Below are 72,089 nucleotides of genomic sequence, written 5' to 3'. Positions count from 1 at the left end.
TTTGAGCAGGATAAAACCCCACCTGTGGAAAGATAGTGTCATATTTTTGACAATTGATGTGGTCAACCTATTTTCTTGTATACCTAGAGAAGATGGAACAACTAGGTTTATTAACAGTATACAGAGGTATACACAACTGGAATGGGAGAAAGCTGTTTTATTGGAAGAATTTATGGGTATTGTGCTGGATAATAATTATATATAGGTTCATTGATACTAGGCTATCTGCCCTAGGGCATTTACAAGCCTAGCCAGAGTGTGTTTGGCTTTCGCCACTCTTCTTAGATTAGTTGACTGTGCCTCTGTATAATAGGTCACAGAAGATAGCCCATTTAAGGTTAGTTTACCATGCCTCTGTCTAGCAGTGGCACAGAAGAGATCCCAGGAGTAAATTTACGATCTCCCATCCAAACGTCAAGATTCTTCTTGAAGAGGGTCTTTGAGGGGCTCTGTCTGACATGGATTGGGATTTTGTTCCAGAGTGAGGGCAGCCTCTGGGATATGAATCTGTCCCTCCAGCATGTTATATTTATTTCCGTGCTGAGGTTTAAGTCACTGGAGCGTGTAGTTCTGATGGATTTGGATTTCTTGAGGCGGAGCATGTCCATTAATTCTGGGTTGGACATGGCTTTATACGTTAGGCACAGATCGCCTCTGAGTAGGGGGTAAGCAACTGAGTAGAGCTGGAGTTTCTTTAGCCTAACTGCGTAGGGCATCTGTTTGAGTCCCTTGATCCTCTTGGTGAGGTACTTTTTGGGTCTTTCTAGTTGTAGCAGGTGTTGGGTAAGGTACATCCCAAATGGGGCATTGTATTCAATTATGGGCCTAATGAGTGATGAGTAGAGGGGCACAATGACCTCTCTTGATCTAGATGTGAACCCCTTTGTGATAAGGTGGGCTATATAGAATGTCTTTCTAACCACTTTGGCAATGTGATTGTCAAAGGAGAGATTGCAATCTACTTGGGTCCCCAAATCCCTAATTACTTCTTCCGTACTTAATGAATTACCACCTATGAGGTAATTTGTGGGCACTTTGTTGGATGACTATGCACTTTTTGGCATTTAGCTTTAGGCCATGGCTCTGGCACCAGTTATCTGTCTCTGTGAGACCTTTTTGGAGGATGCTTGTGTCAGCCGGCGAGTCGATTATGGCCCCCAGTTTGCAGTCATCTGCAAACTTTGTCAGCCATAGTCCTCCTGTGTTAGCCTGTACCTCAGAGAAATATATACCAAACAAGAGAGGTCCCAGGACTGAGCCTTGTGGGTCGCCACTTGTAACTGGTTTAGAGTCTGACATGGCAGCTGCAATTCTGACCATGTGGGTTCTATCCCTAAGCCAGTTTGCAACCCATCTTGTGACATAAGGGTTGATATTTAAGCTGATGAGCTTATTTATGATGCCTGAGTGGGGCATTGTGTCGAAGGCTTTTGCAAGGTCAAGGTAGGCTGTGTGGACTCCCTTTGTCTATGGCCTTGGTGACTGTTTCAAAGAAATTGACCAGGTTCAAGAGGCAAGATCTGCCCTTAAAGCCGAATTGGGTAGGATCCAGTGTTTGGAGGTTCCCAATGTCTTTGTTTCTGAGTTCCATGATGATACGCTCCATAGCTTTGCAGACCAGGCTAGTTAGGCTTATAGGGCGATAGTTTCCGGGGTCCGTTGTGGCACCACCTTTATGGAGTGGGACCACTGTTGCTGTACACCATTCTTTGGGTACATATCCTGTTGTAAGGCTGAGACTGAACAGTGATTTTATGTGAGGGTTCAGTTCTTCTTGGAGCTCATGTAAAACGCAGCCCGGGACACTGTCTGGTCCCATTGATGCTGTGTTTTTTGCTTTGGAGAGGGCAGCTCCCACCTGTGCATCTGTGATGTCAGGGAGGCTACACTCTGTTGGGATAGTCATTTGCTCATTTGGGGGGGGGAGAAGTTTGCACTGAACCTGTCTGCCAGGATGTTGGCAATGTCTGTGGGTTCAGTGTATTTTTTGTCATTTTGCACTAACTCAGAGCATATCTGGGAGTTTCCACCCAGGTTTCTGACATAACTAAAGAAAGCCTTGTGATTATCTTTAGCATCTTGTGCAATTTTTCTTTCGAAGCTAGCCTTAGATGATTTTATGAGGGATCGTAGTTTCTTGCTAGTACTGATCAGAGTTGCCTTCCCTTTCAGGGATTTTGCTCTATCATGTAGTAGCTTCCTCCTTCTGTTGTACAGCTTATTTATGGCTGGGGTCCACCAGACAGGTCTCCTGCCTTTGGAGGAGTGTGTCTTGGTTTTATTTGGGATAGCACGATCCATGCATTCCAGTAGGTATCCATAGAATGCATTTGTAAAGGATTCTGCGGTTTGGGCCGTATTTTCCACTGGCCCTGGGGCTTATAATATATATTATGATGGCGAACATTACAGACAGACCTGAGGTGTTGCTATGGGGGCCGCGTGTGCCCCTATGTTTGCAAACCTTGTCCTGTTAGATTGGGAGGATGAATATATGTTCACCAATCAATGGTACCAGTTCATTAGTTGTTACATCAGATTTTTGGATGATATATTTATATTGTGGACTGGTACCATGGATGAAATAGTATTATTTTTAGAATATCTTTACACTTCGAGCCCATACTTAAAATTTACCCACAAATGTGACAAAAGAGGTATATCATATCTTGATGCTTATATCTATACAACGAGTAAAGGTTTTAGGTCAAAGATATATAGAAAAGATACCTTTAATAACACATACTTCGAATTTTCCAGTAATCATCCATGGAAGCAAAAGAAAAGTATAATTAAGGGGCAATGTATAAGAGCAGCCTGGATGACATTGGACTATTCGGAGATGGTTAAAGAAATTGACCATATAGGAAACATGTTTAGAGAAAGGTGGTACCCCAATGAACTTATTAGTGATGTTACAGGGTATGTTAAAAGAGAATGGGGGGAAAAGTACAAATCCTTATTGGGTGTTGCTATGGAGACAAACGAAGAGACTACTAATAGTAATCAAAACAATAAGAAATATAACAGGGCCTGTATATTAGGGTTCAACCCTTATGTAAACAAGGTCAAAAGTATTATACATAAAGGTTGGAATATTTTGCGGTGTGATGAGGGGGTGCATAATAAATAACTGAACCTCTTTCGTATACAAAACTGGAAAGAATTTAAATCCAAAATAGTGATAGAAATAACGATACAAATTCTGTAGGTACAAGCAAATGTGGACACTGCAATCAGTGTTGTGCCATATATGAGGAGCATACCCGCACTATAGACAATATCAACAAAACAACAGTAAGGTTCAAAAAGGGCAACTGTCAGACCCAGTTTGTGATTTATCTAGCCATCTGTACAAAATGTCCATGTTTCTACGTAGGAAAAACTGAGAGGAGGTTAAGAAACCGAATATATGACCATCTTTATTGTATAAGAAAGCAAGATACTAATAACACCCTATATAGGCATATTAGGGATAGTGAGACTTGTAACACTTTCAAGTTTGCAATTGTAGAGTGTGTAAAGATTAATCCTAGAGGAGGTGACATGAAAGGTATATTGGGGGAAAGAGAAGTGAAGTGGCAAATATAAATAAATGCAGCCACATATCCCGGATTAAATGATTGTATTCCCACCAAACCCCTGTTAAGGGCCTAGAATGGGTAAGAAAAAAGTAATATTAATAGTAGGGTAGGTGTTGTTCCAAGTTTATTATACTCATCGAGCTACAAGTTTCTCACAGTTTTGTGTGTTTATTGTGAGACACAACTAAAAGTTGTATTTTTAACATTTTTAAGTTTTTATTTTTATTTTATAATGTAATTTTATTATTGAATATTATGGATTTTACATCATGCGTAAACAGTAATATAACTGTTTAGTTATTTTACTATGTATTTTCATGATTTTAAATGGTTGTTGTGTTATAAGAATCCATGTCAGGATGAGTCATTCAGTATCCATGAAATTAATATTCAGGAGATCAAATTGGTGTATCACAGGATTGGATAATCTGAATTAATTAGTACTATTTAAAGGCTGTTAGTTTGAGAAATGATGTTCTGAAGAAGTCTATGGAGGATAGATGAAAGCGCTTAACCTGATGTACCAATAAACGACAGTTTTGGTATTTTCTGTCTCTTTCCTTTCACCAGTTATATCGCATTTATTAACTGGCAGCTGTTCATATAGGCATACAAGGAGGCGACATAGAAAATTTGACTGAAAGCATTGAGCAAACATGGATTCTTTCACTCAATGCTGAGAAATATTCTGGCCTGAATGGTGTGGCATCCCTAAAACCTTTTTTGAAATCTTGTCACCTTAGGCATTAAAATAAAGAGAATTTAGTTTTAATTTTTATTTCTTATTTCTATATATATATATACATATATATATTTTTATATATGAATTTTATTATGTGCAAATGTATATGAAATGAATTATAGATTTTAACTTATTTATATATATTTTGAAATGATGCCTGGGCTGAGCATTCCGTAAATAAATAGCACTCTACTGATTGTTTTATTAATGACTTTCATCTGATTTTAGTTATGAGTATCAGCTGATAATTAATATGTGCTATATAAGGGACTAGATAGATGGTTATTTTGTCAGAGAAGTTGTGAAAGCGCTTACGTCTGTTTTGTTTTTTATTTTTTATTTTCGATCAATAAATGTTTGGTGTGTAAGTTTTGGTGCAGTTGTTTTACTACTTTATTTTGCTGATTTCTGCACCTACCTTCACCCTTGAGCCATTCTTTTTAGTCTTATTTTATATTAGAGGTTCAGCCCAGGTTGGAAGGTTTGGAGACAAAGCCAGAGATGCAAGATTATGTTGGCTTGGACATGTGCTGAGGAGGGATTCAGAGTATATTGGGAAAAAGTTGCTAAGGATGAAGCTGCCAGGTAATAGGAAAAGAGGAAAGCCTAAGATAAGGTTTATGGTTGTGTTGAGAGAAGATATGCAGGTGGTTGGTGTGACAGAGCAAGATGCAGAGGACAAGAAAAAATAGAAACAGATGATCCACTGTGGTGACCCCTAATGGAAGCAGCCAAAAGAAGAAGAAGAAATAATACCAAAAGGAGTTAACTGGGTTGATAACATCTTCCAGTCTGAATTGCAGTTATGATCTATTGAGTTTAATATAGTTTTGAAAATTGCTGCTTTACCATAAGCGTCTAAGTCTGGAAGTTTAGTCCTCCTGAATCACATGGTTTGATGTAGTGTTGAAAAGCTATCCTTGTTTTATTTTTATTTTTTTATTTTTTTTTTTTGAAAACCAAAGGAATTATATAGTAGTTTATTATTATTTTTTTTTATTGCACCTTATTTGGAGAGAGGGATGGGGCTTGAATAATATATAATATATTTTTAAACATAACCATTTTTATTAATCACAATCTGTCTTCCAAAGATATTGTCATTAAAAATTTAGATTTCTAAAGATTTCTAAAATTTTCTTGTCGTTTATAATTTTTGTTTCTTCTGTTGTTTCATTATAGTGATAATTAGATATTCTTGAGATGAAGTTTGTCAATTAAATTTGTATTTGGTATTTTATTTTCTTTCTTATAAACAGATATTCTGACTTTGCATTATTAAAATGTAGACTAGTTAAATAGTGAAGTCTAATCATTTTAATGTTGTTTGTGAGTTTGATATGATTTTAGAGATAATAATTAGAAATTTCTATAACCTTTATATTAGATTTTTTAATTGAGATCACTAAATTTTCAGTAGCTATAGCAAACAAAATAGGAAACAAAGAGCAACCCTATTTTATCTTGTCATGGGAATAAACTCTGAAGTGAATGGTCCTAGTTTAATGTATGCTTTATTATTTGACTATATATTTATTAAAAGAAAAAATAAATTGTAAAGTAAAGTCTAAGGTTTTAAATAGTCCCAATTTAGGGAATCAAAAACCCACTGAATGTCTAAATTGATAAAAAGAGCTGCTTCAGTTTTGTTATTTATAATGTTTATAAGGGTTTATAGTCTTTTTGATATTATCAAGTGTTTGTATTCAGTATATGAAGCCAGGTTCCTATCTGTAAAAATGGACATGAGCATTTTATAGTCATTATTTAGGAGGGAAATGGGTCTGTAGAAAGAACACAATTGTAGATTTTTGTTTTCTTTTAGTACAGAAGTCATTAAAGACAATGTCCACAATGGGGGAATTGTTTCATTTTTTTTTAAGTTCTGTTAGAGTCTTATGAAAAAATCTGATATTATTCCAACATTACCAGGAACTTTGCTAGATTTAAGTTGTTTAATTTTATTCAAGACGTCTTTGTGAGTGATTTGCTTAAATCATTTATTTTTTATGTCAGGTAAAATCTTTTTTGAAGTGATTGGCCAAAATTTAAATGTATGTTAGAGTCTATATACTTTGATTCTTGATTTTGAAAACATGGAGTAGTGTCTGAATACTTCTAGGATGCCTCCAATGTCTCTGTACAGTTTGTTTTTTTTTTTTTTTTAGTCTTTATTTCCAAAATATTATAACTTTTAGATTGCATTTGACTCTTTTGGATAAGTTGTGCATTACTTCTGTATTTGGCTTTAGATTTTTAAAGTTCTGACTGAATATTTACTATCTCCAATTCCCATTCTTTTAATTAGTTTTTGTAACAAGATAAGGATTTACCATTTTTAATGAATTTAAAACCACAGTTATGTTATCTTCATCTGTGCTTATAAAAATTTTATTTCAGAATGTAGTCAGGAAATGCATTCTTTTAACTTGGTTATATAAGCAGGAATTCTAGTCATAAATGATAGCTTTCTGGCAGTTTTATATTTTAAAATGAGAGCATTGTGATCAGAAATAAGACAGGGTACAATGTTAAATTCTAATATTTTTCAAATTATATGTTACAAGATCAATATCCTATCAATTCTAATTTGAGTACCATAGTTAAATGAATAGTGGATTAAATCTAATGAACTGTTATTCGGTTATTCCTAAATTAAATGTATCTTTCAAATTATAAGTTTTATCTGTTTTTAAGAACTTTAGCAGTAGACGTTACTCTTAATTTTTTTTTTGCACTAGAGTCTTGAGTTATTAAGCAGACAAATAAAATCACCCCCTTATATTAAGTAACCTTTGGAATTATTGAGTATAATATATGTGTGTGTTTTAGCTAAATTTAGGCCCATTACAGGAAAAGAATAAAGATTAATTAGGGTTCATAATCTGTTGTTATATATTATATTTGTGAGAGCTATAAGACCATGATCTTCATATTTGTTGATGGTCTGTGGTAACAATCACATTTTCTTCCACAATATCATGACTCCGATTCTCCTGCTTTTAAATTTAGATTGAGCTAATATTATATATTTACTTGGTTTCCAATTATCTTTAAGTGTTTGATATGCATTTCTTGAAGAAATATAACTTGTGCCTTATTTGTGTTTAAGTGTTGGAGCAGGTTTGATCATTACCTTGGATTATTTAATCCATTAACATTTCATGAAACAACATTAAATCCATGGATAGGTTAGGTAAAGTTGAGGAAAACACTTCTGTTCGTATGCGCAGTTAAAACCAAGACAGAAGACAGTCTGAAGAAGTTCATGTGATTTATCTGAATAATAGAGCTAACATGGATTAAATTTGATTTGGTTTGCAGGTTTTGGACTGCTTGTTCCTTTTTCATCTGTTTCAGTTAAGCAAAAAAGTGAATAATTTCTTCTGTTTTTTTGTTGATCAAAAGATAGAGTTTCAGGCATGGTGGAAAATTTTTAATAGAACTGATGTTCAAAATAGTTTTGATTCACTATATATATGGAACTGTAGAAGTTCTTGGTCTAATAAGAGAAGAAATTTAGTGGACTGCCCTTCACTCAATATCTAGCCTAAAATGTCCTAAAACTTTAAATTTAGTTTGATGTATGAGGTTAGCAGAGGCCTGCAGTAAGTAAACAATAATTTGGAGATTTATATCTCATTGTTTCACTATCCATCATTTATGTATCTGATACAAATATTTTTATTCATTCTTATATGCTTATGAGTATTAATTATTCAGTTTAGTATATAATGAATATGATTTCTTTAAGAAAAATATGATACATGACATAAGTAGTTTAATTAATGCAATTACTGCCATTAAATTATACCATATATACTATAATACTGATAAAATTAGTAAGTGATATACAAAGTTTATATATCTTGAACTCATATGAAAAGTGCACAATTATTCAGAAAGAATCTGGGTGTACTATTACAATCAATATAACAGTTTAAACATTTTCTGAACAAAACCATGAAATGTAACCAGTTTTAACAATTACTAACATATAAGGAAACTGGTAATCAGTAAGACTTAAACCATATGCTGTAAGCTTATTGAAACAGTTTTTATAATGAGCACATCTATCTATACCGAATAAGTTTATTATTAACAGTTCTTTGAAAACATTTTGGATAGAAAACCTGACCTATTAATTCATTATCTGACATTATGTATTGTGGTATAGTAATTTATTTTCCCATGTAAATGAGTTACTTATGTGCTTTATGAGTTAATTTGTTTGTTTGTGTCTTTCAGCTTTTCCTGGTTAGGGGTCGCCACAGCTGAACTCCGGTCCGCTAATGATTGGTAGTGGATTTTTAATATGAGTGTTTATTTCACATCACGCAAATGTCATATTTGAATATGTAGATATGTAATCTGATAAACTAGGGTCTATATTAGATCACCGAATGCTTACATTAGCGAACCGTGATTAATCGACCCCATGTAAGTGAAAGCTTAGAAAACCGAATTGTCAGAACAGCAATTTTTTCCAAGGGAAAAAAATCGCTGTTCCAACAAAAAAAAAAAGAAAACACTTTAATACATGATATTAAGTGGGAGGCTTTGCCCCCACACCCACCCCCAATGTGGGGGGCTTTGCCCCCCACACCACCCCTACTTAAATATACCAACTCCGAAACTGCACTACAGTGCCAAAAACGGCAAATTACCAAAGCAGCTAAGTGAATTCTTTCCCAGGGAAAGAATTCGCTTGCATGCCACTTCAATATTTTGCCATTTTGGAGTTTACAGCTCGACCAAATCGCATTCGCTAACCTGCATCTTCGGTCAGCTGATAGGAACCCAATAAATTATGCAAGTCTGGAACATTGGTTATTTAACTAATATAGAGTAACACCAGTAAGTATAGAGACTACTTTGAACATTCACATTATTCTTATGTTTAATTTTTGTTGTTCAAGTGTAGAGTACCAAAGTCCATGAGTTCATTTAGGGAAGCTATCTAGTTTTCAATTTATTAAACTCTTAATTTCAGTATCTACCATCTGTTTTGTGGATATGCAGGAGGTCCATCAGAGTGGGGTCTAACAATGCCCTGTATGCCAGGCATAGAGCTCACTTAAAAGCCTGTAGGAGACAGAATACAGGGATAGGGCCTTGAGGCAGTCTGCATAGGACATATTACTTATGCCCTGTATTAATTTAGTAAAAAACCTCTGTGGAGATTCCAGTTGTTGGATATGCCTAGTTAGGTGCATACCAAAGGGGGCATTGTACTCAATGATAGGTCTGATGAATGCTGAATACTGTGGAACAATGGCTTCCTTGAACTTAGATGCCATACCTTTATTTATAAGTTGCACAACATAGAATGATTTCCTCACCACTGTAGACAGGTGGTGATCAAAGGCTAGATTGCTATCTATGTGTGTCCCTAAATCCCTGACTACTGGGTCAACTCTAAGGGGTCTGTTGTCAATGTGATAGTTACCAGGAATGGATGACTTTCCAAAAGATACTATTATGCATTTATTGGCATTTAGTTTTAGTCCATGGCTCTGACAACAGTTGTCTGTCTGTATCAGCCCCTCCTGGAGAACATTCAATGACAGCTATTAATTTGCAATCATCTGCAAATGTAGTCAGCCAGAGACCACTGACATTGCCCTTGACATCTGAGAAGTAAATGCTAAAAAGGAGTGGTCCATGGACTGATCCCTGAGGGATTTCACTTGTGCCTGGCCTCTTTGTGGAGGTGGACTCCCCAATTCTGTCTGTGAGCCAGTTTGCTATCTATTGGGTGACATACGGGTTTGTACCTAACCTCTTGAGTTTGTCAACAATACCAGAGAGGGGAATATTGTCAAATGCCTTGGCCAGGTTAGGGTAGACAGTGTGAACAATTTTGCACAGGTAGCATTCTCCCATATTAGTGAGGACCAGATTCAGTAGGGTTGCACCCCTGGTTGGTGTATTGACTATCTGGTCCAGGGAGTTTATGATTACAAAATCCAGGAATCTCTGTCCATGTACTTTTGGTGTTGTATAGGATTCTCAGTTAATAGTGGGGGTCAGCCATGAATATGGTATTGAGTTGGATGGTTAGTGTTTCTAATAAGTTTAAATACATGATATGGGTTTCCTGAGTCATAAAGAGGGACCTATAGCTTGCAAGGAAGTGGTATTGGATTTTACCTATGGTGATTTGTACAGGAAGCAGCTCAAGTTCATTGTCCTGTTTGACCAGCCTTGAAGTATATTTATTTTTGATGTAAATAGAGACACCTCCATCTTTAGTCCCTGCCTGTGAAGTAGCTGGTCTAAATGTGTGGAAGGCATTATAACCTTGAACTGTTAGTGTGCTCTCCACAGCTTTAAACCCCGTCTCAGTGACCACACAGACATCAGCATTCTCTAGGGCAAAGAGAGCTTCTAGGGAGTGGAATTTTTTGTTTAGACTCCTAGCATTGAGCAGTAATACTTTTAGATTTTCTTGCTTTTGATTTGCTATGTCGTAAGTGCTTTCAGTTTGGCATTGCCTAAAAAAGGCACTATGGGAGAAGGCAGTGTTTTAACTAATATTTGAAAGCCTAGATGGGAGAGGGGCAGACCATCCTTGGCAAAGGACAATGGTCTGTTGACCATCTCTTTCCATGCTGTCAAATATTACACCTCCATAGAATGACACCAGAAACTAAGCCCATTATTAAAGTCAATCATCTTTTGTTCATATTGTGGCATCTTCCTTGGAGAAGGTAAAATCCTGCACAATGCTAGGCTCATACCAGCCTGAGACACATATTCAGAGAGCTTTATGATGTTTCTATTCATATAGTCTAGGGAGGTACATCTCAGGTCATTTACTCCCACATGGACTATGAATCATATTGGTAATTGTGGTCCAATGACCTGAGTGCATGCGTAATGTGGCGGATCCTAGCCCCTGATAAGCAACTGACCATAACTTTCTCCTTACTCAGCCTGATGAGCGGGACATCTGTGGGTCTCACATGGAGTTTCCAATGACTAGAATATTGGATTGTGTGGTGACTTGCCTTATGGGCTTAGAGGTAGAGGCTCCATGAGATGTAGCTCTATGAGTTGATGTGGGTGTTGTTTTGAAAGAGTGCATTTGGGGGTGCTGAGGGTATTTCTTATGAGTACTGTCTAGGAGGCCTTTGTGGTTTAGGAAGGTTACATGTAAGTGCCTCAGCATATGGGGTTCAATATGTCTGCTTTGAATTGTGCATGATGGGTGCACATGTGTACTGCTGACAACCTTATTGACATTAGGAGTACTTTTATGGGAGATCTTTGCCTCCAGTGACGTTGTTGTGTAAATACATCTCTCACATAACATATCAGTTTGTTTGAGAACTGATAGGTTGTCAGTAAACATGAGGCAATTTCTGCATTGCCTCAGGATGTCCATATCCACCAAGCTGGTAATGGTGACAGTAGGAAAGTTCATATCCATGGCAACAGACCCTTTATTATTGATTAGACTTTTGGAGTGAGAGTATCAATCACTGTCAGGAGTATGAGGTTTGCAACTATGTGGACAGTGCTTGTCACTGCAGACTAGTTGTCCTGTGTGCAACTAGATATTGGAGACATTTTAATTGTGCTTTTACAGGAAAATGTCACTCAAGATGTCTGAGTCTGTACAGAGCACTGCCAAACACTTGAGGAGAAACTAATATGTAGACCCTGAAAATTTAAGGATGAAGTATTTAGGCAGATATTCTGAAGTTAGAAACAAATCTAGCAGTACTTACTGAAAACAAAGAATTAGCTTGTCAAGAATTATGATAAGGTGTACCATAATATACACAAAGAAAGAAAAGATAAAGCTAAGCCCTACTACTCTGATAGAGTAGGCAGTGACAGTATCGGTATTAGGAATAGTGTGTTACCATACATTCCAATGGTTTTACCATATTCAAGGGATGTGAAAAGGTTTGAAACCATCATACGACAAAATTGGCATATGTTGTTAGCAGATGAGGATACTACCAACATAGTGGGTGGACGACCACATTTTGCATTCAGAAATAAGAAAAATCTGAAACAGCAGCTTTGCTATCCAAGGACACTTGCTCTGATGGATAACACAGTGAATGGTACCCATAGATGTGGAAAATGTACACAGTGCATTTATATAGATGAATCAAGGTTTTTTTAAGCACCCTGAAACAAGGCGTCTATGGGAGCTAAGGAATTCGGCTGAATGCAATACTAAGAATGTAGTGTATGTAGCTCACTGCACAACGTTTCCATTTCTATATTGGCAAAACTAACCTTCATCTTAGGGAACGGATAAGGGATCACCTTTACTGCACTAGAAAAGGGCAACTGTATAGTGCTTTGACTAAGCATACATTGGATAAGGGGGATGACCATATATTTTTGTTTCAGGTTTTACAATTCCAGAATGTCAGCAATAGGATGGGGGACATAGTCAATACTACTGAAAATATGGAAATAAAATGGATTTTGCATTTAGGAGCACATAGAGGTTTAGGTTTGAACGATAGTGTTCCATTAAAGCCAGTGATAAAATTTAGAAGGTTAAAATAATATAAAAAAATACTAAAACTATTTTAAGAAGAGAAGACCACATAAACACATGCAGGGCTTTGGGTCAATATGACAGTATTTCTTGAGCTGCTTCTAGCATAGATATCATTAAAGACAAGCATTTGTTGAGATGTATGTATTAAAGCATATGTATTTACTAGGTGGACAACATGTGCATTTATTAGGTAGAATATATGTATTCATTAGTTGTTGAGTGTGTACTGCTTATACTTGTATATATATATTTTTATATATATATTTATGTTTATATCTATGCACATAAGTAGTTACTAAATGGGGAATATGAGTATAACATGTGCATTTATTAGGCAGAATATATGTATTCATTAAGTTGTTGAGTGTGTACTGCTTATACTTGTATATATATATTTATATATATATTTTTATGTTTATATCTATGCACATAAGTAGTTACTAAATGGGGAATATGAGTATATGTATTTATTCATTGACATTTTATGTATTTTATTTATATTTATCCACATGTTCTTGTCTTTACATTTTGCGTAGTTGGTTTTTAAACAGAGTTTTTCTGACTTCAGCAATTAACTAAGGGCAAAACGTAACCATAGTAATTAATTGATTGCTGAGTGCTGAATTAACTTTGAGTGGTATAATTGGTTGTTCTAGTAATGAATTAAAGTATTTTAAGTGCTGTTGCTGTTTGAATGAACTATCTGATGAAGCAATGGTTACCATTGCGAAATCGCTCACCATTTTGTATTAAAAAAGAAGATTTTACTTTGCTGTGGTTCAGCTTCTTTATTCCAGCTACCTTCCTACTGGGCACCTGTGTTTCAACATTTTCAAATTCTGGGCTGGTTTGGATTTATTTGTTTGCTGCTTATACTTGTCTCATGTGAATTGTAGATTTTGTGAGTTAGTCAGTATTTGAATTTATACTTGTCTCATGTGAATTGTTTCTCAGTTCTTCCTCTTTTGTTGGGTTGTCTTCTTTTTTATTTCATTTTTTAAATAAATGGAAAAAATAAGGAAAGAAAAACAGAAAATAAAAATCCCAGTAACTATGCATGCATGAAGAAATTTCAAGATAAAAAATACAATAATATTCAAAACTGAATTTGAATAATTTACATTACAGAAGGAGGCTGAATCATTTTACACAGAATTACAGCACTACTGATTTTTACTGCCTATTGCCTTTACAATAGCCTTCTACCCCTCACCTCTACTAAAAACTTTGAGGAATTCACAGATCTTTTATTGAATAGCATTAAAGTGAAGAAACATGAAACCATGAAACCAAAGACAGAAAAAGGATGACAAAATCCATACAGGTAAATGATTCCTAGCTTTTCAGAAAAAAAAACATTTGTTTTACAGATGACAAAGAAAGGGCTTATTGCAATGCATTGAAAACATGGTAAATTATATAACTACATTGAAAAGTTTCAGATATGGATTACATAGTGATTAACAATTACATAGCAATTACTTACAACATATTTACAGATGAAGAACATAGTACATCAGTAGACAACTAGAATCTTTATCTGTGAAGTACATAACAGACATTAACAAATGTTACAAGAAGAAGTTCCTGCTGTATAATAAGTACTGGCTTATGAGCATCTGAGCTTGCTATAATCAAGGTAGTTAGTGGAGTGGAAAGAAAGGTAGTGGTTGGATGGGGTGGATGATATTAGAGTGGGAGTTGCAAGGGCATAGCCAGCATGTTTTTAGTTGCGCTTTTAGTAAAGTTTTGAAGTGGGTACATGATGGTATGGAGGTAACTTGCCCTTATGGAGCTGAGCCTGGCTTGATAGCACTGTTTGTAGACCTCTGTTGTCAGGCACATTGGTAGAATCCATCACTTTAGCCAGAACACCCAAGTGCTGTGGCACCTTAACTTGTTGTCTGTGGCTATAAGTACTACTTATCTTTGTTGAGCTATGCAATCTGGGTCTTCTCTTTTTGAAAGATCTCTGCCCTGTATTCCCTGGTGAGGCCTGTCAGGTTGTGAGGACCATTCAGGCACTTTACACAGGTGATTCTTCATATTATTTTGTTTTATGTAATTTATGAATCTGCCAGTATTATTATTTTTGTTTTATTCTGTATTACCGAATTGTCAACTTTTCATTCTATAAGTGTTGCAATATTTGCCTTTAGGTACGGGTCATGGCTAAAAGGGTATTCTGAATACCCTTTTATCAATATGGGTATGTGATGTTGAAACCTCTTTCTGTAGATGCCTGAAATGCTACCAGTTTAGACTACAGTGAATTATGATTGGGTTATTAAGTGTTTTGAGATGTCGATGGCAAGACATTCACCTCAGGATCAAAGTTCAAGAGTTGAATCTTGACATCCATGTCAAGAACACATAATAAAGGGTTATGATAGGAGACTCAGTCATAATTCTTTGTAGTGCATGGAGCTTTATTTGCTCCATATACTACCAGTTACAAAAAAAAAAACAACGTAATGTTTTTACTCCCATACAGACACCAGTATGGGGAGGGGGTGGGGTGGGTTGTTAAGAATAGTTTTTATGTGTTGCTGCAATTCACTTAAAAGTCAGTAGAATAACAGGTTTTGCATTGATATGCAATTTATGAGCAATAACAAGAGTGAAACCATGTTTCTGGCTTCCAGATCCAAGGCAGTTATATTATCAATCTACTCAGCCCTTATCATACCCATCATTGAGCACAGTGCCTCCTTTGGCAGGTATCTAACCAGGCACTTGCAACAGCTGGAATATCCTCAAAAGTTCTTCAGCAGGAGACTATAAAGTATGAATACTGTGTCCTTCACAGATCACCTTAAGGCCCTATCTCTGTACTCTTTCTGCTACAGGTTAATTAGAGATGATCAATGCCTGGCATATAACGCATCCTTAGATCCAGCTGTGATGAATCTCTTGTACATCCATAAAACATGCAGCACCAGAAAGACTAAATCCAAGCCCCTGAACTTTGCCTGCAACATAAATAGAACATGCTGGATAGATCAATATGTGTCTCAAAGGATCCTCCACTATGGAATACACTCTCCATCTACGTGAAGTATAGCTCATTCCAGGCCTTATTCAAAAGAAACCTTGATGATTGGATGGGGAATTGGAAATGTACTCCTCCCCCTGCCCCTGGTCTGGTCACCATGCCTCTGAGGGACAGAGATCAACAGTAAGAAAATGAATCTCCAACTAATATACCCCCCCCCACATGACCCTTAGCTGTCTCTTTACATGTATACCCCACCATATAGGCATATAAGGAACTTGGGGACAAAACTGGTTTGGATTGCTTAGCTAGGTTTATAAAGACCCTATTGATTATTAGCCTAGTATAAACCTATGAAACTTTGAACTCATGACCTGGATGACACCTCTGACTTTGGGACAGAAAGCTATCTGCCCACAAGTTAGAATGATGGTGTCTCAGCAACTGTGTGTGTAATTTGCCTTGGGACCATCTGTGGCTCACCTCCCTGCATTTGGACCCTGTCACAGCTACAAAAAGCATGGCCTCTTGAGGCAGACTAGTTGGTGGTTGCAATGTGTCTCAAGGAAGCACCAGTGGAGGAAACATTTCCAGCAGCGGCCCCAGCAGCATTGTTTTCTGCCTCTCTTGATACTCCCTGTCACTGAGCTCCTGTTGCACATCACCCTGAGATCCACAAAGCACACAGTCTCCACAATACTGTTGTATTTAAATCACCATGTCCACTGGTTAATACAAAGTCTCATAGCTACATTAGAGATGGATCTAGAGTGGTGGTACCTTACCTCCTTATGTCTATCCTCTGTGGTGGGTAATTGCACTTTAGAGGTAGTGTGTATTTCAAATATTATGTATCCAGAGCAAATACTAAGGGGAGGAGTTTGAGAGCAGAGTGTGGTTCAGGAAAGAGAATGAATCTTTGCTTCTATTTGTAAATTCCAAAGTTTTCATATTAAATCCCTTCAAAACTTCAAAATAAGTCATGTTGAGTCAGAATTATGTATGCAGGGGACACAGGTGAAGACCCTGTAGTATTCTCAAGTTGAAGATGTCTGATGCACACTGTTAAGGCTGTATGGTCAATGTAATGGAAGATGGGGTTGACTCCTTCCTTGCAAGTGTTTAAAACAGTGCCACCATGTGATTAGACCATGTCACTTACATGTTGTCATTATCATCATGTCCTACTATTTGCCCTGTGTAGTTCTGTTGTGATGGACACCAGTAGAACGTACACATGATAACATTGCCTGCCTTCACACCACTGCTCCTATAACCCCCTTTGGCATGCATTGTACTGTGCATTAAAACATAACTATAATCTATGTTGATAGACATATATTGTCATGCAGGTTGTTGTCATTGCAGATCAGAGGTGTCAGGAAAGACAGATGTGTAGGCATGAGCCATGGTCAATCCTTACCTGCAAGTGTAGTGGAGTGTGCTATACTTTTCTGTAATGGACGCACCTAGCCTGCTGTGCACTCACTGATTTACAGGTGGTCAGCCTCAACTCAGCTTCCATATCCAAATCAACACTTGTATGAGGAGAGTCTTCTGATGTCCATAATTCCTCAGCCTCAATAAGCCACATCACTGTTGCTGATCCACCCATTTAGGAAGATATATTTTTCACAATGTCCGGCGTCTTTTCCATTGCATCGATAATCATCTAAATATCAAACCTGCTCCAGAGACATACTATGTCCACCCATAATATTTGCCAAACCTGGTGCCAGTGCTGCTTGTCTGTGCCATCTTTGCCCTGGAGGTCCACGCCATGTCTGTGGAGGGTCAACATTAGCATTTCATTTTCTAGGGTGTTGCCTCCTTCAGGTTCCATTGCACAATATCATTGCATCTCTGCACTATGACAGTGACCACAGCCTCCTTACCTTCTGCTGCTGTTAAATGGCTTCATTTAGAGCTATGTACAACTTTCCCCTAATTATGTACTATAGCCATATCTTAACATGTGGATCTGAAGTCCCAAAATCCTATGGCATACCTTTCACAAGGACCCTACACTACCCACAGCTTTAAACTTTCCTCCTCTATGTATCCATTTCAATTTTTTTTATTTCCATTCCTCCTAATCATTTCTTATCCACTGTCTGTATGTTTGCATCTATCTACTGTCCTCCAAACATTGTCTGTGTATTTAACATTTCTGTCTGTTTGAAACTGTCCTTTGTCTGTTTGCATCTACCATCTGCTGTTCTTTCTCTATCTTGTCCATGGCCTTCTGCTATTACTGTCTCAGATGCATTTATTTTCTATTCATGAAAAAGAGATCCCTTTCTTGAAAAAGAAATTATCGTATCTCTTCAAACCTTTGATTTATAGATTCATAGATTAGTACTAGGCTAACTGCCCTTGTGAGCCATTTTAAGCCTAGCCAATTATCCCTTGTGAGACTCAAACCTTGCACCTTGTGTTTGTAAGGCAAACACCTTAACCATTAGGCCACCCTCCCAACTTGATACCTTGTGGTTGATACCTTGATTGATACCTTATGGTTACCCTTAATTATTTCCCTTTTGCTTGCTGCTCTCCACTTTCCTGCTGTCCTTTCTGATCCATCCCCTCCCTTATATATGATGAAGTTTGGCACTTTGATGTACACACAAAAACACATACACACGCACAGATATACACACACACAGATATACACACACACACACACACACACACACACACACACACACACACACACACACACACACACACACACACACACACACAGTCCAAGAAGCTCCCAGGATAACTCCATGTCAATGTCTCAACCCCCTTACAAAGTTGCAATCTAAGAAAAAGATTTCTCCAGTCTGGAGCCTGCAACATGAAACCATCTGCTTGTAGAAGAATCCAGAAAAAAAAAGTTTTGAAGAAGCCCTTAAGGAGCATTTCCTCTCTGAAACCCCATGCAGCTGCTTCTGAGACTATGGTTAATAACCTCAACTTGATATTTCATCATACAACTACATACCAAGCCAGGCAGGGATAATTCTCTAGCTGGGAGTATCAGAACACTATATCTATATATATGTATATGGTTTGTTAGATGTACAGATGACTTAAACTCTATGTTAAATGTATAAATATTTATCTCTGTATTCTGCACCTCTTTATATGTATACTCTGTACGTCATTGTACCTTTGATTGTACTGCCTGTCATGCTTATCTGTCTATATTGCTTGCATGTTTATCTGTGCTTATGACTTTATTCAGGTTTTGGCTAAAAGGGGGCTTCCAACCACCAACACGACTATCTCGTACTCCTACTTGCAGTTCTAACTTGCTTATTTTAAGTGTGCATCGCAGAAGAATCTGTAATAAAATCCATAATATATATGCATATCTACCTTCTCTGGTGTTCACCAGATATTGTAGTTGCCACTGAAACCTGATTAAAGGAAGAACCAAGTGGCAATAAAATCACTCTCCCAGGATTTGATTCAATCAGAATGGACAGAAAACATAAGAGACCATGTGGATAGCATTTGATCTACAAAAGTACCTTTGAAATTACCTCAACCATCCTAAATATTCCAAAAGTCAGCAATGCCAAATTTCTACTCTCACCTCAAAATCAACCAAAAAAAGTCCACATGTATCTCAGCAATCAGTATCCTACCAGGTAATAACATTAATACTGCAGAAAATATCCTTCACTGGATGTCTAACAGCATCCGCCAAGATACTTTATATTAGGTGACCTAAATATAGACTAGAAATCTTTGAAGTGCAACAACCTTAAGAATGAAATAAACTTATTTGACTTTACCCAGCTGATTAATTATTTATTATTAATTTATTTATATTTGTTTACCAGGGTAGTGTACTGATCTTAATGGACCATTTTCAGTCACAGTCCATGTGAAGAGGATCACATAAGAAATTAACAAATCATATTTGCAGATACAGTGATGTACTATAAAACATATACATATTTACAAATGCCATATACATATTTACAGATGCAAAAATATTCCCAGCCAGAAAAAAATCAAACCAGGCTCAACAAAGACACTAACAGAGACTTCATATTTGACTGGAGTCTAACAGACAAACCTGACAAGATAAAATATCTGGACATTTACTGGATACAGTCAGTCACAATTTCCCAACCTATGCAGTAAGAGAACAGATTTAATCACCCAAATATACTGTTAATCAAATACATACAGGATTCAATAATGCCTACATTAAGTGTACACAGAGTGAACAGATGACACAGACATACCTCACACCTTCTTCCTCCTAATTTTAGTTTTCCTACTGATATTCTTGCAGCTTTAAATACCGACAGGGATTCATAAAGGTGACCACAAAGTGTAGACTACATGTACACTTAGTGTAATCTTTCTGAGTGACTGCAAAGCACAAAGAATGTGATAAAAATGTTCTTGAATACACATGTAGGCTTTATTGAGTCTGGCCCTTATGAGATACAGCATGTATCTCAATCCTGACCCTGAATAAATGGAACATATAAAAAAAGTACCCCTAGATGAAGCAGTTACCTGCTTCAACTATACTTTCCTCAAAATTCTAAATGAATAAATAAAAAGGGTAAATCTAAATCAGCACAATGGCTAACAAAGGAGACCAAAGAGGTTATGCTGCAAAGGGGCAAAGCATGCAATGAGGTAAAAACAAAACACAATCCACTATCCAAACCTTTAAGCATCTTAGAAACCTCACCAAACCTCATCTTAAAGCAGAAAAAAATGTTAACATAGCTACCCCCAAAATAACCATCAAAATAATACCAAATTATTCTGGTCATCCCCAAATATGCTAACACATCCAGGTTAAACTACAACACCCTGTCCTAATACTACTAACAAAAATGATTTCATAGCTAGTGACTTCAATAACCATTTAATCCAGATAGTACTTTCCATGATCAATGATAAATCAAATTCTGTCATTTCACTTCCAACTAATTTAACAAACCTCAGTCAGTCCTTTTACCTTCACCATGTGCCAGCCTTAACCATAAAAAGGGTTCTAGCCAGACTAAAACCAACAACCATAACTTCCAACAAATTTCCAACTCGGTTCCTAAAAATTACTGCAGATGCACTTGATTTCCCCATTTCCATTCTGTTCAACCTGTCAGTTACGGACAATAAGGTCCCATCCATTTGGAAAAATATTGTATAATACTACTTCATAAGAAGTTAAAACCCGTATGTATCCTATCACCTCTCACAAAAATCTGAGAGTAATGTATTCATGCACAGCTGATGCAAGACATAACAATGTACCATCTCTTTTATAAAACCCAACCACAGTATCTCAACAGATCTCCTTAATTTCATTGACACAGTAAGTCAAAGCAGAAATGAGGGCAAGCTGGTTTCATTACTCTCCAATTATCTATCCAAAGGCTTTGATATTGTCTCCCATTAAAAGCACCACCCTCAATTTGCTAAAGTAGAACTTTCACTCTACCTCCTGATTCCACAGCTAACTATCCAGTCAGCAGCGACCAGTTAAATGGCAACACCTCCTGATTCCACAGCTAGCTATCCAGTCAGCAGCAACCAGTTAAATGGCAACACCTCCTGATTCCACAGCTAGCTATCCAGTCAGCAGCAACCAGTTAAATGGCAACACCTCCTGATTCCACAGCTAACTATCCAGTCAGCAGCGGCCAGTTAAATGGCAACACCTCCTGATTCCACAGCTAGCTATCCAGTCAGCAGCAACCAGTTAAATGGCAACACCTCCTGATTCCACAGCTAGCTATCCAGTCAGCAGCAACCAGTTAAATGGCAACACCTCCTGATTCCACAGCTAACTATCCAGTCAGCAGCAACCAGTTAAATGGCAACACCTCCTGATTCCACAGCTAGCTATCCAGTCAGCAGCAACCAGTTAAATGGCAACACCTCCTGATTCCACAGCTAACTATCCAGTCAGCAGCGACCAGTTAAATGGCAACACCTCCTGATTCCACAGCTAGCTATCCAGTCAGCAGCAACCAGTTAAATGGCAACACCTCCTGATTCCACAGCTAACTATCCAGTCAGCAACGACCAGTTAAATGGCAACACCTCCTGATTCCACAGCTAGCTATCCAGTCAGCAGCAACCAGTTAAATGGCAACACCTCCTGATTCCACAGCTAACTATCCAGTCAGCAGCGACCAGTTAAATGGCAACACCTCCTGATTCCACAGCTAGCTATCCAGTCAGCAGCGACCAGTTAAATGGCAACACCTCCTGATTCCACAGCTAGCTATCCAGTCAGCAGCAACCAGTTAAATGGCAACACCTCCTGATTCCACAGCTAGCTATCCAGTTAGCAGCAACCAGTTAAATGGCAACACCTCCTGATTCCACAGCTAACTATCCAGTCAGCAACAACCAGTTAAATGGCAACAGGATGCCTTGGAATTTCAACCTGCCTCTGTTGGAGTTCCTCAAGTATCAATAATGGGCCCTCTTCTATTTAACATCTCCATAAATATACTTCATACTGCTAATAAACTAGCTACCCTTGTACAGTATGCTGACAGTTCCACCCTTATCTGTACCGCCTTGTCCATAACTAAATTAGAGGAAATCACCCAGCAGTCCTGTACTGACATTGAATTCTGATCTCCTTCTCAATCCACACGTCTCCCCCAAAAAAAGCAATAAAAAATGCTGTTTTTTTCCCAAACAATACCCAATCCAGAAACATAATAAACCAAAAGGAGCAAAACTAAGAAAATACAAAGCGAACTGGACGACCAGGAAAAGAAAATTTTTTTATTGAGCACTTTCGCCAGTTTTTAACTATGACTTCTTCGGAATAAAATCAAGTTACACACTGAATCTTATATAACCAGTGCAATAAATCAATTAAAAAACTGTAAAAATGTATATCCACTTAAGGTACAGGCTCCCTTAATGCATTTTACTAGCAAGTCGTGTAAATTTTGACCATAGATGTTATTTTTCTTTATAACTATATTTTCATAACCAAGAACAAATAAAATCAATAACATTCTTGTCATGGTTGTAAAAGACATCGAATATTTAAATGCAGAAGTCTGCTTTTAATTTAAAAAAACTAAGTGAAACCATGTCATTAAGCCCTTGGCTAGTGGTGGCATTGACCCTCAATTGCCATAATAGTTGTTTATACTCCAGTAAATGGTCAATAGGGCCACCCCTTTCATCTATGATAATCTGTTCAAAACTATAAACTTGAAATAGTGACCTGGGTGAAGGTTGATATGTTTAACTAATGCATTTGTAATGCTACATTTATCTATATCATAAATGTGTTGATAAATCCGTGTTCTAAAAGCAATTTTGGTTTTTCCGATATAGAAGCACATACAAGTCTGACAAATGCTGGCATAAATGACTTTTTTACTGCCAGAATTGTATTTCTGAAATAATCTAACCCATCCATAATCTTTGAGTAAAACCCTGTCTCCCTCTAATATGTGAGTACACTGTGTGCACTGCCCACATTTAACCATTTTTCCCAGTCTACCAGTGGTACTACTAAGTGGATTTCTTTCAAGGATATTCTTGATGCTGGTGTACTTCCTGTAAACCACTACAGGGGCTTCACCAACCTTCTGACCTATGCTTTCATCACTGTTGAGGATGAACCAGTTTTTGAAAACAATGTCCCATATCAGTGGGAACTGTGGAGTGTATGTAAGAATGAGCCCATTGTGAAAACGACCAGTATGGTTGTTACTGTTCTCCAATGGTGCATACAATCTGGTAATATCAATTCCTAATAAGGAATAGAAATGTCCATCTAATCTCTTTTTAGTAACTTCTTCCAACAAAGGCGTAACAAATTATTTCGGCTATCCTCTTCTTAAAAGCATAGTCAATAAAACATCCCTTTCCTTCTGGAAATCTTCCATCCTGCTAACCATGTGCGCTAGTCTCACCCCCTGGCCTTTGACTAAGGATCTTTTTTGATGCACAGGCTTCCCACTCTCAAAATGGAGAAGGGAGTTCGAGTATGTAGGTTTGCGATAGATGGTGGAGAAGAATACACTATTGATGTAGTCTTTGCTAATTCTGATGTCTAAATAACTAATGGGGTCAGAGTTTGTTTCCATGGAGAATTTGAGGAATGTAGTGTTCGAATTGAGGAACAGTAAGTATTCTTGCAACTGGTGATGGTCTCCATCCCAAAAAATGAGGATGTCATCCAGGTAACGACTGTAAAACTTACAATGGGACATCCCTGAAGATGAAAAAACTTGGCACAATTCCCACTAAGTCAGAACAATGTTGGCAAAAACTGGTGCACATGCTGCCTCCATAGCTACCCCTGTGGTTTGTTTAAATAAATGACCTTTGAAAGTGAGAAAACTGTTCTCCAACACAAGTTCCGTTAATGTCCTTAATGTAAGTATTTTGGTGTGTGAAAACTTGGTCTGCTGACATAAGAAGTCATAAAACATTTCAATGCCTTCTTTGCGGGAATGACACTAAATAAGTCCTTGACATCAATTGTAGTGAAAACGATGTCATCACTGAAATATTCCTGTTTGATTTTTTTCAAATAATCCCATGAGTCTCTGATGATATGAGAAAAAGACCCCAGACCATTCTTTAACTGGAGGTCTATATATTTGGCTATAGTTAAAGTCTTGGACCCGTTTGCGTCCACAATAGGTCTTAAAGGTGGATGCAAAATGTTCTTGTGAATCTTAGGTATCCCAAATAGTGTTGAGATCCTGGGGTTGTTTTGTGTACAATAGTTAAATTCTACTTCTGATATCTGGTCATTCAAAAGTAGATCCCTAAGAACCATGTCCATATGTCTGTATGCAATGTTGTTTATTACGGGAAATCTGCTGGTACCCTTCCCCAAATAAATGTCCTAACATGTTTTCTATGTACCTGTCCTGGTCCATGACCACAAGACCACCTCCCTTGTCTGGTTTCCTCTTTAGTTAAATTGTGTAATAAATTTGAATTCCGATTTTAGAAAGTTGTCTAATGTCATTCATACAAATCTTTTGGCACAATTGTATAGTGGGGTGTAATGGAGGGTTACTTACACTTGCCTTTTTACAAGAAGTGATGGTAGTATTTCTATTTGCTTCTCCACCCATAGTGGCACTAAAATTCAATTTTCTTGTGAAAATCTTAATGTCAAGCAAAGTTTTTTCTATGTTAAAATGTTTGAAGGGTACAAAGTTAAGACCTCTCTCAAAGAGGTTTGCCCAATCCTTGGTAACTGTGACACTACTTAAGTTGCAAATTTTGAAGTCGTTTTGATCATTGACAATAATAACTGCCTCTTCATTGTCAGGCAACATATTATAGTTTATTGCCAGTTCCCTCATCTTCCCCTCCCCCATCCTTGATTGTACTGTTGTGGGTTGTGCATTTCCCCCTGATATGCTGTATTCTGAGGCCTCCTGTACTGGTGATTCTGTTCTTGAATTCTCTCTGACCTCCGTAAGGGTTGTCCTAAGGGGATGGGACCTGAGGTGGTGTCACTTTGATATTCATTTTCATCATTAATTTCCTCACCATTGACTTCATTAATGTTATTAAAGTTGTTGTCACCAGTATTGTTATGTACTTTAACTAATGGATAAGCTTGACCTCCTTCATAATCCTGTGCATCCCTTGTTAACTTTCTAGACTTTTTCTCCTTTAAGCTTGACCTCCTTCATAATCCTGTGCATCCCTTGTTAACTTTTTAGACTTTTTCTCCTTTATCTTATCTAAAATTTTATCAATGTTAACAAAAACAGTATTGTATTCATTTAGTTTAACACAAACATTAACATCATTTTTCACAGTAGCATCAAGTTTACTAACAGTGTCTTGCAATGCTGCAAACCTTTTATCGTTGTCTCTAACTAACAGTTCCAACAGTTCACAATCCCGGTGGTTAAACAGTTATTAATTCTTTATGCAGTTCACTGTTGTTAGTTAAACCATTAGGAAAATGCCAGTACCTCAGACCTTTTGGCATCTGTTCGCGTCTGAGGCATTCCCTGAGGTACTGATTCTCAATTTGCAGTTTTTTAAGTCTTAAACATTCTGTTTCCAAAGTTTTAAGTTTAAGATCAAAAGTACCTTGTATAATGGGTTGATTAGTGTTGTTGGAAAAACCAATGCTGTCCTTGTTAATCAGTTAGTTAGATTCAAAGCATTTGTTGTGTTACACTGTACAGATCCATTACTTTGTGTCTGCACTCTTCTGTGTGCTGCCTCTGAACAAAGGGAAGTGCTTGGTGGTGTAACAGAATTAGTTCCTCTACTATAAGTTCCTGTTTGTCGAATAGGGCTGCCTTGCCCTGGTGCAATACTGAAAAGGGAGTCCTATGAAGTAAAAACAGGTTTTGTTTTGGTTTGATTGAAATCATTCACAAAGTTGTCGATTTTGTGACTCAATCCTGAAATTTGAGTGTTTAATGCACCTATAAGCTCGGTTAGCTTATGAATAGCCAAAGTCAGGTCTTCATGTATCTCCCTGTTGATCCCTCCGCTCTGCAAACTGGAGTCCATAATAAACCAAAAGGAGCAAAACTAAGAAAATACAAAGCGAATTGGACGACCAGGAAAAGTAAAATTTTTTACAGAGCGCTTTTGTCAGTTTTTAACTATGACTTCTTCAGAATAAAATCAAGTTACACACTGAGTCTTATATAACCAGTGCAATAAATCAATTAAAAAACTGTAAAAATTACATCCACTTTTAAAGGTACAGGCTCCCTTAATGCATTTTGCTAGCAAGTCATGTAAATTTTGACCATAGGTATTATATCTCTTTATAACTATATTTTCATAACCAAAAACAAATAAAATCAATAACATTCTTGTCATGGTTGTAAAAGACATGGAATATTTAAATGCAGAAGTCTGCTTTTAATTTAAAAAAATTGCTAAGTGAAACCATGTCATTAAGCCCTGGGCTAGTGGTGGCATTGACCCTGAATTGCCATAATAGTTCTTTATACTCCAGTATCTAGTAGCTAAACATATCAACCTTCACCCAGATCACTATTTCAAGTTTATAGTTCTTGAACAGATCATCATAGATGAAAGGGGTTGCCCTATTGACCATTTACTGGAGTATAAAGAACTATTTTCATGACATGACTTATGTAAATTACTAGAGATTGTAACTACTTCCATAGGGCTGTAGTATAATAGATTAGTGAGAGGATACAGGCTGGAGGTAGAAGTAGAGAAATCAGAGGGTTAGTCAGGGTTGCTACAGGGGCATAACCAACTGTCTTCAGGTATTTCTTGAGCCTTTGTTTAAAGAGCGGCAGCGAGGGAAGTATAGTTATATCTTGTGGCAGCGTATTCCATTTTTTCCAGCAGTATTGGTGAACAAGGAGTCACCTGCCAAGTTATTAGACTTGCTTATGCTAGCAAGAAGTTTACTGGAAGATCGTAAGGAGTTGAGATTCCTGTATGGGGTAATGAGGTTAGAAAGAATAAGGGTGTTGTTTTATTGGTAAAATATATTATTAACAATGGTTAGTTGGGAATATGTCAAAATGTTTTTTGGTTCTTGCCAATCTAGTTGTTGTAGGTTCTGACAATGGTGAGTTCTAAAAGGGTTCCCAGTGGCAAATCTGGCTATATTATTATAGGAGTTGGCTAGTTTGACAAGATTAGTTTGTTTTAGGTTAGTATATATGGGTGAAGCATACAAAAGAGATAAAATGAAATATGAATGAGCAATTCTAATTCTGGATGATGGAGTTAGGAAGTGTTTTATTCTATGTAAGCAGCCTATTTTTCTATTTACTGTTTTAATGGCGTTATTGATATGGTTATCAAAGGAGAGATTGTTATTGATTGTGATTCCTAGCAGTTTGGTGGAGTCTGGGGATATAAGGGTGCCATTATTGGATTTAATTGAGAAATCTATGGGAGAGGACTTAGTGTTGGGTGTGAAAAGCAAGAGCTTGTTTTTTTTTTTTTGCATTCAACAGGAGGCAGCATTTCAAGAACCAAGCCTCTACTGTGTTAAATTATTTCTGGGTTAGAGCATGAAGTTCAGATGAAGCTTTGGCAGTACATATGATTGTAGAATCATCAGCATATTGTATACAGGTTGCTTGAGGGATTGCAACATGCAGGTCATTGATGAACAAAGAGAAAAGGAGAGATCCTAGAATTGAGCCTTGTGGGACTCCAAGGGAGATGGGCAGGTGAGAGAATACTTTATTGTCCCAGAGAACTGCCTGTTGCCTATTGTTAAGATAGGACCTAAACCACAGGATAGCTTTGTTGTCTAGAGAGAGGGATTTGAGGGTCTTTATGAGTAGGGAATGATTTACCATATCAAATGCTTTAGATAAATCAATAAAGAGTGCTGAAGAGAGGCTATTGTTATTACGGTTGCAATTGATGGAGTCGGTGAAAGAGAGGAGAGCTGTGGTGGTACTATGGTAAGGCCTGAAACCATGTTGGCAGTTAGCTAAGATATTGGTTAAGTGGGCCATTAACTGGTAGTGAATACATTTTTCCATGACCTTAGCTAGGGGTGATAAGAGAGCCATAGGTCTGTAATTGGAATAATCATTACAGTTACCACCTTTATGTAAAGGAATGATGTGTGAGATTTTCCAGATTTCTGGGATGATTCCTTTGTTAATGGTTCTATTTATAAGGATGGATATAGGGTAGGCAACTGATTTAGCTGCTCTTTGCAGATATTCTGATGGTAGCTGGTCTGCTGAGGGGGTACATGGCTTAAGCTTTTGGATGATTTTTTTGGATGTAGGTAGTAGAGATAGGTTGAAGGTGGAAAGTAGGTAGACTGTCAGGTAAAGATATAGGGGGGCTAGAGTTGTCTTTAGATAGATGACAGGCTAAGGATTGTATAGTGTCTGTAAAAAAGGTGTTAAAGGCATTGGCTGTTTGCTGGGCGTATTATTATCAGCTCCTAGTGGGGTTGGTGTGGTAGAATGCCCAGGATGTAAAAGTTTATTTATGCTAGACCAGAACTTATGTAGATTATTATGGTGACTTTGCTGTAGTTTACAATAGTAGTTCTTTTTATCAGTAAGAATGGCGCTTTTTATAATATTTCTCAACTGTCTAAAGGTTTGATTGTCAGAGATAGTTCTGGTAGATCTCCATTTAGCCCAAGATTTGTTCCTTAACAGTATATTTTGTCTAGTATCTTTTGACATCCAGGGGGCTATCTTGGACTTCATTCTAATAGTTTGTTTGGGTGCATGTTCATCTAAAATTGTTAGGAATTTTGAATTGAAATATTTAGCAGCCTCTTCGAGTGGGAGAGTTTTTAGGGGGTTCCAGTCGCAGGCGTTAAGTTCATTTTGGAAAGACATCTGGTTAAAATACTTATTTGACCTTAACATCCTGGACATGGGGGAGTTTGAAATGCCATTCTTTTGTCTAACAATGTAAGTAAAAGTATGATCACTTGCATCATCAGGCAATGTTCCAACTTTATAAGTTTGTTGTTGTCTGTTAATGAGAATCCAATCTAAGATGCTATCTTATTTTATTTGGTTTGTTAATTCTAGTAGTGGTGGTGATTGATTGACTGAAACCATGTAGGTTAATATGTGAGGAAGGGTTTTCAGTGTTGATGCAGTTCCAGTCAGTATTGAAGTCACCTAGTATAATTGTTTCTTGTGGATAGTTAGTGGAAACACAGCTTAGAATATCCTCTATTATAGTGTTGTTATTACCAGGAGGAAGGTAGGTACAGATGATGTCTAGGGATTGGCTAGTATTTAGTTTAAGTTTAGTGATAAGGACTTCTGCCTTACTATCTTGGGGGGGGGGTGAAAGGAATTGTGGAGATCTGTAAACCTGTTTTAAACAGAATGGCTACTCCTCCACCCTTCCGTTTAGTGCAGTCAAGTCTCAAAATATTATAACCCAGGGGAATAATTTCATTGTCCTTTGTTCTTGGTTTTAAGCAAGTTTCTGTAAGACAGAAGATATCAAAGGAATGAATGTCAAGAAGGGCATGAATTTGGGCAATTTGTTGTGGACACTACGGATATTTAGATGTCCTATTAGCAAGGATTTTGGGAGACTGTTTAAGGTAGTTAGGGTAGAGGAAGTGGTGCTGTGAGTTGTGACTGTGGAAACATTTGTTGGGCCAGGGTTGGGGTGGATATCACCATCTTTTAAGGTGGGAGATTTTAGTCTTGACATAGGGTTATAAAAGTCACTAGATTGATTTTTTAGTTTCCTTGTGGAGGAGATATGAACTTTAATATGTGTGAGGAGATGGTATTTGGCTAGAAGGTAGCAGGGGGTAGATGTATAATATATTTAAAAATGGGTAAGGGTAGACATTTTTATAGCTGTTTGTTTTGGAGAGTAGTTAAAGTGAACATAGTTCATATTTTCAAAGGAGGTGAGGAAGTAGGCAAAAGTGAAGACTGGTATAAGAATGGCTATAAGTAGTAACTTAGTTGGGAGAGCTTTCTTTTTTGTGAGCATCTTGCTAAGGTTAGCTGTGGAAGTTCAAGAAGGTAACTTGTGCAACTACAAAAGAGGTTTGGGCAGGGATAAGGGAATCGAGGAAAATGAAGGAAGGCAGAGTGTTTTAAGAAGTAATGGAAAGGAAAAGGAAGTAGGGACAGTGCTCAGGGTAAGGGAGTTGGAGAAAGTGAGTATGGAGATAGGTGAAAAAGGAAGGGGAGTGCTTAGGATGTCTAGATTGATTAGAGTAAATGATTGGTAGGTGGGGAGAGGGTGTGGCTAGGGAAGTATAAGGCTAGGGCTACTGGGGGTGGGTGGGATATGGGGGTAGGGTAGGGAAGCTGAGTGAGCCCACAGGGTGAAAGGAGCAGGGCAGAGCCAAGAGGGCCAATGCAGAGGGCCAATGCAGAAGAGAAAAAAACAATCAGTGAGGTATGGAGGTGAGTTCCTAGTAAGGTATCTGGGAAGGAAGAGTAGGTAGAGAGCAGCTAGAGATAACTACGGAAATAAAGGAAAAGGTGTGGGAGTATAAAGGCAAAAATAGAGTTAAAACCTAGTGTAAATTCTGCAGCATAAAGCAGGTAATGTAATGGGAGACAAAAGTGGCACTACTGCCCTCTAGTGGTCGCCCTAGGTACTGTGTAACCAGGCGTACCCCATGTAGATAGAGGAAGCAAAAGAGTAGGGAATTAGGAGAATGAGAGAAGATAAAGTAAATAGGTATATAATAGGAGAGAATAAAATAAAATAAATAGGTAGATCCAAGGGGGGGTGTTTCTGCAGGGGGACTCAATAGGGAGTAAAATGGTAAAGAATCGGGAGACTGTTGCTGCTGGCTACCCTAACAGGGAACGTTCACAGAAAATAAAATAAATATGAGGCAGTTTATAAATCGATTAATAAGTGAGCAGTATTAGACACATACTTCCAAAAGGTATGATTCCTGCATTTCAAATGCAGTACAGCATAGGAAGACAAGTCACTTTTCCCTATACTGGGATGAGGTATCAGATAACTTTGTTGAAGAAACATCTTTGGGCCTGTGGTAGACAGCAGACACAGAAGCTAGGGGTTGGTACTAGCAGTAAAGGTTCACGTTCCAAAAGGTATGATTCCTGCATTTCAAATGCAGTGCAGCATAGGAGGATAAGTCACTTTTCCCTATACTGGGATGAGGTATCAGATAACTTTGTTGAAGAAATATCTTTGGACCCCTGGTAGACAGTGGACATTGAAGCTAGGGGTTGTCACTAGCAGCAAGGGTTCACGCGCAAACGCTGCCCACAGGGAAACTCAGTAGCCAGGAGTAGGGCTGGAGGAAAAAACATATAACAGAAATAACAAGCGGGAATGAACATTCAGAGATGGACAGAAGAGTTAAATTAGGATTTGGGAGGAGTTATTCCTAAATCTAGACCAACAAGGTAAATGCTGTCCATTACTATTAATATAAACACTGATCCATCGTGTGTGTGCATGTATGTGTGTGTGTGTGTGTGTGTGTGTGTGTGTGTGTGTGTGTGTGTGTGTGTGTGTGTGTGTGTGTGTGTGTGTGTGTGAGAGAGAGTATTTGTGTGTTTGTCTCCCCTGCTTATATCTTCTAAATTCCTTTCCTCATTTTTTTTTACTCAGGAGACATACAGGCCATTGGCTCCTTAAGAGCTTGGAGTGACCAAAATGTTGGCCTGGAAGAAAAAAAGGAAGAAGGGGAGAAGAAGAGCTGCTGTGGAGAAATCCCATGGTATCAACAAGCAGCATGAAGGTTTGCAGAACAAAAGCTTGCACTCATTAACCTGTCTACATAGCTCTATGTTAGCATTAAGACAGTAATTTTTCTTGTTTAGCTAATGTGATTTTGTTATGAGACGTGACTCAATTAACTTTGGAAATAGTGAATTGTGTCATGGACTTCTACACCCCCCCCCCTCAGAAAAGGCTCTATTCTCCTTATCTGTGATACTGTGTGGGATACAGTGCAAATATACACTTTCTAGGGGTAAATAGAAGTAATTACAATTGTGCAATAATGGAGGTGTTTATTCTGATAATTAATAATTAGTTAGAACTAACATTTCACAGTAGGGAGAATAATAGCTACTTTTTTGAAATATTGTGAGTAGGCAGCATTGTATCTGACCACTCTGTCTGGGAAGGAAGCAGTTATGACTATTATAATCATTACACAGCTATTATAATCATTACATTTATCATTAGAAACATTAGTTATATTTCCTTACTCTTTTAGAAGAGTTATTAGAGTGTAAAAGTCTGAAATACTGAAATTATTAAGGCTAAGGGAATGTTTGCTTCAAATATTTTGTAAAGACTGAAATAATGAGGTATTAGGGGACTGCAGAGGTAAAGGCAGACTTCAACAAAATCTCTGTAAATCACTGTGACTTGGGTATCCTACCATACAGGAGGTTTGTGTGAGAAGCTCAAATTGTTCCTCTAACTTGGACATTCAGTGCATTGCTGCTAAAAGGCTAAACAGTGATTGAAAGGAAGTCCATCCATATGGCAGGGGCAGAATATTGTATTCACTATTGTAAATTATACAATGACTGGCCATTAACATTCAAAAACGAGCATGCTGATTGGTCAGCCCAACCAGCATGCCCCTTGTAAATCCAGCATATACCAATAAAAAAAAAGTCCAGTCACCCAGACTTTCTTCTATTAATATATGCTTCACAAATTCTACTTTACTTTATTTTATTTTAAATAAACTTACAAACACTGGAAATTTCAGAAGAATGAGAGAGATGGAACAGAGAAAAATCATTTTCTCTGTCTCTTCTTTCCTGTACATTTGAAGTCTCCGGATTTCATTTTTTTAAACAAAAAAAAAGTATTTCTCCATTGCTTCATTTACACAGCACTGATGTACTACATAAACATGGGAACATAAGTCCCACACACATGTGTAGTACATCAAGAAAGCCCCATGATACTAGGGTAAACTGCTGAAGAGCACCACAGTGTTGTTATACAAGTACTTTATTTAAGAAAGCCATGGGTAAATCAGTATTACCCACACCCAGCCATGGGTTATTGCTATAGTACACACTGTGTAGTAGTTAGAGAGAGAGTTTCTCTAAGATTAATATTTCCTATTTGCTGTGACAGTTTTTATTTATTTGTTTATTTATTGCTTCTGTTTACCAGGAAAGTCTGACTGTGCTCAGGAGCCATTTTCAGCAGAAGCTAGGGGAGAAAAGCACTACAACTGAACATTGACAATGATGCCTAACATAGATACTCCATCCTTACAGGCATGGTCTTATAATGACAGTAATTCATTACATTATTGACATAGTATTCAGACATATTGTAGGTTGTCATTTTATGAAGTTACCCTGTAGAAGGGATAAAGAGTTTGAAAAGACTTTGGCAAGGATAACAGTTAGATGAGAGAAGAAAGTTTAATCAGGTGGAGTGCATTTGCATTGCCATAAGTTAAATAAGTGTGTTTTTAGTTGCAGCTTGAAAGACTTTAGTGATGGGTCTTATCTAACTGTTGGGGAGAGGAGTTCCAAGTTTTAGATACTATGTGAGAGTATATGGAGCAATCATCTGAGCTGTTAAGTTTTGATATAAGTATTAGGGCTTTGTTGAAAGAGAGCAGAATCCTTATTGGGTAATAAGATTGTATTAGGTTTGCAATGGATGGTCAGTAATTTGCTTTATATAGTAGCTAATGGATAGTAGGGAGTTGAAATTATATAAGCTGGTGGGTAAGTTCAAGCCACTATACGTGTCTGAGTGCCAGACAGTGACGTGATGTATGGGGGAGGTTGCCTGCAGATTTTGCAATCTTGTTGTAGCACTGTGTGATCTTGTGTAGATAAGTTTGTTAGATGTTAAATGTTGGTGCAGCACAGAGAAGGGTTAGTAGGGAAAGGAGTGTGGCACTATGAGATTTAGTCCTCAAATAAATAGAGAACCTCATTGCTGGCCTATATTAATGGAAGGGAGTTGGCATTGCTAGTATCGGCATGGCAGTGTGGCATGTAGGAAGGACTAGTCCAGTTTTGTTCTGTCCTATGTTTGGATAGGGAGCTAATGAGGAAAAATTGGAGATCAGTCTGCCTACAAGGATGGAGATAAAGGAGTGGAAGTGACCAATAGAAATCAGAAGAAAGATCCTGTCTTAAATGATAAGTAATGCATCAGAAAATTGGGTGCATTGAGAGATGGCAGTTAGGTTTAAGGACAAATTGAATGAGGAGGTTAAGCAAGATAGCTGGATAAGTTTGATTGGAACAAACTAGAGTAAGTAGAATAGAAAATAATTACGGGGTTATATCGGGAGTAACAATCCTGGTTTGTTAGCAGGGGGCAGAGCTAGAAACAGATATTTCAGGATCACTCAGTAATCACTAGGGATGGAAAAAGTTCTCTTAATCTAATATCACAGCATCACTGGAGAAATGTCTGGAGAAGGGAGGGATGGGTGCAAAGTAGACAGAAAGGTTAAATGTAAGAGTGGAGAATTAAATATGCTAAGAGTACTTAGCATATTATGGAAGGTAAGAGCCAATGTAATGCTTATCCTGCTTGAAAGGGGTTAGACTGGGAGATGGAGGAAGTGAGTGAAAGCATGTGGCACAGGGAGATACGTAGATGATGGTAAGGTAGAAGGTAAATGGGTTCTTTTTATGGATCAAACAAAATAATGAGGGCATTTTGAATTCGTGAATTCTTTGAGAAGAAGATAAGTAAAATAGGTTGTGAGTGGATTTTAGTGTTGCTTGAGAAGAGGGTGTGCATCATATGTTTTGTATGAATGAAATCCACTGTACATGTCAATAGCAGGTTAAGAAACAAATTAGAGTTAGTCAACTGGTAGATATGTGACGTACAAAGAAGTGGTTATGGAAAGTTATGCTGTTCCCAGCAGATGCAAAGGACAGAGTACCTGTGGTATATATTCAGAGCTTGGAGTATTATAGGAATGTAAATGTGTATTTTTGCCCCATGTCTTTGCAGTGTCCCAGTTGGAATTGATGGAAATGGTGGGGACAAGTTGCACACAGAGTCTACATGACTGCAGGTTATAGACAGAGTGACATAGTTGCAGGAAATATATTATTAGTGACAATCTGAGGATGTTCTATGGTAGGGTCAAATTATGCATAAGAGAGGTAGATACAGGAGGTAGGAAGTGATGAAATGTAAGAACCTGAAAAGGGAGAGTATGCAAGTTTTGACATGGATGCAATTTAAAGGGTGTTACCCAGTGGAAGATGTTGTGTTGGAAGTGTGGCTTAAATAGATACGTAGAACGATGAATTCTTTTTTTTTAATACAACTTTATTGAATTTCAAATAAAAACAAGTGTTAACATAAAATATTCACAGATATTTCAACTTGAATATATAAAACAAACTATATCAAACAAACATAACTATTTACAAAGACGTTCACAAATGTACTAGTGTTTATATACATCAGCAGACTTTAAATTGAGAGATTACTTTACTAGCAAACCGTATAAGGCCAACATGGAGGGACTCTGTCTGACCAAATTCACAGACGACTGCAAGCTGGGAGCAATTGTTAACTCCTCAATTAATGCAGACATCCTACAGAAAGGCCTCACTGAGACAAATGACTGTTGTTGAAATCATGGCCTTAAGCTTAATGCCAAAAAATGTGTCCTCATTCCCTTTGGGGAAAACTTACTTCTCACAAATTACCACATTGACGGGAGCCCACTGAACACTGAAGGCGTTATAAGAGATCTGGGGACACAGGTTGACAGCAATCTCTCCTTCAACTACCACATTACCACTCTGGTCAGAAAGTCCTTCTTTGCGGTACATCTCATTACCAAGGGTTTTGCATCCAGGAAGAAAGAGGTTATCATTTCTTTCTACTCTTCCTTCGTTAGACCAGTCATAGAGTATAATGCCCCATTTGGCATGTACCTCACGAGACACCTGCAACAGCTGGAGAGGCCACAAAAGTACCTCACAAAGAGGATCCTAGGCCTTAAACACATGTCCTATATGGGCAGACTCAAAAAACTCCATCTATTCTCTGTTTCATTGTCTACTAAGAGGCAATCTCTGCTTGACTTACAAAGCCATGTCTGACCCAGCTCTGTTAGAAATGCTACATCTAAAGAAATCCCGCTGCACCACATGCCACAGAGACCTCAATCTCATTACCACAATCAACAGAACATGCTGGAGGGACAGGTTCATAACCCAGAGACTGACCATGCTCTGGAATAGACTTCCCATACATGTCAAGCAGAACAGCTCACTAGCCCTCTTCAAGAGAAATCTTGATGAGTGGATGGGAATTAGAAAGTTCACTCCGGGGATCACTCCAGTAGTTCTACTTGATAGAGGCACTGGGAACTGACGGCGAGCGGCACAATGCCAGGGCACCTCTATGGGCTAGGTTTGTAAAGGCACCAGGGCCATTAGCCTAGTACACACCTGTGAATCACACCTATGAACCTATAATGTATTCCACATATTATACTTAGATGTATTTCTGATACATCTTGACTTAATGGCCAAAAGTTCCTAATGGCAAACTTCAGTTAGAAGAGATTTAAATTCTTGAACATAGGGAGAAATATCAGATTTCCAATTTCTTGTTATGATTTTCCTAGCAATAGTCAATATAGACAAAATAATTGGAGGTTTGTGTGTAAAATGATCTGGAAATAAGCCTTGTAGAAAAATATTGATGTCTTCCCAATACTTCTTTAAAAGAATGCAATCAAAGAACATATGTGACCAATCAGCTTTCGCTATATTCTTACATCTCCAACATAAGTTATTTTTGTTAAATTTACCTATAGTGTATAGAGTCAAAAAGGATCTATGCATATATTTCCATGTGTATAATCTCCATATAATTGATTATGTGGTCTTTTTAGCTGATTCTAATATACTTTCTTTATCTTGATAATTGGGAGGATAATTATTGATAGTAAAAATAATTCCAGTAGTTCTCAGGATAAATATCTGAATCATTTCTAATTATTTTATATATATATATATATATATATATATATATATATATATATATATATATATATGATAATTTGTTTTTGATAGATTTATGTTGAGTAGATAAGATCAAGTAATGTAAAAATTTAAGTATCGACTGTTTTATCACTGGTGACATTAAGTCAAATTTATTTAAAAGAAATTTCCTACATTCTTGTAAGTCTAACCATAAATTTGTGTCTGTATCAAATTCACCTTTTAGATGGTCGAAAGATTTCAGTTCATCTTTTACCAGACCAATATATTACATTTTTCTCTTTGAAAAGTGACATTTTTGTGTACTCAGATAAAACCATGATACCTTGAGTAAAAACTATGGAAAAAGAAAAAAAACAGATTTTATATGTTGTGGATTTATAAATATAATTTCTAAATGTTTGTAGGAGGATTAACATGTAGTTGGATTTATATACTAGATGAGTTTGTACAGAAAAATAATCTTTTAATATCCAAAGGAAGGATTATTCACTATTGATTTTTTTGAGAGTTAAGAATATTATATGTGTCACAAGATAATATTTCTAAGAATCTTTTCCATTTTGCAGTGTATTCATTGCCTATAAGAAGAGTTATAGATTCAATCACAGAAGAGATTGAATATAATTCTAAATTAGGAAAACCTATACCTCCATTAGCCCAGTCTTTCATATGGTAAGTTAAGGCTATTCTTGATTTATTAGGAAAAAATAGGAATTTTAAAGTCATTGAATTACATTTTTTAATTATAGATTTTGGAGGAGGTAAAGGTATTGACTGTATAATATAATATAATATTTTAGGAAGTGAAATCATTTTTTATAATTGAAAGATTTTCTTCCATGGTAAACAATATTTTTTCCATTTACTTATAAGGTCTTCTATTGTAGATAGACAATTATTATAATTTAGATGAATAATATATTTGATATTATTTGTAATTACTATTTCCAAGTATATTTTTGATTTGTTTGTGCCACATATTTTATATGTTTATTATCTAAAATATAGTTACTTGGATAGATAGGAGGAATTTTTGTTTTGTTATTATTAAAGGTTAATTCAGATTTGTTTTGAAATTTTCTCATATTTTTAAAAACTGCTGATATAGATGATTTATTTTCCCCAAAGTTATAAGAATATCATCTGCGAATAGTTGTACTTTAGAAGAGTCATTAGAATTTAACATAAAACCTTCAATTTCTTTATCTGCTCTAATTAAATTGGCCCATGGTTCCATTATTAATGTGAATAGTAGTAGAGATAGAGGACAGCCTTGCTTAGTTCCTTTTGTTACTGGATTTTTTTGTGAGATACTAGTGCCAATTTTAATATATGCTTGACTGTCTTTATATAAATATGTAATGAGATTTATAAAGTTATTTGAGAACTTTAATTTTTCCATGAGTATAAATAAATAATCCCAGTTAACTGAGTCAAAGGTACAGTTTATATTTAAATGTATTAATGTTAGACTTTTCTTTAAGTGTTTTGCAGATTCTATCAAGGTAATTGTTATTTTTATATTATCATAGGTATTTCTATTTACAATAAAACCAGTATGATCTTCATCCACTGATGATGGGAGGAATGCCTTCAACCTGTCTGCATATATGGACATAAACATTTTATAATCAATGTTCAGTAATGAAATTGGCCTGTATGATTAACATTTTGTGGGATCTTGATTTATTTTTATTATAGGGAATATGAAGGTATATTTCCATGATGGTGTATTAAGTTTGTTTTGAGAGATATTAAAAACTTCGTGAAATAAATTTAATGCTGTTTTGGAAAGAATTTTATATATTTTGGGAATAATACCATCATTACCGGGAACCTTACTTAGTTTAAGTTTGTTAACTTGATTTTGAAGGTCACTAAAGGAAATAGGTTTATCCATAGTTAAAGTTTGTTCTTCTGATAATCTATTTTTAGCATATATAATAATGATGGGTTTGATCTCTTCTTTTGAATCTATTATCTGAGATTTCTGATTAATGTTAAGAAAAAAAAAATCTTTAAACACTATTAAACTATCCTGTAGATCAGAAACCATTTTTCTATTTTTTGGAGAGAAAATCTCTTTAATATGGTTAAGCTTATTGAGTCATTTGGTTTTATTGGCCAATATATTTAAAGATCTGGGATTGGTAGAAAAATTTATAAATTTAAATTTCTCTAAACTAATCATTGTTTTATGATTCAAAATCTCCAAGTACTGATTTTTAACGTAGTGATTTCTTTTTCTTTTTCCTTTCTGTCTTTATCTCCTCCAGTGTTGAGTTTTAAGTTATCTAATTTGAACTGTATGTCATGTAGGTCCTAATCCCATGATTTCTTTTTATTTAACCATGTGAGAATTTTCCCATATAGATATGCTTTTAAAGCATCCCATATGTATATTTCAGACATGTTTTTTGTATTATTTAGAGTAATAAAGTCTTGAATTTCTGATGGAAGGAATTCTTTCAAATCTTTTAGTTTTGTGATGTATGCAGGGATTCTTTTAATCTGAACATTGTAGGTTGTTTTAATTATTAACTCAAAGGTTATAGAATTATGATCTGATAAGGGGCAGTATATAACCTTTGTTTTTTGACAAACTATTTGTCAATTCGTTAGATATAAGAACTCTCTCTATTCTAGAATAAGTATTATGTCTATGAGAGAAAACGATATTAGATAAGGAGTTTGATTCAGCAAAGTTATTGATATCTTTCAAAAGATATGTCAATAAAATCCTTTAACAATTTAATAGAAGCAGAGATCCTCCTTTTACCTTTAGTATTAGTGTCTGTGTCATTTAATATACAGTTAAAATGGCCTGCTATTATAATATTACCTTTAGATATGTTGATGGTCTGATTTAAATGTTGTTTGACTGTATTCATCCCAATACCTGGTAGCCAATAAATATTTATAAGTGTGACTATTTTCTTATTTTCTCTATTGTAACAGAGCAAAACATTCCTTTATCATCGTTATATACCTCTATTATCTTAGAATGGGTATCGTTTTGCTTCATAATATGGCTACTCCTCTCTTTTTTTGATAGTGTTCTGAACTTGATATTACAGTATAAGATTTGGTATTAAGTTTGGTTATATCATCAGATATTAAGTGCGTTTCTTGTAAAAAAACTAGATGTGATTTATGTAGTTTAAGGTACCCGAATAAACTTCCCCTCTTACAAGGATTATTTAAACCATTAATATTAATTGAGATGCCTTTTAGAAGAAAGATATATAATTGTTTATGTGGTTTGAATTTAAGCTGACCATTAATGCTCTATATGTATAATGATACATGAAGAATACCACCATATACCAGATAATTGATAGGAAACAAAAAATCAAATGATGATCAATCAGTAATATTTTTAAACAAAAAGATATAGTGAATGTCTGTGAGGATTGAAATAACCAATGAGTATATAAAAGTAAAAAATAACTTTACCCACAGCATTCCTGGAGATAAAAACTCCTAATTTGAATAGCATAGACTACTCAAATTAGTTATTGCTCTTAGGTTGGTGGTTAATCAGCTGCTGCCAACATAGATAGTATCTTTGAATGTGTTTGCATGTGTACAATAGAAATTCTCATACTTTTATAATACACTAACTTTCCAAATAAAATGCTGTTTAAGTATAATTATCTTACCTAATATTTTCATCTAAATATTTAAGTAACTGTGACAAGAATTTTATATATTGATTCATTTTGCATTAAGATCAAACAAATAAATTAAAATATGTAAACAGTATAATAATAGTATTTCTATAGGTAAAGTAAACTCAGTAACATTTATAAATCAGAAAGTAGTTATCAGGGCTCCCTATTATATGTTCGAAGATGCATTTCTTCAAATGCGTCTTGATCGAACTTGAAAGCATGAAATAGCAAAATACCAAAACAGCATATTAGTGAATTCTTTCCCTGGGAAAGAAATTGCTTGGTCGCCTTCATTATTTTGTCATTTTCATCACTGTAGTGCACTCCTGGAGTTGATATATTTAAGTAGGGGGGTGTGGGGGGCACATGGGTAATGTTTTAAATTGTTTTTTCTTTTTTTGAAAAATCGCTGTTCTAAGTGTTCGGGATTGTAAGCGCTCACTTACATGGGGTTGATAAATCAGCATACACTTTTTTAAGCATTCACTGATTTAATATAGACCCAGTTATCAGATAGTAATTGTAACTTAAGGAAACTATAAACCTTGAGTATTGTAATTATGCTTAGCTAATATATTGTAATGTACAATTATACATTTCTAATTAATGTAAGCTATATTTCCACACATCCTTTTCAGTATTTCTCATCATATGTACTATATTTAATACTTTCATAAGGGATATTTACTTATATGAATGTTAATCAAGTATAAAATTTATCATTGACAATACTAATATAACATATTGTTCAAATAATAAGAATATATTTTGATTAGTGTTACATAAAATTGTGGTCTGAAAATCTTATTTGAAAGCACTTGCATATACTCTACTGCTCTGATTTCAAATTGGGGAATATAGCTTACTACACAGTGTATAATCTAGTATGAGTCCTAAACAAAAAAGAAGTGTTTTAAATATGTACAAGCACAGAAGTAAAAGATAAATACTATGGGTGAAAATGGATTAATGTAGGCATAGGGAAACAAATATTACTTATGTGAAACTTTTATATATCTTTTGGTAAGTATCATTAAGCTTTTGACTTAACTGGCAAAATAAATATGCTATGGCCCACAGATTAAGAATTAGACTATACAAACAAATACATAGTATACTGAGGACCTGTATGTCATACTGTTATACTGTATATCCAAATACATGTAATAATCCATTGTATTATTTGATGCAATAATCAATTTTTGTAATTAAATTCTATTAAGCTTGTGTATATTAATTAAGCTGCGCAATCAAATGACTGTAATAGCAAAATTAAATGCTCTGCTTGAAGTAATAAGGAATAAATCAATCAATCACAGTTAAAAATGCTTGCAGTAATACCAAATGCCTCTACTTAGCTCAATATTTAAACATAACTAATTAGAAGTCATTTGTAATATATCAATATACTAATGTATTAAATGCATATGTAGAAAAGCAAAATATATGCTGTGACACACTACGAGATGTTCAGGATATTGTGTTACTAGTTGCACAGTTTTTTAACACCATAAAAACAAAATCACGTAAGTCTGTATTAGTTTACCTATTCTTGTAATTAAGAGGCTGTTGCTTCTGATATTAATAGAGATTAAGTCCTTTTAAATGGCTCTAAATCCATTCAGAGTTTTATCAGGGTTTCAGCATTCCATCCTGGTTGTGTGATGTTAGTTCAAAGTTTACATTACATCTTGTCACACACTAATGATGCCTAAAGAATTGTTGCAGTTACTCAATGGCTCAAGATAAAGTCCCACAAGCTCAAAGTGAAGAAAAAGAAGCTTAAGAGCCAAAGCGGGAAACTGTGAGTATTTTACATGTTTTTGAACACCAGTATGGCTCGTGCTGCTGCCGAAAGCTTGGAGAAAGCCTGCCTTGCCATCCAAGCACCAAAATATGTGCATTAGCAAGCTGCCATATAATATCACTGAATTAAGCATTAAACCACATAAACGAACATACAAATTAATAATGTAAAAATCTAACATGTGAAAAGCAAACTACTATGTAAACTAGCATTTCCCCAAGCTCAGCTAAAGCCCCTCTGTCATTCAAGCACTGAAACAGAAGCACTGATAAGTCCTCATATGAAAGTTCAGTCTAAATATCAGACCATATTACAATATTTATAAACAGTTAATCCAGATGAATAACCAATTAAAATTGAACCACTACATTAAGCAAACAATTCTTTGAATAAAGCTTTCCTTTTCTATTATTCTTTTTCCTGGTAAAGTACTACCAATTTTAAACAACAAGAGAACACCATTTGCTCACCTGAGTTTAAGTCCATGAGTCTGTGTTATAAAGAAGTAACTGGAAGACTATTTATAACTTACATTAAGCAACTGAGAGGCAAAATAAAATAATAGACAGAAAAATGTTCATTTTTTTCAGCTTTTTTTTTTTTTTCAGAAGTTGTGACCTTCTATGTTATCACGTAATCCAAAAATTCTGATGTTGTTTCTGTGTGACTAGTTTTCTAAATCATCTACTTTTGATTGAAGTAGTGTATTTCGTTTTAATAAAAATTCTATGTTGTTTTCTCCTTCTTGTAACCTGCAGTCCATCTCATTGAGAGAGTGTTCAATTCCAGAGATTTGTGTTTTCTGTTGTTGGAGATCTTCATGTATAATTTCCATTTGTTTGGAGCATTTCTCCTTGAAGTTATTTAGTTTTTAGTCCATTTTGTCAATTTTCACTGACAAGTCCTGGATATTAGAGATAAGAGACTGTAGTTTCTTTTTGAGGAATGTTTTTTGATGGTTAGCTTTAGAAGAGCTCATTCTGAAGACCCGTGAAGAAAGAATTTATCCAATGTAATTTTTGAGAGGAAAAAAAATCTAAATTTCTTTAAATTTTTTATATACACTTCTAGAGTGTATTTAGGAGAATCTACTAGCGAACAAAAACATTTCTAGGATAGTTTTTGTCAAAAAAATCCTGTCATACAAATATTGAACTGACAGAGCTGAAAAGAACTGCTGCTATTCAAAGCACATCTTGGCCACACCCCCCAGAAAGATGAATTCTAACAGCATTAAGGTGGAGTTTAAGAGGACAGAGGCAGATTGGTAAGGTTTTTCAGGCAAATGCTTAGTTAATGCAATGAAGGAATGAAGGGAGATGAGGAAGATATTTACATTAATTGATGGGGGAATCATTTTTGGAAGACAGAAGAAATATAAATAGGATTTTTGGAACTTTATAGGGATTTGAATACAAAGTTGGGAGGATAATTCACTATATCAGTAGGAGAGAAACAGGCATGTCGGGCATGATGTTAATGCAGGAAGAACAGGGTGCTTTATATGCAAAGGTTAAAACAATCAAACCAAATGTAATGCAATATTTTTTTTATTTAAGCAACACTGGCATCTATAGTTCTGTTGACACTTTGTTTATTATTCTGTGTGAAAATGTCACATGTAAAGCTGGACAGATTATAAAGATCTTAAAATGTCAAAACCAGTGGGGTAGATGTCTTCCTGGCTGAGTTTATAAATTAGTGGGGATCATGTAGTAAACCATTTGCTAGAGGCCTTTGATAACATCTTGGGGGGGGGGGGGCTTTCTCGCCCACACAGAGAGAATTTTTATGGTGAAACTCCCAAAAAGAAAGGAATACAGGAAGGACCCTAGAATTTATAGGACTATATCTCATAAATCTCAGTGCTAAGATTCATGGCTGAAACCTTACGGAATGGAGTATGTGATGGTCAAAAAGTGTCATGAAGCACCATAGCCTCAGTGTTAATATAGCAGATCTTTAGTCTACTAAATCCCATCCAAATAATGATGGAATCCAAACAGGCATCTAACCTAGTAAAGTCAGGTCCTTAGAGAAGGATGGAAATAACTGAATATTTTCTATTTAGCAATAAGATCTATTAATCAGAAATTACAAACTCTAATGGCAGCATGTATATCCAGTGAACAAGACGGAATTCCAAATGGAGGATTCTGTACTTCTGTGACACTCCGTGAATGAATCTCCAACAAGATTCAAATGAACAGCAGCATATAGCAATACATAATAAACATAATGCATTTTGTTTACCTTCCAAACTGTTTGCTTATTTTTGGATTCCAGTGTTTGTAGCCCTGACATTTAGTGTAAGCACCAGTTCCCAGTACACAATACCCTTCAGTCTTCTATCATGTGGCTTTGTGCATCAGCAAGTTTTATAGAAGGGAAGGGTTCACTTTGCTGACCTTCTTTGGATCTTCACTACACTCCCATGTTAGCTTGTGTGGTACTTTCTGCAGCAATGTTAAAAAATGCTATCAGCATACAGATGATTCTTTTCCCGAAACACCTTGTCTGCTAAGACATTGGTGTTCAACTTCTGTGAACTCTTTATTTCATCACCCCTCAGTGCCTTTTGAACTACATAATATTTGAAAGCAAAACCCGTCTCAATGTGCGTCTTTTGTGTACTCCACCTCCCCTAATATTTCCTGCTCTAATTACAACTGTGGGATGTACTATGACACCCTGCTGTTGAATCGGTGATGTTTATGTGTGGCATAGTACCCCAACTCAATGACCTTCCTGACATCTCCATTGTTTTCCTGATTAATGTCTGACTGTCCCTCTTTGTTTGAAGCCTTGATTTAATATCTACATATGGTAGTTTACCAAGGACAAAGACAAAAGGAGAAACTAACAGGAGCTTCAGTTGTGAAGGTAAACAGTGGCAAGCGATCACCAGGACTAAAGGGTACCATATTAATGCATTTTGCTGGGATGGGTGGTTACATTCTAAAAACTGCAAATGAGTTTCAGTTGTAAGCTTGTACTACTATCTGTAGTCTGCGACTTACACATAAAAGCTTCTGTAACGAGTACTGTACAGTTATGATGTCTGGCATAATACTAGGCTACATTCTGTACTTTAACGAACTCATACAAATGCAAATTAGCAAAGTTCTGAAACAACTGAAAGATTTGTACAAAATATCACAATTGCTAACATTTGGATGTAGCAGGGGGGTACCCATGCCCAACCAGCCATTCGGTATCTGAGGAAAAGGGAGCACTGTCAGATTTTCTGGTCTCCTTCAAGTAAATGCTGTTTTTTTTTTTTTTTTAACACAAATCTGCTGTGTGGCTATAATGATAGACATCCCACACCAACCTCAAACGTCCCTAACCCTTTCACAGCTTAAATGAAAACCTGTTCTTACCACACCTCTCAAATGCACGTCACTATGAGGAAAGTTAATTTTTCTGATTCTCAGAACATCCATTCCCATTATTCAGTAAACTCCATGTAAGTTTCATGCATTGCCTGCACAGTGTTTTTGCATAAATGATGTTGTTCAAGTGGTATTGTGCCATGCGCATTATTCACGGCACATGTAAACAAGGTTTTGTGGCTCATACCAGTGTTGCTGGCCGTGAAACCTCTAATATGAATGCCAATCATACCTCTCAATCTTTTAGTCTAAGAAATCTGTCCAAAGACTAAAATAATGGGGTACAAAGGCCCAAAAATAGTAAAAGATTTTTAATATTGTTGTAATAAACTTAGAAACTAGCTAGAATAATGGGATTTGTGTTAGCATGCATATTGTGAAGGATATGAAGTACAAAACTCAGATGTATGTCATTATATATTGACTTCAGTCTTTAGTGATCTTCCAGTAAACCACAAATTTTACAAAGAGCAGGCCAAAAATATGGTACAAACATCTGCACATTCTGCAAAAAATCTGGATAGTTGGGAGGTATGATGTGGATAGAATTTCTATGTATGGTTGCTGGCTGTGAAAGTTGGTTGTAGAACAGCATGGCGATTGCTTTTCCCTTACTTGAGTTTTCTTAATTAACATTTGTTTGGGGCACTGCCATAGATTGTTTTTTGTCATTTCAACTATGTCTCTATTTTTTTTTTTGGGGGGAGCAGTGTTTGAGTGATGTTCCGCTTAGCGCAAACATGTTTGGCTCTGCTCACCTGGCTTGTGTGACGTGAGGCAGTGCACAAACTGTACGACTGGATAACCCAGGTTCCAGACAGGGCCCAGACAGCCACAAATATAAACTAGATGCATTCACTTAATACTGTTGGTCATCATGCAAATATGATCCGGTTTATGAGCCAGTGTGTTTGTTTTATTTTATCTTATCATCGTGTATTTTATTAACGTTTTCAAGTTTCAAGTGTTTTTAAGTGAAATTGGTGGCAGAACCATTTGTTTTTGGACCTCTATACCAGTGGCAAAAATGGCCTGCTGTAGACTGCAATCAGTGTAATTGAAACACCCATATGTGCAATATATGCACACATCAAGGATTGCTGGCTGCAGTCTGTACTATAGTGTGCCTCTGTTTTGAACTGGGTAGTCCTAAAAGTAATAAAGAAATTAGTTAGGAGTTTGTAGTATTAAAAGTAAAGTTAAAATAATATAGTCAAACAATTGTAGCAATGTGTGGTATGTCACATATGAAGTTACTAATTAGCTACAGCTGTATTTGGAAACAGTAGCATTTGGCCAAAAATGGAATATATCACTGCATTAAGTGAATTAATACCTGCAGCCAGAGAGTCAGTTAAGTAGTAGGTGTATGCAACAGCAGTTAAGTCTGCCATTTGCTATTCAGTCTCTAAAATACACTGGTTTTGCAACTGAGTTTGTAGCACCATTTGTTAATGCATAGAGCCATTCATTTTTGAGGTCAAATGGTACTGGGTTCGAGTCCAGGTGTATGCAACAGTCTCAAATACTTTTACATGTAAATCCGAATTCTAAAGTGTGACAATTGATGTGATGCCCTTTTACTTAACCCAGAGCAGTAACTAAGGAAACTTAATCCTCACTACTGTATCAAGTAAGAGAACTTCTCTAAAATCAGGGATAGAACACATAGTTTCCCCGAAGGGTACACGGGAAACAAGCTGCAAACCTGGGACTGAACTATTTGCTTCACTCCAGATTCCAGATTCCCAAATGAGTCTTCACCATTTCTAGGTGTCTAACACACTCACTCTTTAATATTTGATAATCACACATACAAACACACTTGGGAAAGACTGGCACAGATTTACCTATGTCTTCTTTCCCAAAATTACATGATAACACTGCCACCAGTCAAAATATCATGATACCCTTCAAAAGTGGTGTTCAATTATAGTGGATAAAATAAATCTTGATATGGAAGGTAGCATGTAATCCAAGCAGTAAGGCTTTTCAGCGTGGCCCTGGTGTTATCACAATAAGTATAAACACTCTCAGGTTACTTAAAGTACTTTCTGAATAACCAACCACAATCAAAGGTAGTTAAATATTTAATAAATAAAAATGGTTTAAAACATATATATGATCAATAACTGATTTCAATAAACCACAGAGTTTCACATACAGGAATTATGAAAATAACACTGTATGATAGGTTTCATTCTGATTGAAGAAAAAATGATCTAACTGTATATCTCTAGCTGCCTAAAGATTAACTGTCCTTGTCTAATCTAATTAACTCAGCAAGGCAAGATGATACTCTTACTTCTGCAAGGTCAAATAAGAATATATCTCCACTCTTCAGGCTGTTGTCTAGCCATCAGCGACTGGAATAGCAAATCCTATTATTTCTGCTGAACAGCTCTGAAAAACTCTGAGTGATAAATACTGGTCTGGAAAACAATAACTGACAATGACAACAACTACTGAACTACTAAATAACTGCAAAGTGCATCTCTACTGCAACTGAACTGCAACTGACTCAAAACCTGCTTTTTATAGCAGAATCTTTCAAAAATCACAGTAACTGTTATGAAAATTCTACTTTCTCATTTCAGACTTTTGAAAAGTAAACAAATACAGCTACTGTGGAGATTCCATTCCTTTCTGCTCTGCCACACAATGATGTCACCTTCATGTCAGCTGACTGGCACAGCCTGCATTCAGAATTCTTTTTAAAAGACATACATTTGGTCAGCCAGAAGACACTGATTCTAACATTTTACATAAACCAAAGTAATGATCAAAAAGGCATTAACTTATTTACAAAATTATAGCTAGTCATGCTGGCATATATAGCATGGGGTAATTTACAATTATTTACAAGTACTTACAAAACTGCAGCCAGACATGCTAGCACAGATAACAATATTTGATATCCTCAGATTTCTCCCCACTACAAAGACTCAAGCTAGATTTTCAAGTGACCCTAGAAGATCATCCCTTGAGAAAAATGGGACTGACTGAAAATGTATCGACCCATACCCCTTCTTGACAGTCCAGCTGCATTAGCATTATTGATCTCACTATGGAGTTGCACCGTCATGTCATATACCTGTAGTCCTGTGCTTAACCTCAGTAACTTGGAATTTGGCTTACTAACTCTGTTTAGCCATGTTAAAGGGTTATGGTCTGTAACCACAGTGAATTTTCTTCCTTATAGGTAAGGCTGAAGTTTTTGCAATGCCCATACTATGGCTGGGCATTCTTCCTGAACAGATGCATAATATTCCTCCCAGGGTTGCAACTTATGGCTAAGGTATAAAATGGGATGCCCTTCTCCCTCTGAGGAAACTTGGCTGAGTACAGCCTCCATCCCATAATTTGAAGCATCCACCTGTACAAGTAATGCCTTGCTGTAACCTGGACTGGCTAACAGAGGTGGTCCTCACAAAGCCTCTTTAAACTTCCAGAATGCCTGCTTACAATCTGTAGCCCACAGTACTTTATTTGGCTTGTTTTTCTGTGTTAAGTCAGTAAGGGGTGTAGCTATTGTACTGTAGTTGGGCACAAATTTACTATAGTACCCTGCTGTCCCTAGGAAAGCTCTCACCTGCTTTTTGGTAACAGGGACAGGCTACGCCTGAATAGCTTCCACTTTGGCAGGTTCTGGCCTAATCTTACCACTCCCTACTCTATGTCCTAGGTAGGAGACCTCTTCCATACCCACCTGACACTTACTAGGCTTAATGGTCAACCATGCCCTTTTTAATCTACCTAAGATCAACTTGACATGCCAGTAATGATGTAAATGGCAATATTGTCCAAATAAGGGAGGGCATAATCTCCTGTTCCTACTAAAATATGATCTACTAACCTCTGGAAGGTTGCTGGGGCATTCTTCATCCCAAAGGGCATCCTTGTAAACTCATGTAATCCAAAAAACATTATGAAAACTGACCTCTCTCTAGCAATGGGAGTCAAGGGCACCTGCCAGTAACCCTTGGCCAGATCAATAGTGGTCATATAATTAGCCCCACCTAGCTGTTCTAAAGCCTCATCTGTTCTGGGCATGAGGTACACATCTGACTCTGTATAACTGTTATACTTTTTGTAGTCTATGCATAATCTTACACTACTATCTTTCTTCAGTACCAGTACTACCGGGGAAGCACAGGGAATACTGAACTCCTGGATTACACCCTAGCACCAACATCTTCTTTATCTCCTCCTTTGAAGTCTATTTAACTCACTTAGGCACCCTGTAAGGAGCTTGTTTGATAGGCCTTTGGGGTCCTGTATCCACATGATGATGAATTAGGTCAGTACACTCAGGTTTCCTGGTGAGCATACCCCCCAAATTCCTGTGACACTGCTCATATTTCTTTAACCTGAATAGAGGATAGCCACTGAGATATTGCTACCTCTCCTACAAAAGTGTCAGTCTGAGCCTCACTGAGAAGGTCAGTCACCAAATCTCCCTCAGATTCCTCCTGCCATCCACTCTGAATGCTTAGCACCAGAGCCTCCCTATCGTGATAAGGTTTCATCATGTTAAAATGGTACAACTTATATCCCTGCCTCTTGTGTAATAAGTTTACCATGTAGTTAACATCACCAACTTTTATTACCACTTCAGATGTTCCCTCCTAAGCTGCCTGTGGCTATTTGTGTCTGACAGGAATAGCCTATTACCCCACAGTATACTCTCGGGCTCAAGCATTCCTATTATACCAAACTTTTTTCTGCAATTAGGCCAGTGCTAGGTTCTCCTGGGCCAAACCCATGAGCTCCCTAAGCCTTTTCCTGAAGTTCAGGACATATGCCACAACAAACTCCCTGTGGAATTCACACTTACCCTCCCACTCATCATGAATTAAATCTAAAGGCCTTCTCACCCTATGCCCTTACAGCAACTCAAAGGGTGAGAAGCCTCTAGATTCCTGAGGTACCTCTCTGTAGGCAAATAATAAATGGAGCAAATATTTGTCCCACTCCCTTTTATACTGCTCCACAAATGCCCATAGCATAATCTCTACTGTAGAGTTTAACCTCTCCATGAGACCATTAGTCTGGGGATGGTAGAGAGTGTTTTTTAGATGCTTCACCCCACAATGCTTCCACAGACAAGCCAGCAGGTCTGACATAAAGTTGGCACCTCTGTCAGTCAGTATCTCCCTCAGAAAACCTATCCTAGCTGAAAATTTCTAACAAGGCATTTGCCAATTTTTCTGTCTTAATGGAGGACAGAGCCATCACCTCAGGGTATCTGGTAGCATAATCCACCAGCACCAGGATATACTTCTTTCCTGTAGAACTTGGTGTACTGAAAGGCCCTACAATATCCATGGTTACCCTCTGAAATGCCTCTTCAGTCACAGGCAAAGGCATCACCTTGTCTCCCACCTTGCCTACTTTTTGGCACTGCTCACAGGTCCTTCAGTACCGCTTTACATCCTTTGCAAGCCCAGGCCAATAAAAGTTTTGCATAATGCATCTCTTAGTACGCTTTATGCCCATATGACCTGGAAAAGGAATATCATGGGCTATGGCTAGAAGAGCCAGAGGGTAGATTCTGGGAAGTACCAACTGCTGTATTACCGCACCCTCTAGCCCTCCCTCAGGGGTCCACTCTCTGTACAGTAAACTTTGTTCCAGTATACAGACTCCCCTCTTCCTTGAGTATCAGGTGCCTCCATAGCTACTTCTCTCAAGCCTTGTAATGTAGGGTCCATAAGTTCAGCTTGTCTCAGCTCTACTTTTGTGACCCTGCCCAGCTCCCCTTCCACAGGAAGCCCAGTATCCTCTATCAGTTGTGCCTCACTGTCAGCCTAGATGCCACCACTCACCTCTGTCCTTGAAGTCACAATGTCCATGGAAACACCGGTACCTACCAGCAGCTGTGGTTCACCTTCAGGCTCACTGCTACAGTGTAGCTCCCTCACTGAAGAAACCACATCACCAGCCCCACCTTCAGGCATAGGATCTGTCTTGATCTCCCCAGCCTACCAGACCTACATACCTGTCTCTAAGCTTGACTGCATGTCAATGTATGTACACAAGGTACTACAGTATCAAAATCAATCCCTATTAGGACATCTGCAGGGATATCCTCAAACACACCTACTTGCTTGTTCTCTTTTGCACCTTCCCAGTCAAGGTGAACCCTAGCCAAGGGTATTTGGAATGTGGTCCCTCCTAGACCTGTAATATGTGTGGACTGCTCAAGCAAGTAGTGCCCCTCCCTAACTACTGCAGGTCTCACAATGGTTATATCAGAAGTTGCGTCTCTTTTAGCAGTGGTGTATCTTCCATCCAGTAAGATAGGGCACAAAATTTGGTGATAATTTGGCACCTCAGTTGTTTCCAGACAATTTACCACTGGCATTCTTTAATTCCCACTTGCTGGCTTCCTCACCTTTTGTTTCTCATGAATCCAATAATATGACTTGTTTAGTCATACTTTAGAATGTCATGTCTTTACAAAGTTTAGGTTTGGTACTCTTGAAGTGGTTCTCTGTAACCCAAGGGGTGGTTGGTGGGAATTAGAACTGGAATTAAAAGAGTTTCAGTGGCAAGTAAGATTAAATGCTCTTAACCCTCCAGGAATAAATGAAAATCTTTCTGTGCTCCTTATTTTAAGGAGAGCATTAATATTATACAACATTATATTTTTATGAGTTTTATATTTCATGTTTATCATTACATGTTTTATTACTTATAGGTATTTTAGGTGCATGTATGTATGTGCAATTTTAGTAATAACTAATTTTATGGGTGGGAAACACTGTTTAAATTCCTTATTTCTTTTTATGAGTGTTTTTTTATGTGTTTTTGTAAAATATTTATATTTGATATGGCAATGTTGATAATGGATTCAAATATTTATAGTATATGTTCCTTTAAGACAGTGGTGGATTTAATTAGGTAATTAATTGATTTTATCATAAATGCATGTGGTTTGATTGGGTTGCTTGTTCTGAAGAAGTCCCATTTGCTAATTGTTGGGACAAAAGTGCTTGACGTTAAACAAAGTTGTGGATTATAACAAGTTTCGACTATTTGTGATGTTGCATACAATTATTTTCTTTAGCTTGCTGGTCTGTGAGTGGCTTTTTGTTGTTTAGTTGTTTTTTTCAGCCACTTGTTTCACTGTTTTACTTTAGAAGATATAATGCTGCTTAAGGCTAGGCTTATACCTGCCTGTCACACATAATCTAAGAGCTCAGTTATGTCTCTCTTCATATAGTCCAGAGCTGCATGTCTAAAGTCATTCACACCCACGTGGACTATGACGGAGTCAAACTGGTACTTGTGGTTGAAGGACTTGAGTGCTTGACTGACTTGATGGATCTTGCCACCTGATAGGCAGCTAACCATAATCTGCTGCTTATCTAGCCTGGTGAGGGGAACATCCGTGTGGCTCTCTATGGAATCTCCTATGACCAGGACATTAGGTTATGTGGTGTTATGGCTTATGGGCTTATTTGTTGAGACACTGGAGTGTATTTTATGTGCTGTGGTTGTTTTTTGCATTCTTGTGTGTTCATGTAGTTTCTGTTTGTGAGGCCTCTGATCTGTTGGTAAGTTACTAGTGAGTTGCTCTGCATATATGGGTGGGTTTATGTGTTGTGAACTTATTTAGTGTGGGAAGTGTTTGTGTACTGACAACCTGTTTGGCATTTGATTTGTCCTTTGAGTCTTGCTTCAAATTTCATAGTGTAATGACATATTTCAGGAGTAAGTGGTTATCAGTACACATGAGGCAGTTGCTACATTGCCTCAAGATTCCCATGTCCATCAGGCTGGACAGAGAGATGAGGGAAACTGTCCATCCATGATGGCAGATTCTTACTGTATGTTTTATTAGGGAAGGGAACAGATTAATCTGACAGGACTTTGCTGGTAGCCCTGAGACTACAAGAGGGACCTATACCTTTTGTAGACTAAGGCTGATTAATAAGACAGTGCTGCTCACTGCTTAATTGAGTTGCTCCTAGAACAGTAGAAATGCTTTGAAGGTTTTCACTGACAGCTGTTTAGGGGAAATCTGAGCTTCAAGGCTTTTGAGTTTATAGAGGGCACTGATAACCACTGCTGCATGAAGAGCAGCACCTCACAAAAGTGAGGCTTAAATACAAGCAAAGAGAAAAATGTCTTAAGCTAACTACCAATTAGGAAAGCACACAATAAGCCTTCCACCAGCAATCCCCAACTCAGACAGGTTACATCAGCACACTTTTGCCACAAGGATACATAAAATAACCTTCTTAGTGTAGAATAGCTTGTTTGGAGCCCAAGTGTAACAAGACCACACAAACTACCTACAACAGCATCACAGCTAATGGATATGATATAATACAGTGCGATTAACTACTTAAAGCTGATACTGTAGTAGTAGTATCTCTTTATCATCATTATATAATATTTATTGTATCTACAGATTTAATCACATCTCACACAATCCTGTTCTGCAGACTTAATCATACTGTGTCTCATGTGCTCCTCTCAAATGAAAAAAAAAATATTAAAATCCATTCAAATAAAAACAAATCTTTAAACTAACATTTAACATTAACTCTGTTCAGAAAATTAAGCAAACCTGTGCCTGTACCAGGTCCCTACATTTGTAATTATGTTTTGCTGTATTTGTCTTCATAAAGTTATAGTATTTCACAGTATCATTTGAGCTCAGCGCTGCTCACTTGTTAGCATTCTTCCTTTTATAATAATACTTATCAAATTGTCTGTTTTATTTCTCTTCTTATTGAGAAATATTTTGTGTTGATTCCTATATGGAATTAAGATTTATATTGTAATCAGTCAGCATGCAAAGATGTTTACTAATGGTATAAGTTAATATTATTCCAAACAAAACTCTTTAAGGAGATATTTGACCTGCAAAATCATTGCTTTCTAATGTATCTTCCTATATCCATTAATATTTTGTCACTGTTGATTATACTGATTTTATCTGTAATTTTTCATTGGTAAATTCCTTTATTTAACCATTCACACATATATAGTATTCTCTTCTATTGCATTACACCTAAACACAAATCTGTCTTTATCTTTTTTATGTACTGAATCCAAGAGTATTTGTGTTTATTGTTATAATAATATTTAATAAACATTCTGCGTACACTGAGAGCTGTATATTCATTCCAGTCTAATTATATCATTTAGAAATTAGAATTCATTAAAATCAATATGTTTTCTATATTTGAACATATGTTTAAATTAGATAATTAATGGAAAAAATATTTGTATGACAACTTATTTTTAAGTTAAATAACAATAATATAACCATGCTTGAAATTCTGAAATGTTAATAATCATGTTTATATTTAGTACATAATCTAGTCTGTTAAGATTGTTGTAATATTTAACACAGTTATATTTTTATTGTTATAGTTTTCTGTTGTTTTTTAATTATTTTTTACTTCATCCTCATTCCTTGTACTGCTAGAATCCAAGTAGAATACTTACACCATAATTCCCTATTTGACACATTTCTTCCAGTGGAAAAGTCCTTTACTGTTGGCATAGCTGGTTCAATTCAAACACAGCCATTCATGGTGTTTAGCTCCAGGACAGTACCACATTACAATGTTTGTATAGTGCATTAGTATTTTTTTCTCTAGAGATATCATAGTAATGTTCATAAACTCTGCGTTTCAAACATCTTTCAGTCTTTCCTACGTAGAAAGACTGGCAAATTTGGCATATAGCTATGTAAACAACCCCCCTACTTTCACAATTATAATGGGCCCTACTTGTGATTCTCCTCTTCCTACTGTCAATATATATCTCCGGCTTATCAATAATATATGGGCACTGATGACATCTTCCACACTTGTATGTCCCCAATCTCCTGTTTTTACCTTCCTTGTCTCTTTTGTTACCTCTTTCAAGAATGGTTCCTATATTAGGTGGATTTTTGAATACTATCTTGGGTGTCATTCTAGTTATCTCTTCGATATCCGTTAAAGTACTGAATTTGTTCCATTCTTTTTTAAAAATGTCCCATAATTTTGTATTGGAACTATTATATTCCAAAACTAAGCTTCTCCTGTAGTTAACTTGGTTATTCTCTTTGCTATTACTTTCTGCAGGTTGCCCAAACCCCATTTTAAATTCATTGCCCTTACCCAAAATAGGTTTGAATCTATCCAGTCTTCCATCCTCTACCTCTTTTCTTAATTTGCCTATAAATTCCTCTGGATAACCACGTTCCCTGAACATGTTATGTAACAATGTACATTCATCCTGGAAGTCTGAGTCATTAGATGTCATTCGAGAACCTCGTACAAATTGTCCTTTGACAATGTTCTTTTTACTATGGTATGGGTGGGCACTATTATAATCTAAGTATGAATTGACATAGGTTTCCTTCCTATACACCTTACTCTCAAATTTACCTAGTTTTTTATATACTTCTATGTCCAGATACTTCAAAAATTCTGTGCTAATGGTATAGGTGAACCTCAAATAGTTAGTAGTATGATTAATATAATCCATAAATTCCAAGAATTTTGCCTCACTCCCAGTCCAAAAAATAACAATATCGTCTAGGAACCTGTGATACAATGTCCATAGTTCCTTAAACTCACAATTAATGATAAACTGCTCTTCCCATTTGGAAAGTACGATATTAGCGAAGGTGGGGGCACAAGCGGCCCCCATAGACACCCCCGTCTTCTGTTGGTAAAACTCCCCGCCAAACATAATGAAATTGTATTTTAACACAGTGTCCATAAGTATCACGCTTGCTACTTTGTCATTAAGACTCATATCAACATCTTCAAACACTGCTTCTTCAAAAAGACTCATACCTTCTACATGTGGTATACTTCCAAACAGGTCAATAACGTCTATTGTGATAAACCTGATATCCTCTCTAAATTTGTCCTGTTTGAGTTCACCCAAAAAGTCCCAAGAGTCTTTTAAAATTAGTTTATTATTAGTCCATATATGTTTGGTCTTAACATCTATAAACTTAGCTAAAGGGGCTGTTTTGGATCCCTCAGCTGAAACTATTGGTCTGAGGGGTGGGTTCAGCATATCCTTATGTATCTTCGGTATGCCGAATATAGTGGCCACCCTCGGTTTCTTAACTACTAAATATTTCAAGGTTATTTCATCAATTGTTTTTTCTGTCAACAAATCCTGCAGAATGGAATCTATCCTGTGATGCGCTACATTAATTTCGTTATGTGAAACCTCTGTGTACTTTGTATCATCCCTTAAGATAGTATTCATTTTACTTTCATACAATATTTTGTCCATGATAACAACCCCACCACCCTTATCTGGTTTCATAACCCTCAGAGAAGCATTACTACTCAATTCCTTTAATATGTCACTCTCTTCCTTACTTAAGTTATAATGGACCCAATATCCACTATGTTTGGTTCTCACAAAATCAACCATAATATTTTCAAAATTCTTGATCTGAGGGTATAAGGGTGGGTTGTATATGGACTTTCTCCTCAATGTATTCTCAATCCCTCTTTCTTTATTAAAACCCATTTTAGAGGCCATTACTTCTAAATTAATCTTCCTAGTAAATAACTTCACATCTAATATAGTACGTGTATAATCCCCCTTTCTATTTGGTATATATTTTAATCCTTTACTTAATAGTGAAAAATGGTTTGAATTTAATTTCAATGCACTAAAATTATATATAGTAAAATTTTCATAGGTGTGTTTGACAGTGTTAATCATTGTGTCATCAGAATCAATGAAATGACCCAACGGGCACAGGGTATCTACTGAAATCTCCCCTGCCGTCTTACCCCCCCCATCTCTGAAAATTTCCTCCATAATCATTGTTACTTTCCTGGGCATATCCCCTATTCCCTAGGGGGGGAAAATCAGCATCATAATCGGTTGTATTCCATCCATTTTCCTCATTCAACCTTTGTTTGTTATTATATTGTACATTTCTTCTGTAATTATTTCTTATCCCATAACGTGTGTTATAATTCGTCTGATTATTAGGTTTCGGGTAACATGTATGATTCTCATATTCCCTAAGATCCCTTTGCAACTTTCCCATTTTTCGCTGTATCACATCCTCACATTTAATGTCAATATTTCTTCTTATAGAAAAATACCTATAATTTTCTTCCTTGATGTTATGAACTAAATCAGTAGTGATACATGCATCAAGAGTTGCAATAGCAGTCCCTAGTTCCATTTGTATGTTATTATTTTCTTCAATAATTAATTTAATAACTTCCAACCCACATTTATTGAAAACCTTAAGCAAACTTTCATGAAAATGGGTCCCAATATGTACATTGTTCGGAAATTTATATACCCTTAAACCTTTGGGTACTATTCCCCTTTCCAAACATTCCTGTAAATATGCATTTTCAATACTTAAGGTTCTATGTTTCATAAGCATTTTATCTAATCTAACAAGTTTCATTGCATAGGTTTCATTATCATCATTATTGTCATTGTTAACACTATTCTTGTTAACATGAAAATTAATGTCCCGTTTAAGCCATTCCACTGTAGGTTTTTTTGTATAAGTAACTTGTGAATTTACAGTACCTTGCAAACTAACCAACGGGTTTACATTTCTCTTTGGGATAGCGCCCTTATCCCTTCCATGAATATTACTTGGTTCTTCGCCGTTAGAAGTGTCCTGCAACATCCCAGGGGTATTATTTGGGTTAAATTGAGTCCCTTCAAGAAGAACGCCGGCTCCGCTTTCATCGCCAATAAGCTGTCTCTTCCGCTTCCCCCTGTGAACGTCTTGCTCCTCGGCTTCTTCAGCCATATCCATGGTGCGTTTACTGCCAACAATGAGGTGGGTGCATAGAGGAGTTAACAGGTCAATCAACTCTGTCAACTGGCCAATGAGTCTTCGTGTTTGGCCCGAATCCTCCTGCCCTGTAACGCTCATCCTTCCGGGTCACGATACAAGCGATCCCTCCTAACTCGCCTACAGACCGAAAAAGACAGGTTACATCAGCACACTTTTGCCACAAGGATACAGAAAATAACCTTCTTAGTGTAGAATAGCTTGTTTGGAGCCCAAGTGTAACAAGACCACACAAACTACCTACAACAGCATCACAGCTAATGGATATGATATAATACAGTGCAATTAACTACTTAAAGCTGATACTGTAGTAGTAGTATCTCTTTATCATCATTATATAATATTTATTGTATCTACAGATTCAATCACATCTCACACAATCCTGTTCTGCAGACTTACTGTATCTCGTGTGCTCCTCTCAAATGAAAAAAAAAATCGAAATCCATTCAAATAAAAAAAATCTTTAAACTAACATGCAACATTAACTCTGTTCATAAAATTAAGAAAACCTGTGCCTGTACCAGGTCCCTATGTTTTTAATTATGTTTTGCTGTATTTGTCTTCATAAAGTTATAGTATTTCACAGTATCATTTGAGCTCAGCACTGCTCACTTCTTAGCATTCTTCCTTTTATAATAATACTTGTCAAATTGTCTGTTTTATTTCTCTTCTTATTGAGAAATATTTTGTGTTAATTAATATATGGAATTAAGATTTATATTGTAGTCAGTCATCATGCAAAGATGTTTACTAATGATATAAGTTAATATTATTCCAAACAGAACTCTTTAAGGAAATATTTGACCTGCAAAATCATTACTTTCTAATGTATCTTCCTATATCCATTAATGTTTTGTCACTGTTGATTATACTGATTTTATCTATAATTTGTCATTGGTATATTCCTTTATTTAACCATTCACACATATATACTATTCTCTTCTATTGCATTACACCTAAACACAAATCTGTCTTTATCTTTTTTATGTACTGAATCCAAGAGTATTTGTGTTTATTGTTATAATAATATTTAATAAACATTCTGCGTACACTGAGAGCTGTATATTCATTCCAGTCTAATTATATCATTTAGAAATTAGAACCTTTCAATTTAACTGTTTCCTTTTCCATTTTATTTTCCTTTTTCGTATCTATTTCCTTTTCTTTTCATGTGTATCACCTGTTCATTAAAATCAATATGTTTTCTATATTTGCATATGTTTAAATTAGATAATTAATGGAAAAAATATTTGTATGACAACTTATTTTTAAGTTAAATAACAATAATATAACCATGCTTGAAATTCTGAAATGTTAATAATCATGTTTATATTTAGTACATAATCTAGTCTGTTAAGATTGTTGTAATATTTAACACAGTTATATTTTTATTGTTATAGTTTTCTGTTGTTTTTTTTTTAATTATTTCTTTTTACTTCCCACCTCCTCTGTATTTCTTGTACTGCTACTGTATCCAGTCAGCAGACACTTCTTTCTGTAGTCTAGTTTTAGTAGAATACTTACACTATATCACTGGGATTTGGACACATTTCCTCCAGTGGAAAAGCCCTTTATTGTTGGCAATAGCTGTTTTCCATTCAAACACAGCCATTCTATGGTGTTTAACTCGATAATGTACAGTACCACAGTGGAATGTTTCTCTGACCTACTGCAAATGTAAATGAGGCATTGCAAGGATGAGGCATGTGGTAAGCAAGGCATAGAACTGCTCAGCTATGAATAAATCGCCATTGCCAGCCCCTCCCCTTTAACTAACATGATCAAAAGTTTGCTCAAACCCATGGCTTTTAATGGGTGAACTCATGTTAGAGATAAGTATTGGAGTGTTTAGTGGACATGTAGTGATGGTGTGTGTGTGTGTGTGTGTGTGTGTGTGTGTGTGTGTGTGTGTGTGTGTGTGTGTGTGTGTGTGTGTGTGTGTGTGTGTGTGTGTGTGTCTGTGTGTGTGTGTTTGAGTGTGGATAAATGAGTGACTGACCCCACTGCTGTTCATACTGGTGATGGACTACATTAGCAAACAGGTTGTATGCAAATGATGTGTCATTACAGGCAGATTCTGAGCTAGAACTTCAGTAAAGGATAGCAGGATGGAATGCAAAACTGAAGGCACGTGGGATGAAACTAAGCACAGATAAAATGGTGGTAATGGCAGCAAATTCGGGAAATCAGAAGAAGCTGAGAATAGAGGTAGAAGGGAAGATAGTGGAACAGGTAAACAGCTTCAAGTATCTTGAAGGGTGGTTGAGGAGAAGGGAAGTCTGAATGAAGAGGTCAGAGCTAGAATCAGAGAGGCTGCAGCCAACTGACATAGAGTACCAGGTGTAGTCTATGACAGAATAATGCTAAAGAAGCTGAAAGGTAAGGTGTACTAGACAGTGGTGTGACAAGTACTACTGTATGGTACAGAAACCTGGGCAGTAAAGGCATAACAGTTGAAGAAGCTCGAGGCAATGGAAATGAAGTGCCTGAGAAGGGTGGTAGGATGCACACTGTGGAACAGACGAAGAAATGAGGGCATACGAGCAGAAGCCAAAATAGCTCCAATTGCAGAAAAGATCAAAGAGAACAGATTACAATGGTTTGGACATGTGTGCAGAAAAGCAGAAGACAATCTGGTGAGGAAGATTTGGGATAGACAGGAAAAAGCTAAGAGGAAGCAAGGATATCCAGCAAAGAGGCGGATGGATTGTATGAAAGAAGATCTGTGACAGTCATGAGTGTTGAAGAAAGCCGAAGTATGGCACTGAATTGAGAGAGTCAGTGACAGTTAACACGAAACCCCAATCCCATGAAGAAAAAATGGGGAAAGGGGGCTGCTATTGCTGCTGCTGATGATGATGAACATGTTTATAAGGGAAGGGTGTGTGTTCAATGTACATTGAGTGTGTGTGCGCATGTGTGTGTGTGTGTGTTTGTGCATGCGCACGTGTGTGTGTGTGTGTGTGTGTGTGTGTGTGTGTGTGTGTGTGAGAGAGAGAGAGAGAGTGGGGGGCTTCCATGCCTCTCCCCTCTTGACTAATAAGTAAAGAGAATTTGGCGTTCGCAAAATACAACAGAACTAACAAAACCAAACGTAAAATGCCAAGAGCTATGATATCTTGAGACGCCTATGCATGTCACAGTAAATTTTAAACTATAAATCTTGTCAAAATTAACAAATAGCTGAAAGCCGTGTACGCATAAAATCCAATGAGTTATTAAAATTCCGACAGGTTACAAGTTAAATGCTTTCACCCGCTACATCACGGGCTTCTTCAGAACTGAATTTTTTAAAAAACTGTTACAGTTTAAATAAACATTTTGGCACCAACAATGTAGCTGTTTAAAGGTACATGTCCTTAAATAAAGGAACTGCACTTCCAGATATAAAAAGAACATGTCAAAGCCAGCCAATAGTTAACATATGGTTACATCCTAAACTGTCTAAGTAATATTCAAAATGAATACGATTAAAAAACAAATTTTATTAAAATATGAACAGATAAAAAATTCTTTCCTTTCAATCTACTACAACCTCTCCTGATGTTATTCTTAACACTGATTTAACTTGTTCAACAATGGTCTTATGGAAATATAATCATTAAGCCCTGGAGGTGTAGAGGCATCAGTGTATAGTTGCTAACAAATTTCCTTATAAGATAACAAACCTTTGTAATCTACCCCCCTCGGGTCAATTTTAATTTTGACATGCATAGGCGTCTCAAGATATCATAGCTCTTTGCGTTTTTTGTTTGGTTTTGTTAGTTCTGTTGTACTTGACTAATAAGTAGTGGTTGAAATTTTGTGATGGGGCATTACACACCAGGGATACTTACAATACATTAATAAAAGTTAATAAAAGAACAGATTTTGCAGCAAGAAGCTGCAATGAAGAATAAAAAATGGAAATCTCTAATGTCTTACATTACAATCCTCATTGATCTGTGACAGGAGAATGTAAGAGTCAAAATCATGGACATTCTGGTCAGTTAGGGGCACTTGAGAGGTATGAAGATGTGTGTGTGTGTGTGTGTGTGTGTGTGTGTGTGTGTGTGTGTGTGTGTGTGTGTGTGTGTGTGTGTGTGTGTGTGTGTGTGTGTATTTCTATATGTTTGGGGGAATGAATAAGGGAGTTGCCTGTGCCAGTGTAGCACATGGGCCACCAGTGTTGATTATTGCAGCAAAATGAATGCTTGAGCTTGAGGTAGTTGCAGACTGACTGCGAGACATACAAATTAGCCAATAATGAGGCATTTAAAGGGCTATTTTTGATGCAGCCTTACCACGGTAGTTAGCCCTTTTCTGAAAAATAGCAATCATTAATACATGTAAGAATTCGCCATATCATATTTTACAGTGATAAGCAACTTTGCTATAGATGAAGGATCAAGGCAGGTGTTTCACAGGCATGTGTTAGTCATCTCTGATTTATCTTTTTTTTCAACACCTTTATTGAATTATCACCTAAGACATAGGCAAACAAATGTTTATATAAAAGAAAACAAACCATGGTAACATGTTCACAGTTACAAACATTATACATCACATATATTCTCAATTCAGCATTACATAAACTGATCAGTTCCTGCCTTCACTTAAACCTCACTCCTCCTCCAAAACATTAGTCTGTATGCATTGTTCCCACACTTTCAATTTTTCTATGTAGTTTGATCCTACTGTTTTCTAAAGATCATACTTCCAGTCCTTTTACCTCTAAATGTATTTTAAATACAGTTGACTTACACTTTGATTTCCAATTTCTTGTAACTGATTTTTTTAGCAGCCACCAGAATTAATTTTAACAAGGCCTTACTATGTCTAGGCAATTCAGATCCCATATCCCAGCTCAAAAATCATTTCCTTAGTTATATCCCTTTACTCCCCCAATATTTCAGACAGAGTACACTGCAGAGAATTTTTAAAGTCTGCCAACTCATTACATCCCCAAAACATAACCTGTTTATTCTCCAACACAGCTCCAGCATTTGTCATCTACCTGAGGAAAAATTCTTTGAAGTCTGCTTGGGGTATTGAAATACCTGTGCAAACATTTCTAAGCAAAAATCCTAAATCTTAAAGGCTTTGTTGCATATTTAGGAGCCATACATATGTCCTCCCAATGTATCTTTGTGAATCGCTCATCCAGTCTCTCTTGCCAATCTTTTCTAAACAGCTCTGATTGTTTCCTATATTTATCATGCAATATTTAATATGCCCTACTAAATATCTCTTTTTTAACACCAGATTATGTTCTAGATTCAACTAAAAATTCTACCACAGCACGTCTTTCACGTAGGATTCCTGTATCCCTTTCTGTTTTCCTATACTCTAATATTAGTCCCTGGAAGGGAAGATAGTAACTAGCATGCAGTCCCAATGTTTTCTTGGCCTCTTCTCGCTTTATTACCTTTCCCTCAAAAGTTTTTTGCTCCCAATAACTTGGACTCTTTGTCAGTTTTATCCAGTAAATTCCATCCCCCTCTTGCCTATTCACTGCACCACTAATTGCAGTTATCCCTATCGGCAGAACTTCATTTCTCCATTGTAGTGTTGGCTTAGTTCTTAGAATACTTTATGTGCATGGTTGTTGTTATTCTCCTTAAGGATCTACATCCAAAATCCTAATATCTCTTTATTTCTTAAACTCCCCCCGTTCTCCTTAAGGATCTACATTCAAAATCCTAATGTCTCTTTATTTCTTAAACTCCCCCCATTCTCCTTAAGGATCTGCATCCAAAATTCTAATGTCTCTTTATTTCTTGAACTCCCGTCCCTCTCTGCTTCATCATCCCTTTTCACTTTGAATTATAGCTTTTTTCTTTTTTCCTGTGTTATGTATATGAGCCTTAACTGTGTAGGTCTAAAATATCCCTTCATATCAGGTAATCCTAAACCCCCTTAGTCTATTGGAAGGATGATCTTATCCCACTTGACTTTTGACCCCACCCCGATGAAATCCTTCAACTGTTTTTATTAATTACTGTCCACAATTTCTCCTCTAGTTAATAACAATATGCCTGACCTGTATATAAAACTAAAGGGACTAAAAACACTTTTACTGATTGCATCTTGCTATCCATATCCATAAACAAGAGCTTCCAGTTTGTCAGTTTTTGTATTATCTTTTATTTAGACTCTTCCCACATATCTGTAGCTGACATAACAAAATCCTTTTTAACCCATACTCATAAATGCTTTATTTTATTATGTCCCCATAAATATGGGTATTGCTGAACCAGTTCATGAGTGGGCACATATTTTACAGCTATAGCCTTGTTTTATCTTCATTACTTTTATAAACCAAAAGGACCTGAAAGTGTCTCAGAATGTTCTACAATACTGAAATGTCCTTTTCTAGTTTTACCAGGTACAAATAATATTGTCTGCAAATAAAACCAACTTTTCTTGATTATCTTACCAATTATACCCTGTAATTTCTGACTCCTTTATTTTCTTTGCCAATGACTGCAAATATAATGCAAATAAAGGGAAAAGTGGAGACCACTGCCTTGTTCCACTGTTCAAACACAACTTATAAGAGAGGAACCCTCCCAGATTAATTACTGCCTCCATTCCCTCATATATCTTCCTAAGTTACTTTATTATTGTAACAGGAAATGCAAATGCTTCCATTGCCCTATTTAAAGAAATCCCAGTTTACTCTGAAATACTTTCCCTGCATCAAGACCCATCAACAACAATGGTATTCTTGCATTCTGCTCTTGTCTGGACCTCTGAGATTTATCTTATGGTTACATGTCCATTTAATATATACTCACTAAAAATAATAATAAGTGAATCATATAATCAATCTTACCTGTGACCAATATAATTCAAAGGCCAATTAACAAAGTAACAGAAATACAAATAAAATCTTTCAGGCATTCTTATGCACAGCATATCACAAACACAAGTTAATATTTAAGTAAAGCATACATCTTTAGCCTAAGCTCATATAAGTACTGCAATATGCATATGTACTGTCTTAAACTTTGCTACTATATCTGACATTAAAAAGGACATAAAAAACACACACACAGACACACACATGCATACACACATGCGTGTGCACACAGACTCACACAAGCACATACACACGCACACATGCATGCTCACACAAACACACACACACACACACACACACACACACCCACACACATATGTTTGCTATAACTAGGTTTGACTGCTATCCACTAAAAGGTAACATACGCACAGAGAAATAATCACACTCAGCATATCTATCCTTTTATATATGTGTGTATATATATATATATATATATATATATATAGGTCTACCTGACTTCATCGACAGCGGAAAACACTGACAAGCAAATCGCGAGTGCCAGAAGACCGACAAGCAGAAGACCGACATGATGGATGAAAACACCGACGCCAAGGATGCCGACATGGGAAAAGGCTGTGTAAGTATGCGGTAGTGACGGACGTTAGGGTGCTAGTAAGGTAAGTGTGGATATTGATGGTCTGTGGGGATAGGGGTGGGTTAAGTGAGTTAGGGTTAGGGACTGGGTTAGGTAAGTGTGTGGTAGTGATAGTCTTTGGGTTAGGGGCGGGTTAAGTGAGTTAGGGTTAGGGCGCGGGTTAGGTAAGTGTGTGGTAGTGATAGTGTTTGGGTTAGGGGTGGGTTAAGTGAGTTAGGGTTAGGGACTGGGTTAGGTAAGTGTCGGTAGTGATAGTCTTTGGGTTAGGGGGTTAAGTGAGTTAGGGTTAGGGCACGGGTTAGGTAAGTGTGTGGTAGTGATAGTGTTTGGCTTAGGGGTGGGTTAAGCGAGTTAGGGTTAGGGACTGGGTTAGGTAAGTGTGCGGTAGTGATAGTCTTTGGGTTAGGGGCGGGTTAAGTGAGTTAGGGTTAGGGCGCGGGTTAGCTGAGTATGCGACAGTGACGGACCTTAGGGTTAGGGCTTGGGTTAGGGTTGTAGATAGTTGTTCATGTGTGGTTTAGTGTGGGTTTGTAGGGATTTTGGTGTGCTTGTGTTGTGTGTGTGGCTTTTGGACAGGGGATGTGTTTTGTTTGTTGATTGTTGTTATTGTGGTGTGTGCAGTGTATGAGGTTTCGTGTTTGTGTACCGTCGGTTATTTCGTTGTCGGGCATGTGAGGTTTCGTGTTTTTGCACTGTCGGTTATGTGGTGTCGGTAATTTCGTTGTCGGTGTTCTGGGGTGTCGATTATGTCAGGTAGAACCATGTATATATATATATATATATATATATATATATATATATATATATATATATATATATATATATATATATATATATACATTTTTTTCATATACATGAACATCCTCACATATAAAAATCTAAATGCATAAAATGAAACATCCATACAAACATGCACACCTACTATGCACATTTACAGTCACACCTACTATATACAGATTCATATGCACTTAAGTATACAGAAAATACCTTCTTATGCACACACACACACACACACACACACACACACACACACACACACATCTGTAGTATAATTGTGCATGAGTTTCTCTATGGACCAAAGTATAAAAGCATCAAAACCCAGCTGATCAATGCCAAAAAAAAAAAAACTTACTGAAAACCAAAAATATTGAAAATAAACAGTTTCCTTTTGCGATCTCTGAACCAAAGCTGTAGAACTAAATTAAGACCAAATCTGTATGAACAGTGGTAGTATTATGGAAAGGGGTTAGGGATAAGGTTAGGTTAGCAAGCTTTCATAAGGATGGTACAGGGATCCTTACTAATGCATGCCAACCCTAACCCTGCCCCTAACCTCAACCAGTATTACTACATAAAAAAACTTTCTGTAATAATACCACTACACAAGACACTCATTTACACACAAAATACAATATTATATACACACACACATGCACACACAAACCACAGAATCTCTCACCTTCGCTAGCCCTACCATTAACCCTGACTTACCAGCACTTGTACACATGCCCCGAAACATTCTGCATTAACATCCAAACACATGCTTACCTTCCAAATCAGGTGTCCTCCTTTCAACATCTGTACCACATAAACATAAGTCCACTCAACCAAATTTTTATATACTTCACTCTGTTGATCAAACAACCATAATCCACATGGGGGAGTGGAGGGGGGCTTGTCCCCCTTCAAAACATTAAAATTGTAACAACATCTATCCACATAGAAAATCATTGAAAATCTGACAAAGTTAAACCAAATTTTATCAATGTTTGAACAGATGGGCAATAAATACCAACTCTGAGGTTGCACAATAGTGGATAAAGGGGCACAAACCCTTCCCTAATATAATTCTAATTTTGTTAGTATTTTATGTTTAGATATTGTTCGGTTTAGATCTTTTTAGGCTTATATATTTTTACTGTCGATCTTGTGCTGCTTAGATAATTTACGTACACCCTTATCCACACACACACACCGTCACAGCTACATATGCATCAATGAAAGTACTTTAGTAGGTATAACAGAAATACTGTTGCTACATTTGAGTTATGTGATGCTAAAATCCCTTTAAAGAAACTAGAAAAATCTGCAGCCACCGCCAGCATTTTATTTACATAAAACGTTTCAGCTATCTGTTTGGCAGCTCTACAGGAATCATACAACACTATACTTGATGACACAGCATAATGTAATGATAGTACTCTATGACTTGAGATATCAAACAGCATTATTATCAAGGTATTTTCCTACTCAAAAATAGTGCAGTATACCAACTGAAGTGAGAGAGTATAACTTACTTAAAATATAATTTGAAAACTCTCTAGGCACTAATGTAGAAACTATATGTGTCTACCACTCAGAAGATTATTCATGCATTTGTACAGTATTTGCACTATTGTTTTTTCTAACCATATGCACATTTAAGCAGATACAATTATAATGTGTGTGCCTCCCTTTCAAAAAATTAATAGTGCACACCTCCCAAATCAAACAGGGCAGTGCATGACACTCCTGGTGTAAATTTATGGCTACCCATCGAATCATTAAGACTAGCCTTCAGAAGCATAGCTGGCTCAACCAGCACCCACAAACCAGTGCCCCAGCCCCCTCAGCTCTCCACTTGTAGAATCCTTCTTGCAAACCTTACCTCAGTCCACACCCCCAAGCTCCTGAAGTGAAGACAGAAGAAAAAAAAAAGTTCTTCTGTTACTAGCACACGAACCAGGTTGCCAGATACAGGACACCCCCCCCCCCTTCCTCCTGCCCTAGTCATTCAGGTCCTGCACCCAACCATACTTCCTTAGACTGCAGTAAAAAAATAAAAATAAAAAAGTATTCCCTTTTAAACTGTTGTAAACTGCTTGCTACATTCAGACCACACACATAACTCTACAGTACTCGGGTTTAAGCGCAAATGCAATACAGGCCTTTAAAAGGTGGTATTGCACTACAAGCAATTGGGATGATGGGTGGTCGAACCCACCTTCTAATGCTTTGTGCTTGGGACAGTTGTCCCGTTCACTCTGCACAAGCTACAGTATTGCTAGCCTTAAAGTTAGTAAAGTAGTAATTGTGTTGATGTGTAGTTGTAACTTATTCCAAAGTCTGCAAATACATTGAGTTTAGAACCAACGTCTGTAGTAAGTATTGTTTGTTTACTGGTAAAGATTTAGGCCACTAATGCTGACATTTGTAAAGCTACTGGTGTTTTGGGTCTATCACTGTCCAAAAAGCAAGACACAAGTCACTTCTGAGCAGCCTGTAGGTATTGGCCATAATAAGAGCTGTGCTTATCTATCAGTACAGTTGAAAGATTTAATGGCTTTAATTTTCTTAGTAAGGTATCTTTGGGGCCTTTCTAGTTAAGCAATATGCTTAGATTTACACACACGAACATTGTATTCAATGATGGATCTAATATGGAAAGAGTGCAGTTTCAGGATGACTTCTATGGATCTTAAAGACATTCCCTTGGAAATTAACTTTGAAGGATTTCCTGACTAAGATGCAAACATAATGATCGAATTAGAAAGAATTCCCCACTTAAGGATCCAGATCTCATATGACTGCATCTGTTTAAAGTGGAGTACCATTTAGAACATATGAAGTGGGAACAGCTTTTTTTCTTGCATTTAACCATTTTCTGTACACCAGGCATGTGCCTGTTCTATCCCTTGCTGAAGCTGTTTAACTCATTCCCTTCAGTACAGCTCTTTTGAGTGTGTACCTTTAACTCCCAGTGGGTGCGGCTTGAACCTTTAAAAAAATGAAGATGTTATGTGATCCTATCTCGCCTACATTCAGTACTGATGGGCTCGGAGCCGATCCCTCGGCTCCGACTCAGCACGCTATGCTATAGAGCGAGGCCTCTTATTGGCTGAGCTATTTCTTATCCCAGGATGCACCACCACTAATCCCCCAGATCTCGTTTGCCGCTTACAAGCTAGGACGTAGTCTCAAACTTGGCTGGGCTAAGTACTGTTTTTTCTTCAAAGTTTCCTGTCAGGAATTTTGCTAATTTTACCCCAAAAGCTGTTTTAACAGCTATTGTTGTAGTACGAGTGTGTTAGAAATACTTTTGTTGAGGAAAATTGTGTTTTTGGTTAAGGGAAGGTTTCCCATTTAAGTTAGAGGGGCCTTCCCCTATTCTTATCTAGTGTCTTCATTTTTTCTAGGAGGTCAAGTACCTGCTTAAGTTAGAGGGTCTTGACCCTCATTTTCAGTGATTGTTGTACGGATTTTGTGTATTTTTCTGACATTGTGTTTGCCTTAAAAAAAAAAAAAAAAAAAAAAAAAGCTTAGTTTTACTTTCCTTGTGGTGAATCTTTCACAAACAGCTACTTCAATTGTCTCTTGGTATTAGTCAGCATGTCTAAGGAACATAGACCCTCTGGGTTTAAAAAGTGCGCGAGGTGTGGTTACAAAATGTCGATAACTGACGACCACTCCTCGTGCGTTTATTGTTTAGGCGCCAAGCACCTACAGGAGTCCTGTAGCGTGCGTCATGCCTTCTCTTCTAGAGTCCTCCAGGAGAGGAAGAATAAATTAATATTAAAAGGATTGATTAAACCCTCCTTCGAGGAGGCCTTATCTTCCTCTTCCTCTCCTACCAAGAAGAAAAAAGTGTCGGCTCCGACCAGTCTGTCGGAACCGACTGCCACAAAACCTAGGCAAGCTTCTCCATCGGCTCCACGGACTTCGGAGCCGAGGGCGGAACGGTCTGCCTCGATGCCTCCAGTCTGGATCCCTCTTGTTTCGTAGCCGAGGACTGGGGCATCGAGAGGCGGGTCACCTTCATCGGCTCCACTGATTTTGGAGCCAATGAGGGTTGCCGGCTCAGACTCTTCCCTTCGGGCGCCAAGTCCTCCTCGGCACCGAGGGAAATTGTGTTGAGGTCTCCCTCGGAACCGATAGTAGTCGAATCCATTCGCAGCCGGTCCTCTAGTCCTATGGAGCCGATGGAGAAGTCAGTTCGGACCCGATCGGTGTCATCTAGATCCTCCAAGATGTCTGATTCGGACATCGACAGGGTGCTCCTAAGACTTTTTCAGTCTCCGGTGTTTCAAAAGTTAGTTTAAGCTCCAGCCCATTCGGCTTCGGAGCCGATGGTCCACCCTGTTATTATGGTTCCTCCTCCAACAGCCTCGGCACCGTACACGGACTTCTTCTGTCGGCCCGGGGGGGACGCTTCGGGACTGATGTTTTCAGTCCCAAGCCTTCCTCTCGGTGCGTCGGCTGCGGGGGTACCATCTACCATTGTGGCCACGGAGGTGGGACCTTCCCAGGATTCTAGTGGTCCCGCCTTCAGGGCCATGAGGAGTGCGTTAGCCAAATCTTCTTTGGCTACCTCCACGGTCTCCCCAGCTCCTTCCCTACATACTGAGACTGGGTCTTTGGCAGTCCCCCTGTCCTTTGACAGCGGAGCCCCGGGGCCTGAGGTTACCCCACTGGGGTCCCTCCTGGAGGTCCCTCTGAAGCTTCTTCGAGGAACCCCCAGGAAAAGATCGTGCAAGAGGAAGCACGTTGACTCCCCCGATGAGTCTCTCACATCAGACACTGATCTTGATGATGCAGAAGGGTCCCCTAAGTCGTCCTCAGATGATGTCTCCTTTGCAGACATCCTGGAAGCCCTTAAACAACGAGGCTGGCAATCCAAA

The sequence above is a fragment of the Protopterus annectens genome, chromosome 1.part0 (assembly GCF_019279795.1).
Source record: "Protopterus annectens isolate FY-2018-M chromosome 1.part0, PAN1.0, whole genome shotgun sequence".
Lineage (NCBI taxonomy): Eukaryota > Metazoa > Chordata > Ceratodontiformes > Protopteridae > Protopterus > Protopterus annectens.
The sequence above is the reverse complement of the archived record's forward strand: the minus strand, read 5'-3'. Positions refer to the sequence as shown.